This window comes from Cryptomeria japonica, chromosome 9 (genome assembly GCF_030272615.1).
Source record: "Cryptomeria japonica chromosome 9, Sugi_1.0, whole genome shotgun sequence".
NCBI classification, from domain to species: domain Eukaryota; kingdom Viridiplantae; phylum Streptophyta; class Pinopsida; order Cupressales; family Cupressaceae; genus Cryptomeria; species Cryptomeria japonica.
In genome coordinates, this window is record NC_081413.1 from 214,505,195 (window position 1) to 214,577,283 (window position 72,089).

The 72,089-nt window shown below is 36.0% G+C and overlaps 1 protein-coding gene across 2 annotated transcripts; it reads left to right on the top strand.

Annotated features, from left to right (window-relative positions):
- The first annotated feature begins 19,096 nt into the window (after window positions 1-19,096).
- LOC131044490 (vacuolar protein sorting-associated protein 35B) lies at window positions 19,097-42,133 on the top strand. Of its 2 annotated transcripts, XM_057977820.2 has the most exons (22): window positions 19,097-19,397; window positions 20,383-20,479; window positions 20,584-20,707; window positions 26,701-26,886; window positions 33,324-33,411; window positions 33,636-33,692; window positions 33,810-33,899; window positions 34,007-34,129; window positions 34,350-34,424; window positions 34,511-34,570; window positions 35,627-35,743; window positions 35,926-36,165; window positions 36,281-36,349; window positions 36,667-36,756; window positions 38,222-38,311; window positions 38,741-38,824; window positions 39,479-39,547; window positions 39,666-39,746; window positions 40,114-40,221; window positions 40,935-41,038; window positions 41,139-41,252; window positions 41,458-42,133. In XM_057977820.2, the coding sequence occupies exons 1-22, from the start codon at window positions 19,293-19,295 to the stop codon at window positions 41,666-41,668; spliced, it is 2,382 nt and encodes a 793-aa protein (XP_057833803.1). In that variant the 5' UTR covers window positions 19,097-19,292; the 3' UTR covers window positions 41,669-42,133. The 2 variants fall into 2 exon arrangements, with proteins under 2 accessions (XP_057833803.1, XP_057833804.1); XM_057977821.2 differs by lacking the exons at window positions 19,097-19,397; window positions 20,383-20,479; window positions 20,584-20,707 and having other exon boundaries at window positions 26,870-26,886; window positions 33,556-33,692.
- The last annotated feature ends 29,956 nt before the right edge of the window (window positions 42,134-72,089 follow it).

Here is a 72,089-nt window from a genome sequence, read left to right on the forward strand (position 1 = left end):
GATGAATGTTGACTTTGTTATCCATTTGTATTGTCTTTCCTATTTTTACAGTGCTCTCAATGATCTCCATATGAGTGTCCATTTCTTTCACAGTACTATCACCAATAGGGCCAAAAGTATGATGGGCTGAGTTTCAAAAGACTGTCATTGTTATTTATAACCATGATTCGGTTTTGAAAGGACCTTTGCAATAGATTTTGATGGACTTTATTTTTTACTCAAACTATACCTCTGCCCTATGTGTGATTGAGTCACATATGTTGTTCCTTTCATGATAGAGGCCAGGAAACACTTATGCTCTTCCTTGTAGTTGTTCTTTAAATTAAAGTCTTCTTTGTTGCCACCCTATACTCAGCTCAGGCTGCTCTTACAAATCTGATGCTACTGTCTTCATGTCTTGATGCAAACTTTTACTGTTCTTTAGTTGCTAAGTGACTGCTCTCTGAGATGAATGCTTTTGTATATACTTTGTCTTATAACTGCTATGATCAGTATACTATTATGAAGTGATCCTGAACTATCAATAAATGTGTTTTAAGACTCCATGTGCCTTAAGACCGTGTTCTCTGCAATTTGTTCATTGTATTCTTACATTCAGGAACCAAGGCCTCTTTATACTTTCTTGATCTTTGCTTTATGTTAAACACTTAGGGTTATTTGCTATCCTTGTCTTCTAGATGATTGCATTTGCATGCTTTGTTCATCTCTTTACAACTGCACTTCAAGTTGGATTTTAATAAGCATTTTGTTTGTAACAATAACTGTATATCTTCAATGTATTAATAATGATTCATATTGTTGTAGGGTTATGTCTTCTCTTCAAGGCATTGCTTTTTGCATGGTGTTCCATACTCATGGAGATTCTCATTGTGCTCTTCCACCCTTTCAAATCTAACTACTCTTTACAAAGGCATGCTTTGTATCCTCTTCGAATGACCGTGTCAATGCCTTCAATATCCTTTTGAATGAATTCTCCTTACTATTTTTACATCTTGCAAACACTTGGGATTTGTTCTGTTCACTATTCAAGGACTGTGATCCTTTTGAGACCTGCAACTAATCTACCCTGAAGCTGCTCTGTGCTTTATGGCCTCTTTTTATTGAGCTTTGTCATAATAATTGATTGTCCTGTTACTGTATACAACTTGTTATGTGTAACTGTGACATGACCTAATGCTACTTTGGGATCACAATCTTGGTCTTACCAATCTTAGAGGCTACTTTCAATGGTCTAAATCTCATTCCCTAAAAGATATTAAAGAGGGATGGGGCCTAACAAATAAAACTTTCTATCTTTCTCCATTTTCCCTTTAAAAAAACCCAGGTTTATGCTTAAAAGTAGAAAGGGAAATTGTTAGTAATAAGAATCACAACACACAAGCAATGCAATGACAAAGAAAACTTTATTTTCTGGTAAAGCGAGGTTGAAGACCCTACCTTCTTCCGCAAAATCTCTTTGGCATCTGCCTGAAGACTGAAAATGTGGCAATCCACTTGCTATTCCTCATTATAGGTATGTCACTCAAACTGAAGCTCTTATTTTTGGCAGCCATTATGAAGGGCTGAGTATGAGAAATAGGGTTTCTCTCTTTGCAAGTGCAGTTAAGTCCCCATGAACCCGCTATACTCTCCATTAACTCAAGTTGATTTTAGTTTTGGTTATTTTGGACAAAAAATGTATTTCCCTAAAGGAACTCCCTCCAAAACATAACTTGAACTCTCATACAGAAACATATGCCTTGGACTATGTGGTTTTTCCACAGAAGAAACCATTTAAAACTTTTACAATGAATTAAATGAGAATCTAAACCCCATTCCTTCATTTTTTTTTAAAGAAAAGCCAAAATGAGGACCTAATGGAACAAGTAATATATCCCCTTCTACCTAAGACCTCCCACCTAAGACTCATAATTTCTCTTACATTTCAATTTTCCTACACAAAAATTGAAAACAATGAATCAATAATTTGCAATTAAAGCATAAGTCCAAAATTGCATAACAATATTATACATCCATATAAATCAAACATATATACATACACATATTATACATATAGATATACATATATATGACTTTAAGTTAGCATAACACATACGGGTTTCTAATGCATAAATACTCGATAGGATTTTTTGAATTAAAATCGTGAATAGATTTTTACACGTGTGTGTTAAGGCTTGTAATTAGGCTTGGGAGCTTTAATTTCCTCCTTTTTACATGTTTTCTTCTTCAAATCTGGTTTCTTAACTTCCTCGTCATTAGGTTTACATACATTATCGAGTGGATATTTATGAAATTACCACCATAATTTCATAGGTCTTCTGAGATTTCTAACCATATATTTTTTTTAGATTTGAACAACATTAACATATTAATTTTTAATTTCTTTTACTAATGTCTCCATAGTTCTCAGAGACATGTGTGTACCATTTTTTAAAATACTAAATGCAATTATAACTGTTTTGATGCACACACCAGATACTATATTATGTTTTGCTGAATAAAATAGGAACACTTTTGTGTGCACAAGATATTTGACCCCCTTAATCTTATCCGTTTTGAAAAAATTTAGTTGTTTGCAAACTAGATTCAAAGTACTACAATTCCTGTTGTTTTGGTATCTTCAAATTTTGAGTGGATGAGCCTCAAATTGCTCCTCCAAGTTCATGTTTAACTGATTTTAGAAAAAAAGTGGCCACTTATACCCCGCTTTTTGTTCACCATCTTGTTTCACTTACTCTTAGGTAATTTCTAATTTCAATCATAAGGTAAATGCCCCACTTTTCTAGGTAGCTCTTTTATCTTGTCATTGATATACCCAAAAATATCGTCAATTTAATTTAAATCATATGAAATAATTAAAATTATCTTGCAACTAAGCGTGGGTGATACTTTTAATCCCTTATCACCTTGATGACGACGACCTTGAAACTAGAGGAAAAAGGTAACATTATTTTTTACATGCACCCGTTACATAACACTTTTCTGACTCAGTGAATTTGACCTTCATGTCGCTCAACGTTGTTGGGTCCTTAGCGGGCCCAACTATTTTTTTTTCATTTTTAAACCATTTCAACTCATAATGCCTTTAAATTGAAATTACGCATATTCGGCACCAAAATATCATTTGGGTAATGCTTATAATTTTGATTTTTGACACTTTTTCTAGGGCCATTTTGAGCATGCTTGAAATTAGTAATGCATTAAAAAGTGTATCATATTTGGTCCTGGAGCTACAAAATTTAATATGCATGCTCACATATGTAACAACAAACTATTCAATAGAGGATTTGACATGATGATCGTTAGGCTCCAATATTTTAATAACTAAAGTAGGGCACTTGGGTAGATCTAACAAGGAGCATTCGAGGCTACCATGACCAAGTTGAAGATGCAAAGACATTTCAAATTTTGTAAAATTTTATGGCACCAACAATGATCATGCACTCCATTCATGTAGTTGCACTAATTATACATAAACTAAATGACGTTTGAGAGAATGGAGAATCTATGTGAATCTATTAGCCTCTTCACCCTCGAGCTTGCAACCAAATATTCCTCATTTTCATGGGAAAAGCTTATTATGTTCCTTAAAGATGCCTTTTGGCATATTCTTCTATTTTGAACGGTTTTCAAATGAACAGTTGACACTTGTACGTGGCACGATGCTTGTTTCTCTCTTGTTATATAAAAGGGATTTCAACACCATTTTGAAGGGTTATGGATTTGTGTATTGGGCGAGTAGTATATAATAGTGTTAAGTCTAGAGTATAGAAGACAACGTAGATTGTAAATGTTTAAATTATTTTAGCAAATGTCAATAAGGTATTGAATAGTAATGAAAAGTATTTCAAAGTCTGCTCCAAATTGTACATTCAAGTTCTCATGAATACAATGTGTAGACACCCAAAATTGTCTAGTCTAATTAAATAAATATTTTATTTATTTAATTATCTAAGCCTAATTCTTCTATTAATTAAATAAATCTTTATTTATTTAATTAATTCATTTATCCTCTTCTAACCTTATTTCTCATTTAAATAAATACATTTATTTATTTAAATTATCCTTTTCCTAAATTAAATAAATATCTTATTTATTTAATTATCCCACTTCTTCTATTAATTAAATAAATCTTTATTTATTTAATTAATTCATTAGCCTTTTCTACCTATGACACATGTCATTCATCTCTTAATTCATACACTACCTACCCCTTTCATTATTTTATTATTTCTTTTACCTACCCTCTAATCATAGCCGACCTCCTTTTACACCTCTCAATCTTATCCCTCCATTTCATATAGTGTCTTCTATATAAGAAGATGCTTCCTTCATTATCAAGCCCTAATCAATCAGACCCTAATCATTCTATGCATTCTAATCATTCATTCCTAATCATTCTATGCATCCTAATCACTGATCTTAAGGACTTGACTATACTACGATCCTACTTGCAACCACATTCCGTTCTTTGTTGAGCTCTTGTGCATATAAAATCTGAGAGCAAATATATCAAGCAAGATCAATGGAGATAGGAAGAATGGAGATCAAAACCCTATTGGACATGTGATGGTATAATCTTTGTGATTTCATGTGATTTGCATTGTCTTAGGTAATCTTCATATGTTATGGTGGATCTTTGTTGATTGTTAGGCTAGGGTTTTGTGGTTGAATTCATTTAGCCTTTCAATATTGTTATTATTATTATCCATTTTCACCATACACATTTTGGCACGCCCCGTGGGACATGGATTTTTCTTAGATCTATGTTTTTTGCAGATTTTTCTAACCCTATATTGCTATTTTGTAAAACAATTTGGAGAATAACCTTGTGCATGCTAGGGTTTGGACACAAAATCAAGATCTTGGAGAGATTCGATCATATCTCATAAACGGCTTGGAAATTTTGCACCAAATTTTTTTTGCAGGTTGAAGAAAGTATCAGGAGCTCTCAAGCCAAAATTCAGAATTTTTGGAGAACATTTTCATTTTCTATGAATTTTTTATGATTTTTCATAAAAAAATTAATTTTGAGAGAAAATGAGAGAATTTTTTGGATTTTCTTACATTTTTGGAAATCTCTCATAATTATACATAGGATCTGTTCTTTGTGATTTTAATTTTGATGCAAAATATTTCCCTAAAAATCGGATCTTTAAACATTAGGGTTTTTCCTTATTTTGATCAGATCTCACAAACCGATTCGAATTTTGACATTAAATTTTTTGTACAGGTCAGAAAAAGTATCAGAAAGATTCAGTAAAAATTTCAGATTTTTTGGATCTATTTTGCATTTTGTATGAATTTTTTATGAGTTTTCATAAAAAATTAATTTTGAGAGAAAATTAGTGAATTTTTTGGATTTTCTTACATTTTTGGAAATCTCTCAGAATTATACACAGGATCTGTTCTTTGTGATTTTAAATTTGATGCAAAATCATTCCTCAAAAATCAGATCTTTGAAAATTAGGGTTTTGCATTATTTTACTCATATCTCACAAACTGTTTGGATTTGTTGCAGAAATTTTTTTGTGCAAGTTTGGAAGACCATCAAGACTCTCCAATAAAAATTTCATATTTTTTGGATCGATTTTGCATTTTATATGAATTTTTTATGATTTTTCATAAAAAATTAATTTTTGGAGCAAATTATTAAATTTTTTGGATTTTCTTACATTTCTGAAAATCTCTTGAAATTTTACAGGTGGTCTTTTTTTTTTATGGTGAATCAGATCTTTGAATTGGTCAACAAAACGCATTATTGAAGGCCCCTATTTCACAAAGTCTTTTGGATCTAAAATTTACCTAACTTGTGTGCTTGCAGAAAGGGGTGATTATTTCAAACAATCCAAACTACTAATAAATCTTTGTTGCAAATCCTTGGCAAGGGTTTTTGGATTTTTATTGTGTGTCTTGTTTTCATAGACTAGCAAACACTTCAATTGGTGCACTAAAATTGAATCATTGTCTTTTGTGTCTTAAGCAATAGGCTCTTTTTGTTTAATCTTTAGAGGGCCTGCCTTCCCGTGTGGTCATTAGGACTACTAGTGAGAAGAGAACGACCCAAGTGGTAGCGAGGAAAACCCACCTCATCCGAACCACTATAATCAAATGTATTCATGGTGAAAACTATGAATAACGTGTGCTGATTAGTTCATACCGACACTATGTCTCCCCATAAACCCGTTTGATCAAATTTATTTGATCATTTGTAGGGCGTAACCCCTACCGACTGGGAGCCTTCTGTATTTACAGAGCTGAAAGTGTCGCATGTATGGCCACACGAGCGGATGCCCTTACTAGCACCTTTTTGTTTTAGAAGCCCAAATCCTTCTAGTTGTTGGGGCAGGAGGTCGGACCTCTGGTAGCGGCCCACACACATACGGTTCTTAGTAGAGATACAAAGCTCACCACGGGGAGTTTTCGTGGGGACTGATGCTTGGCTGACCCGAGAAGTGAGTGTCGAGGGTGGAGCCAGTGAGGTCAAGCATCTAAGTATCCGTTCTGAATAGCGTAGCCTCGGGGGTAAAACCTCATGTGGGATCAACAACTATTGTCTTGGCCAGCCATAAGGATTGTGCTTGACTTATTTTAAACATTCAAAACATTTAAAACCAAACAGCAAAACATTTTATCTTTTGTGTTTTCAAGTGTATGCAAAACATTTTTACATCAAACAACACACTTTTCTTGGTGTCATTTTGAGTCTAAACACTTGCAAACATTGAGTCCTCATCAACATTGTGTCCTCTTGTCACGAAAAACAGTCAAACATTCAGATTTGGTCACAACTTCACAAATTGGAAAAATTTTACAGTCAAGCAAACAAGAACAATCAGTTTCGGAATTCTTGAGCTTCCTAGGTTGTTTCTCTAGGTTTTCATCTAGCATTCAACTTGTCTTTGGGTCTCACAAAATCCATCATTGCTTTACACCTTACATTACATTCACATTTGTCTAAACTTGAGTCAAAAGGTCACTTGCTTGTCCTCATCATACTTTGTCAACACACTACATACAACAACACTTTTCTAAGTGGTCCCTCATCAAGGTTTCTTACCTTTGGGTCTCATTTGGTTTTATTTAGAGTCAAGGTCAACTTACCTCATCAAGAGAAACTATCCTCTCTTTGGAAGTCACACCTACTCTACTACATACATACTTGGTCTTACACTTTGGGCATTGCAAGTACACTTCAAATTCATTTACATTCCATTCAACTCTTGGTCTTCCATACTCTTTCCATTTTTCATCTAGTCTCACACATCTTGGTCAATACCTAGTTCATGGTTGAAACCCGTCTTCAAAAATCTAGGAGAGAAACTAAAGAGGCTCAAGAGTCCACAAACATGAGTTCTTATGAGTATGACAATGATATCTTTTTCAATTCTGATCATACTACATTACCTGACATGGATGCCTATAGAAATATTCCAAATGTTGAGAACATGGACACTATAAACAACAATGCTACACACAATGACAATGTGGACAACTTTTTAGTACATTCAACAGATGTGGAAGAATCCATTATGAATCCCCATTTCAATCGATTGGTTGAGGAAATAATGAGGAGGGATAGACAATACTTCTTACAAATGATGGCACAAAGTGGAGCCAAGATACCTCATGATTTTGACATGTCTCAAATAATGGAACATAGACCTTTGCAACAACCTCACTCCAATATGGATCAAAGGAGACCTAATAGTGGAGGAAATAGAGGACCACACATGGTACCTGAATCACCATCAGCTTTGCTTCAAAAACCAGAGGTCCCACATACACATGGTAAAACATATGATACTCACTTTTGTAGACCATTATGGAAGTCTTATGGAGAAAAATATGCTCAATCACATATCAATGCTAAGGATCAACCACCAAAACAATTGGATATTCAAAGACATGCTCAAAATTTGGACACAAGGAAACCTCATGTCAAATTTGGGGGCAACACAATAGAACATGACATGGCTGAAGAGTATGGTATACATGCACAAAATAGATATGGTGTTCCTCAACATGAATCTATACCAAGTGGTCCATATATGCAACATCATTACAGACCTCCTCCATATGAACATGTGTATGATCAATATCATCCATATATGCAACATGCACCTCCTCCAATGGGTACCTCAAACATAGGATATGGTCCAAGAAGTCGATCTCCACCTAAGAGCAATTTGGAGCAACAAATCAGGGACTTACAAAAGAAAATGGAGGACATAAATACACCGAAGCCAACATACACAATGAGAGACATGTGTCCTTGTCCATTTGACAAGAGCATTCCAATGCCTCCTTTTCCTACACACTTTGTGACGCCTAAATTTGATAAGTATAGAGGCAAAGGGGATCCTAAGGCACACATAAGACAATTTTTCACAGCTTGCATTGAGGTAGCAGCAGAAGAGACATATTTGATGAGATTATTCCCACAAAGCTTAGGTGATCAAGCTATGGAATGGTTCTCCCAACTTCCACCTGGAATTAAGTCATGGGGTGACTTAGCAGAGGCATTTATTCAACATTTCTCCTACAATATAGAGACAGACATATCAGTCACTACTTTGTGCAACACCAAGCAAAAAGAGGGAGAATCTTTTGCATCATTTTTACAAAGATGGAGAAATCTAGCCAGCAGATGCTCTTGTGAGATTCCACAAAAACAAATGGTAGAGATGTTCACCCAAAATGTTAACAAAGAGATTGGTTATGACTTGAGGAAAGCTTGTTTGTCTACCTTCAAGGACGTTATCGAAAAAGGCTTAGCAACAGAAAAAGGTCCTAATTGAACAAGGAGTCATTAAGATATTTAAGGAAAACAAAGATGACTTTAAAGGAAAAGACAAGCCAAGATTTTGGAATAAAAACAAGAACACAGTCAATGATGGTGTTGTTGATGCCAACACAGTGCGACCCAAATTCATCCTTTCAGGATCAAGTTCTACAAACAATCAAGTAAATACTCAAACAACTTCCAGATCACGAAGGAAGTACACTCCATTGGGAGAACCACTTGAGTCAGTTTTCAAGAAGCTTGTGGCAAACAAGGTGATCACAATTCCAGATTTCCCACCATATGAACCAAAGGTCAAACCAAATTGGTGGAAAGATGATGAGTATTGTGAATTTCATAAGAGCAAGGGTCATAAGACAGGAAATTGTCATCGACTGAAGAACATCATACAGGATCTCATTGATAGAGGTGACATTGAGATTGAGGGACATTCATCCAATCAAGAACATGAGATGTTTAAGGAACCATTCCCAAAACATGACAAGGGAAAAGCTAAAGCCACAGATGACAAAACCAACTATACTAGAGCATCTTATAACTATGATTCAACTATCAATCACATCTCGATGGACAATTACATCTCTACTATTATCATCAAGGACAAAGCGTCTGAGAATTCTACCTAGAGACCCAAGATCGTCTTAAAAGGCATTGGATCTTCTTCCGAACCTACCTCTAAATGTCATGTTACAACCCGTCGAGATAAAATCACTTTGCAAGGTGCTCCAGCCAAGAACACTGCTTCCTCATCAACCAAACCTGAGTATGACCTTGTAGAACAGTTAGGGAAGACACCCGCGCTCATCTCCATACTTGAACTCTTACACATATCCCCCGCACATAAAGCCATTCTTGATAAAATCTTGAGAGATACTGCTGTTCCTACTGATCTAAATGTGGACCAATTTCAAGCCATGGTGGGATACCTTTCCATTCCACACTCCCTTACATTCACAGAAGCCGATGACGCATCTGTAAGTCAGCCACATAATGCACCATTACACATTGAAACCTTCATACACAAACATAGAATCAAATGAGTCCTGATAGATGGAGGAGCAGGTCTAAACATTTGTACATTGAGCACTATTAAACAATTGGGATATTCCGACAAAGCTGTGAATTCTACAAACAAAATTACTATCAAAGCATATGATGATGAAGAGCGTTCATCCAAAGGTACAATCACCTTACCTCTCAGAGTTGGGCCAGTTACAAAGGATGTGGTTTGTCAAGTCCTAGACTTGGATCTCACATACAACATATTGCTAGGACGCCCATGGATTCATGAGATGAACGCAGTACCATCTACATATCATCGATGTATCAAGTTTCCACACAATGGAGTTGAAGTGACTGTCAAAGCGGATCCAAATTCATTCATATATTGCAACAATATGCGACATAGATCGGAAATAACAATACCAATCAATCGAGAAGCTATTCCTTCATCGGCATATGTGGATCCAGAATCCTTGAAAGCTTCTACATCCAAACAAGCAGAGCTAAAAGAAAAGTTCAAGATTAAAGACCTAGGATGTGGTGAGTATATATTTCATGTTGACCAACTCCCATTATCTCCTAAGGTATTCTGTCAACAAGAACAACCTACAAACAATTTTCAATGCCAAGGAATTGGGTGTGAACCACCTAGTGTTGTGGCTACTAAGTCTGAATGCAAATCTCCTCTAGCAGTGCAAGCAACTCTTGATATCAATAGTCCTAAGAGTGGTTCCAACAAAGAATCTATTGAGTCTATCGCCAACCCTCTGGAGAACTCACATAGCCTTACCATTTCATCCACTCATTCCATTTCCACTCCACTTCCAGACTTGGATCAACAAGAATTAAAAAAGCCCTTACTCATTGGGGATCAAAAATCAAGCTTTGAAAAGAAAAATCTAAAAGTCAATAATAAAGAAAAGTCCTTTAGTCTAAATCAAAATCAAAAGCTATTGGACTCTACAAAAATCAAAGTCAAGGATAAAACTCCTATGAAGCAAAAAGAACAAGAGTTGATCTCCCCTAATATCAAAATAACTGGGGGCAAAAGTTCTAAAATTTTAAGTCAAAAAGCATACTTGTTGATCCTAAGTCTCCATCATGCTATCCTACTTTCACTTCTTTTCACAATCATAAGCCTTCATAACTCTTCCACTTGTTCTACACATCCATCCCCTTCTAGCGATACATCATGGACCTTTAATGGAGCTTCCTTGAAGGACTTTGCTATTAGTGATGCCCAAACTTCTTCAGGTGACACGCATATGGGCCTGTGTAGTCCACACACTAGTAATTCTATCTCAGTTCCTTTATCAAGGAAGACAGTCACTCAAGCTACACATCATTTAGTCAAGGAACAATGCAGCTACAATCATAAAGTCAAGCCTCGCACAATTGAGGTAGGTGACTTGGTTCTCAGAGAAAATCCTAAAAATCAGCAAGGCAGACAGAAGAAGGACAAGTTCGAACCAAACTGGCTGGGTCTCTACATTATTACAGCAGCATATGGATCTGGTGCATATCAGCTCTCAACTATAGAAGGTGAACCTTTGGAGGATCCTATCAACAGCATGCACCTTCGTAGGTTTTACACATGGCTCTTTGGAATATCCTAAATTCAAAAATAAAAAAAATAAAAAAATTCAAAAATACAAAAAAATAAAATTATAAAACAAAAAAAATCGTTACTTGGTGAAAACCTGGCAAATAGGCGCCTTGTGACACAAAAAACATTGAAAAAACGAAAAAAAGTAAAGAGAAATAATTTCGTCCAATGGTGAAAACCACTTCGGTGGTGCCCTGGGCAAGTACCATGGTGAAAACTGGGTCACCAGCGCCATGCGTAGAGACATTGCTCCTCCCTCCTTCAGGATTCACTTTCATCCTTTCACTTCACACACACTCACAACCTATTCATCCATAATAAACTTACCCAGTCCCATCATGGCTTGTTATTGATCTACCCAAGATTGGTTAGCCATTCATAATAAATCTCCCTTTTCACATCCCTTTCCATCCATAATAAATCAGATCCTATCTGTGGCTAAGGCAAAATCCTACGTCTAGTGATGGGTGTGGAACTGAGAACATCACATGTTTTAAGGAGTATAGTTTCTTTCAGCTTCCTTCAGTCTATCCGCGCACAATCCGCAATAAAGCAACATTTGCATCACAGATCCGCAATAAAGTTTCATCTTCTCCGCAATAAAGTATCAGTTTCATGGATTCAGTCAGTTTCAGATGAGACACAACAGCAACAATGGGCTTCAACAAATCAAATATTTCAACAGACTCAGACAAGATTATGGTTCAGTGCTATCTAATCCTTTCTGTGAAAGTAAACATTGTGACCACAATCAAATAAGACTTATACAAGTGACAAGAGACACTAAACTTGAGGACTACAGTGGATGTTGGTGTCGAGTCTTGGTTTTCTTTTGATTTCAGTTTTTTTGGTGACATGTCTTTTAGCTTTTCCGGGATGTCTTTGACTAGAGATTCTATCTCTAGGATGTCTTTGACTAGAAAGGTGAGGATGGGGTATCGTCACCCATTTTCTTTTGCTGTCTGTGGATTGTCTCTTAGTAATGCTCTAACTTGTCCAAGGATATGAGGACACTGTGAGTCTAGTATGAACTGGGGCATTCCTTGTTTGTGACTGTCTTATCTCCATGCAAACAGGTACAATGACTTTCTGGGTCGAACATATGCCTCGATTGTCATAACCTACTTGCCATAATAAAGCTCAATGATGATAATGCACAAGAAGCTCTTTCACTTTCATATCTTCTGTCTTTCATCCCCCCTTTCTTGATTGACTTCCATCATCCTTCTCGAGTCCGCGTAGCCTGCTATCACATGACTGAGTATAATGACACACCAAAAACATTTGCATTTCATGTAGCTGCACCTACATTACCACATATAAGCATTTCATACATACATATAGATATCACAACTGCATCACATCCTACACACAACACCTGTTAGCACAATTTACATTTGCATTATCATATTCATCTGCATTACTTACATTCACATTTGCATCATGCATACACATATAAAACATAAACGAACAAAAAAAAAAAAGAACAAAAATATTGCATTGCATCATATACATATTTGCATCCATATCATAAGCATCACATAAGAACATCTCATCACATAGGTACACATGCATATAGCTGCCGCAAAGATGAATCATCTCATATATATATATATAAAAAGTGTCATGATACAATGATGTCAAAATCATTTGGCTACAATCACCCGCAGGTGTCTACATCATTATACAAAATGGTACAAAACTGATACAGAGGAACTCACTGATCACTCCTGCCAACATTATTGGTAGTGCTAATCCTATCCATGTCATGGTATCCCATGCCACGTGTCCCACCCTCATCTCCAGTCTTGGATCCTAGAACACCCGTCTAAGGGCATCCCTGTCTCCGTCTCGATCATACGGAATCAACTCCCCATCAATCGATTTCCGCATAATCCTATATACATCCTCTAGGGTGACTGTCATCTCACCCATCGGCAGATGAAACGTGCACGTCTCAGAGTGCCATCTCTCAGCCAGCGCAGTTAGCAAACCCATGTTTGCCCGAAACTCAGGCACATACAGCACATGTCTCAAACCCATCTCCTCGATGGCAGCTCTGTCCTCGAGCGTCAACTCAGGTCGCAACCTCTGAGCGATGGGAATCTCTCCTGTGACTCCAACATAGGCAAATACTCTTGCAGTCAAACAAATCAATCATGTCAGTCATCGTGGCATTCATTGTTCATCACAAAATGCTACTTTTTATCTAAGTGCATATGGCATTCTATCCTAGTGACACTCACTGTTCATCACAAAGTGTTGCTATCTATCCTAGTGACACTCACTGTTCATCACAAAGTGTTGCTGATTATCCTAGTGGTACTCCCTATTCATCACAAAGTACTATGTGTGTTGCACTCCCTGTTCATCACAAAGTGCTGCTCACATTTGCACTCACTATTCATCACAAAGTGCTACTCATATTTTAGTACTCCCTGTTCATCACAAAGTACTCTATTTTGGTACTCACTGTTCATCACAAAGTGCCTTGATCTATCCTAGTCTTCCTAGAGGACCTGCTTGAGTGTATCCTCTCAGCAGCTTATCCAATCGACAGCATATGTTTATCACAGAATTGTCGATTTGACCTAGAAGACCAAACTTGCATTTTTCAACGCAAACGTGCTAACATGACATAAACGCGCTCAAAGACTGCATAGACGCGCCTTCTTGACACAGACGTGCCTATGCTCTGCACAGACGCGCCTGGACGTTTTTTGACACTTTTTGGACCCTAGTCTAAGCGCATTTATTGCCCTATTCGACATGCATTAATGACAAAATTAAATGCGTCAAAGTACGAGGAGGTTTGGTGGTACTTACCGGCTCTCCTGCCTCTGTTGGCCTCTAAAATCGGCGAACGCGGTCGAATCTATGCACGAAAGCCATCGTTGTTGACTGCTCCTGCTCTATTTTCGCTCTGCAATATGCTCTTGTGGATGCGTGGATGACAATGAGGATGTGTTTTCCCCCGTGGTCTATCTTATAGCCTACCCTAGCCCTCGCCTTCATTTCCCGAGTCAGTCTTCATTATCCCATGACTTTGTCACTTTACCCGGTCAGTCCATTCTAGCCTTTCTTTCTTATCGAGAGATTGTTTGCGATCTTTCCAGACATTTTCATCCAATCTCTCGAGGGGGCATATCATTCCCATTCTGGGGCAACTCTGTATCAGTTCATCTTATCTTCTTTGAAACAACGCGACAAGCCGCATTGTCTCAAAGAGGGGCAAAATGTAGACACCCAAAATTGTCCAGTCTAATTAAATAAATATTTTATTTATTTAATTATCTAAGCCTAATTCTTCTATTAATTAAATAAATCTTTATTTATTTAATTAATTCATTTATCCTCTTCTAACCTTATTTCTCATTTAAATAAATACATTTATTTATTTAAATTATCCTTTTCCTAAATTAAATAAATATTTTATTTATTTAATTATCCCACTTCTTCTATTAATTAAATAAATCTTTATTTATTTAATTAATTCATTAGCCTTTTCTACCTATGACACATGTCATTAATCTCTTAATTCATACACTACCTACCCCTTTCATTATTTTATTATTTCTTTTACCTACCCTCTAATCATAGCCGACCTCCTTTTACACCTCTTAATCTTATCCCTCCATTTCATATAGTGTCTTCTATATAAGGAGATGCTTCCTTCATTATCAAGCCCTAATCAATCAGACCCTAATCATTCTATGCATTCTAATCATTCTATGCATCCTAATCACTAATCTTAAGGACTTGACTATACTACGATCCTACTTGCAACCACATTCCGTTCTTTGTTGAGCTCTTGTGCATATAAAATCTGAGAGCAAATATATCAAGCAAGATCAATGGAGATAGGAAGAATGGAGATCAAAACCCTATTGGACATGTGATGGTATAATCTTTGTGATTTCATGTGATTTGCATTGTCTTAGGTAATCTTCATATGTTATGGTGGATCTTTGTTGATTGTTAGGCTAGGGTTTTGTGGTTGAATTCATTTAGCCTTTCAATATTGTTATTATTGTTATCCATTTTCACCATACACACAATGTATCAAGGATATTTTGGATTTGTCATTCTAATGTTTTTGTGATTGCGTAATTTTCTTATAGATTTCTTTTAAGGAAATAATTAAATGCTTTAAACAAATTACTGTGAGTTTGAATGAATAATATGGATTTGTAAGAAGGACTTTGTGATAACATAACTGAATTCATTAATGTAAGGCATTGATCTGTGTGCATACTGGTTAGAAGTAATTTGCTATCTAAACACATTTGTTTTTTGTAAATTCGACTCTGATAAGAATAGGCACCAACCTATTGAGTTGCTCAATTCTTGTTAAGAAACAATCTTAAATAATCAATCCATTTTACTTTCATGTTATGTAGGAATAGTTTAAGTTATATTTTTATTCTCAATCAATGATAAATACTTAATATCCAAGAATGAAGCCAATTTTGATATTATCAAACATTTCCTTCGTATATTGAGAACTCATATGCAATTCACAATATATGAGTACAAGTTGTAGAGATCAATAGATATTGTTAAGGGGAACCCACCTAGGTCTTGTAGATTCTAAGGAGCCTAAGACATCAATTTGGTGATTAAGTCTTGTCAGTTGGACATTGATCCAAGAGATTGAACATTTAACATGGCTAATTCATAGAGTTTGTTGGGAAATCAGTTGGAGAAACCAACAATAAGTGATCATCCCTCTACTACTTGAAAGATGTCCTTTGTTGTAGGTTAGTTTACTTCAAAAACATTTCTTCATCATTAATAATCACAATTAACATACAACTCTATCACATTTCATAAACGTTCACAAATACACATTATGATTTATCAGTATAATATAAATCATCCATAATGCTCTGATACTTAGGATAGTTTTGGAAAGTTTGGACAGTGTCTCAAAATTATCAAAAATATCATTAGAAATGTAAAACTAAAAACAAGGACATGAGGGCACTTTCAAAACTCATCATAAGTCAACTTGTAACTACCTTACACTCCAGGAAGCCTTCAATTTCAAGGCACAAATCTTCACATTCAAATGCGACCTTTTATCTTTCATTTTCTCTCTCCATATTTTTAATGCAACCAAAGAACATTTAATCCAAAGAATAACATTAAATAAACATTGTCTATACTACACATGCCCGTCTATGTGTATCAAGGGAAATGAAATAATTATCCATATAGTTGTAATTAAATACATTAGACATAGGGTTTTGCAAGGTATATATTATCTAATCCTAACAAAGAAAGTAGAATGAAAAGCAAGGCCAATTTACTAAGAAATAGAGGTGAGTAATATTATAAAAAGAATAATAAGGAACCAACGAAAAAAAGAAGATAGTTTTAGAATATGTAAATGATGAAGGTTGCAATATGCTTATGTCAAATAAGAAAGAAGAGATGGAAAATGGACAAAAAGATATTGTATGTAAAAGTAACCATAAAATCACATATAATAGTATTATAGTTATTTTTTTTTACAATCAACTAAAACATACCATTCATTAAATACTCTTACAATTTAAAATTTAGTAGTACACCTCTATTCAATTGATATAAAGATTTGAATAACACTTAAAACAAATTAACTAATAAAATAATTTTAAAAATATATTTAATTAATTAGAAGAAGGAGTCTAGTTACCAACCATGTTTCAATTAGCATTGAATTTGCTAACTAAAAGTCCACTAACATCTAGTGGACTAAGGCATGGGTGCCATGGGGGGCTTAAGCCTCTATTTAGAAGGAAGAGGTAGTCCCATGAATAAATTATTTTTTTGCTATAAGATTATTTGGAATCTTTTCCCCAAAAATAGGAGCCCCTACTTTTAGGCTTGCAACTTTAAGCAGGTGAAAATGGGGTGGGGCTAGAAATCGCCCCACCAACTTAGGAATATTTTATGCCACTTGTCAATCATCTGAATTTTAGAGGAAAACTAAATTTATTTACCACCAACTTGCTTAATTTTAGGAGCTTAAACTTAATCTGATCTGCACTACAAAGTTAATAGGACTGTGGGCATCCTTAAATTTAGGAGCTTAAACTTTTAAGTTGAATCGCAATACAAAATTAATGGGACCGCTAGCTTTAAAATATTCTAAAAAAATCTCAACAACTACATGTCTATTTAGGAAGCCTCGCTCCATGAGACCCAACCTAATTGCCACCCATCGATATACCTAGTAGGTGAAGAAAAGTTAGTAATTAGACTAATTGCATAACTTTATTAGTACCAATAAAACACGATTTTTGGGGCATTTGTGCATAAGTATTAGATCAATTGTTCAAATTTTGTGGTGGTCAAATGAACAGTTAATGGGGCAAGAGCAAAAATGTATGGTACATCAACTCAAAATGACCACTTTTTGACCCTTGCGTGCATAAAGAGTGCTAAAGTGTTTGTCGTAACTACCTAGAAACCAAAACAATAGCTATGAGCACTTAAGTTGCATACAAAGATAACCCAAAAAGAATGTTAAAATCAGATATACCATTTAAGAGATTAAAGTACACAAAATTAACTACAATGACTATGGTTACTCTTCTCCTATTTTTCAATAAATTTAAAATAAAAATAAATATTACCCTTTCTTTAAAAAATAAAAAGGAAAGGAAGTGGCTATGCAACCACATAAAACGTAAGTTATATATATCAAACACAAAGTTACATTGTTGGCCAAAAAAAGCAACGGAAGAGAAACTAGACAAAAGGAAGAGCACATGGATGAAGCAAAACATTAAATGGATGAATAAGTGGGATATTAGCCTAAGAGATTGCCCAAATAACAATAGAGATATGAAAAAGTATGTTTAAGAAAAATTCAAAGAAAGCATGTGGACATGACAACTCGAGAGAAAAAAAGAATACTATATCAAGTATTTCAATCCCAAACATGACCATACACAAAAGAACTACATAGGTATGGAAATAAAATGGAAAGCAAAAATGCTAATTGCTCAAATAAGAACCAACTCAGATAAACTTAGATGCAAAATTGGAAGATGGATGATACTTAAAGAAGAGTAGGTAGATAGAAGATGTAGATATTGCACTCAAGGAGTGGCAGATATAGAATGACATTACATCATGGAATGTGCGGCTTACAAGGATATTTGGATCAACTATATTGAGAAGCTGAATGTAAACACCTTGAATAATCTCTTTGAAGAAGAAATGATAACAAGAGTTTCAGATTTCTTAAGATACACATAGAAGATCCAAGATGTAGAAGGAATATGAGGTTTAGTAGGCATAGTGTTTTGAACTATACATGCTTCGCTGGCTACCCATGAGTCCCATAAGCTATTCGACCTTGTGAATATTATTAAAAACATACATTCATTCATTCATAAAAGACATATATTACAATATTTCTTTTTCCTTTTATATAACTTAAATTTTATATGATTGCATATGCACTTCCAAAAGAAAAAGAGTGCTTGCTTCATTGTGCAAACATTGACTCAAAAGTACAACAAAGCAAAGCCATTAGGGGTTATTAATAAGCTGTTAAGGGGTACCAAATAAGCAAGCCATAGAAAGACTCGACCTACCAGTCAAATGTACAACCTGGCAAAAAAAAGCCCCTAAAATAACACAACCTCGGTATAAAAGGCCGTCCCCTCGAATATGATATAAAATGACTCAGAAAGAGTTAAACCAATCGACGACTCGCATAATTCCTACCCAACTTAAAAACAAATCAAGCAAGCGGATGAGACAAATGCATTGATTCACATGTTCCCTGCTCTCAAACGTTAAATTCTTAATCAGAAGAAGAGGAAGAAGCGCCGATCAGGATTAGGGCTTGACAGAATTGGAATTGATTGGCGACAAAACATGATGCAGAGCGAAACTGTGAGCAGCGCCGAGGAGCAGGAAAAATGGCTGGCCGAGGGCATCGCAGGCCTCCAACAGAACGCCTTTTACATGCATCGTGCCCTGGTATCATAATTTTTTTTACTAGAACCAAAATTGAATATACATGTTTTTAACGTTTTCGCTCCAATAAACCCTAGGGGTCTTACCCGGTCTTTAATCGGCCAGCCGATAGATCGAGGCGTGAGCAATAGCAAACCGATTGTTTGATGAAATGGCTCGATTGTTATTGACAAAGTGCGAGCTTCAACTTCTAAAGTCAGTAAGAAGTAATGTCAACCTCAGATCTCCATTCCGCATATGATTTCATGGATGGCAGAAAATTTGTTATGAAAAATTCCCCCTCCACCCTCCACCCTCCACCCCCCTTCCCCCGCTCCCCACCTGTTTCAATGCTTCATTTTCTTTTACTCCAATTGAATTGGATTGTATGCTATGGCTAGGTAATATACTCTGTCAAATTCATCCGGTGTTCCTTTTTTTATTCTGATAAAGGCAATCTAAGCTGTTTAAATCATCTGGCATTTAATTTTTATTTTCTTAATTGAAGTCGATCGAAGCCGTCAAAAACACCCGGTTTTCTATTTATTTTTCCAAATATAAGCCATCAAATTTTACGTGGTACTCCTTTTTTTTTTCCCGAGTAAAAGCAATCTAAGCCTTCAAAATCACCCCGTGTTCCAATTTATTTTCAATTTGAAGTAGCGTGGGCGCTCTCTATTCAGATGTGAAAGAATCCATGAGCTCGGATCTTAGTCTCAATTTTCCCTGGAACTCAGGGCCAGATCCAGGTCAAGGTCCAGTAGCATCAGTATAGCAAGAACACTGCTACCAGTAAAGTGAGAACATCACTGACTGGAAAGATGAAGATTCTTTAGCCTGATCTGTCTTTCTACACCATCGAAACCACCTGGTGTTTGCACATTTTAGTTGAATTCAATTAACTAAGTCGTTCCATTTCTGCCGAGACCTGTTGAACAAATTGGTTCTCTTGATTATTTGTAATATTCAGATCTGTTTACTTATTACTGACTCCTTTTTGTTTCTTAAGGATTCAAATAATCTCCGTGATGCCCTAAAATATTCGGCTCAGATGCTTACGGAGCTCAGAACTTCTAGGCTCTCCCCGCACAAGTATTATGAACTATGTATCCTTTTGACTGTCTTTGGTTGCTGTAATTACATAATCACAGCTAGAACTATAATTTGTATTGAGTTGCGACCAAGGCATTCCTATACTTACAATTTAAAGATATGAGAGCCTTTGATGAGCTGAGAAAACTGGAGATTTTCTTCATAGAGGAGACAAGACGGGGATGCACTGTTATTGACCTCTACGAACTCGTACAACATTCTGGAAATATTTTGCCTAGATTGTAAGTTTTCTTGCACTGTTATTTTTGTTTCGTATTCTTTATTGTTATCAATGTAAATTGTCAAATGATTTAGTATGCCTATAATATTATAATGAAGGATTTAAATTACCGATCCTGTTCTAAAAATAAACTCATATGCTTGTATTATTTGAAGGATTGCTGCACTGTTGTATGATTTATGTAAGACAGTTGCTGACAAGTAATGATTATATATAATTAGTCTGTGAAAAACTTATAAATTCTGTTGCCCAAAGTGTTTGGTATGGCAAGATCCTGTTAGGCTTGGCCAACTTGAAAACAACAAAGAGAAACGTGCAAGTGATTGATGGCAAACAAAACTGTTTTTTTTATTTCATTATGAATGTCTTTGCAACTTAATTTATGTGAATGGAAAAATGACCTAAATTTCTTTTTATTTATTCTTGGTGCCGAGTCCGATTTGACTCTAAGACTACTTCGGTTATCAGTCTATAGTGGGTTTCAAGTCTGGCTACTAAGGGGTCCCATGGAAGTGGGGAATCATTGCTGGAAACATTACTATTCTTGTCCCTTAGGTACTCTATTGGACATATCTAATTTAGTTTTTTGATAAACAGAATCATTTCCATCCAATGCATCTACTGCTTAGAAAGGAGCTTTTCAGGCAGGGTAGCAGTGGTGTGCTCAAAATTTTAAAGCATCTGCTTGAAATATCTTAGAAAAAATGTATTGCTGGATTTTGCTGTAGATTCTCAAAACAGTGAGGTTGAGCAGGAGACTTCATATAATGAGACCATTTTCGACTAAAATGGTCCAACATTGCCTCAGCAGTGTCAGTGGGGTTGATAGCACTTGAAATATTAATTAGACAAACTATTTCTTACTTTCTACTATCATGAAGTCAACTCTTTCTTTCCTTCAATTTTTGTAATAAACATAGCATCTGTCTGGAGATTGCCTATCAAGTTTTAAGCCTTGGTTATTGTTTCAACAAGTGCCTCACATTACCAATATAGTACAGACTGTAAATGGGCCATTTCAGATTCAGCTAAATTAGTAGGATTTATACGACAAATCATGATCCTAATGTGTGTTCCTTTTTATTAATTTTGTGTAATTTCTGTCCTTATTTTTCCTGTTAGGAATAGACTTAGAGCTAGACTTGGCATATGCAGCATTAAATATATCACAGAATGTAATGAATTAATTGCATGGACCAATAAGGACTTAAAAGGAGTGCCAAAAAAACTATGGTCATGACATTGATCTCATATCAGGTACGGTACCAGATAGAGGGCCATAACAAATAAATCCTTGGTAGGCAGCCCATGTGCATGTTAGAAGCAGGAATAATATTTGAAGGAGCAACAAGATTGCACATCACATTTGGTGATAAGCCCAAAGAAAAATACTGATAGAATATGGGCATGTTGAGATTTCCATAGTCTTAATGTTGGAACAAAGGAGTATTTGTGTTAGGGTAAAGAACATTGTACGATATGGGTAAAGATTTGGTATTGAGGAGATTTGTTTTAGAGAAAGATGTAGAATCAGTTCTCAAAGAAGCTCAGAAGTTGAAGTGGGAGGGCATGTTTGCTGAATCAACAAGAAGAAAATACTCCTAATAGGTTTGTATTGAGGAGATTTGTTATAGAGGAAAATTTAGAATCAGTTCTGAATGAAGCTCATAAGTTTAAGTGGGAGAACATGCATGCTAAAGAAACAATAAGAAAATACTCTTAATCGTTTGTGGCCAACGCTACACCACGACTGATGGTGAGAGGGTCAAAACATGTGATACTTGCCAAGGAATTGGCAGACAAATCAAGGTTTATTTGTTTGTCAGTAAACTCAACTCTGCTGTAGGAGGTATTTTTCTATATTGCAGATCATTTACAAAAAATCAAAGCAAGTTTTTAGAACATGCAATGCAAAAGAATAAATAAGCGTATCAACAAGATCACATTAGATGTACCTCGGGAAAATCCTTTTGGGGAAGACCTATCCTCCAAAAGCATTCATACAACTCAATGTATTATTGCAAGAATAAGATGACAGTACACTTGTAGAGTCTCCATGCAAGGCCTTTGAAGCATCAAGCAACACAATTGCACTCATGCATTTGAAGAAGTAAATGAGAACCATGTACCCACACGTCCCAATCCATATTTCTAGTAATCACACGTGTAGCTTGTAAGAGATGCTTGATCCAACCAACCCAACAACTACTCATTTGTTTGAATTTTTAAGACAAGTTTGCACTGTTGGAATCGTTTGCCGTTGCACCAAAAGCTCAAACTATCCATGCTCGATACAATCGCCAAATTTAATTGAATCCATGGGAGGCGGTTAAGCCATGTCACGAGTCCCCAAGGAGGTGCTGACCACCAAGTCAACAATCTCCCCCTCAGCACCAAGTGAGCCTTCAACGTCCATTGAAGGGAGACTCGAACCCGTGACCCAAGGCCTTGATACCAATTGTTGGAATCATTTGCCATTGCACCAAAAGCTCGAACTATCAATGCCCGATACAAACGCCAGATTTAATCGGGCCCACGGGATGCAGTTAAGCCATGTCACGAGTCCCCAAGGATTTGCTGATCACCAAGTCAACATGCACAAAAATTACCAAGTGGTTTTAACTATTACATAAACTTTGAGCCTCAAAAAACCGTGAGCTCACTAAACCATGACTCCCAAAATTACATATTAGGTACTAAGTGTGTCCCACATCAAACATTTATCCCAATGTGACACACATTAAATATTTAACTAATGCCCCATACAACATACAATTGTGTGTCGAAGAATGCCTATTCCATGTGGTATCCCATTTTACGCTATTTACTTTATTATTATGCAAGGTGTATAACACACCTTTCCCAACACTAAAGTACTTAAAGGGTGATTGTAGATGTATTAGGTGATGTTATTGGCACCTTTCACCATGAACTTTACTCAGTAAAGTTTATTTATTTCTAATAGAAGACAAGCCAGTGGGCAGTGTTGGGGTTCCGAGAATGTGTCGGGTGTTGCTCCTCAAGTACTCTCTGTGCCACTACATATGTTGCTGCATCATCTTTGACCACATTTCTAAGACAACCTCCTCCAACATTCAACATAGATGATTCTCTATATTATTTACTTTGTTAGGGGTGTTGATGTACCTTTAGTACACCATCCACCCATTTAAGGCTACTAGAAAGCTAATGGGTGTGCGATTCCTTCTATTTGTTCACCCATCTAATGATATTGTGCATCTATTCATGGATCAATATTGGTTTTTATCTTTTAGAATTGTCTCTGTATTTGCCACTGATTTTTAGAGCAATGACCCACTTATGTTATGTGTACTTGGCACTTGGAACCCTTTCCCTGCAATTATAATGCCATGACCAAATTCTCCCAATATGGGTTTTTTTGCCATGTTAAATGGAAGGTTCTCATACCAAAAATTGGCTCTAGCCTTGCACGCTTTGCCATGCTAATCCTTGTTCCAATTGGCATGTTATATGCAATGAAAAATCTGTGTGATTGCATTCAATTGGTGCTCAATGAAATGTAGTGGTGTGAACTCATGAACTATGAGAGGGGTCCACAATCTTTGTATTTGTTTCTACCACTAATTCCTGCACCATGTTGGGATTCATTACTGCTGAATGTTGTGTATCCACATCTTGTCTATTTTTTTTAGTTTTGTAAAAGCAAGGAATGCATCCATCACCTATGCAACCTCTGAAGCAAGGTTCAAAAATATTTTGACATCGTGGTTTGTATTTTGTGCATGGAGGTACTTGGGGGGATTGATGCCTCCACTCAATTTCAATCCACAATAATTGCAAATGAGTAATCCTATGGTCGGCCTTGCTACGCCATGGTTCCAAGTGGTATCCTTGTTTCCAATGTGCTGATTTTCACCTTTTGGCGCCATTGGATTCAAATCACAAATTTTGCATTGACAAATTAAAGAAAACAAATTTAATTGTTAGAAACCTCAGCATTTTGAAAAAATTATAAAAATGCATACTTGGGGTTTGAAAAAATAAAACAAAATAATGAATTTTAGAAATGAAGAACCTTAGTTGATGTAGATTAATTTGAATACATGTGAAACATGAATACACATCAAAATTATGTTCCTAATGTTTGGAAAAAATAAAAAATGTAAAACAAATTAGATAAAGCTTGTAAAAAGTCCTAGGAAAAAAGCTTACTTCAAAGATCTTAAAAACCTTGGTCAGACAATTGTCTAAAATTGCCACATGAAGAGCTCAAATGATTGTCATGTGCGTGAGAGGTGAGGATGCGAACTTTGAGCACTCAAAAAGAGAGCCTGCATTTAGCACATTTTTGGTCCATTCTGCATGCAGGCCTGTGTCACAGATACAGGGCTGAGTTGCAAGCTTGACTTGCCAAGTACTGGAAGTGAGTTCAAGCCAGCAACTTTTCTCAATTAAGTGGGTGAGTAACTCAGTGGTTGCAGCTTACGAGTGCTTGCTACTTGCAATGAGTTTGAGCCTGCAACTTGCCTGTGAGTGAGTGGACAAGTAACTCGGTGGTGCTTGCAGCTCACAAGTACTAGTGAGTTTGAAATCTATGGCTATGACACCTGAACTTCTCAGGTTCATTTACAATTCATCTTATTGTAAAACTTCCAAGAGAGTTCATGGGAAGGGATTCAATTCCTCACAGTTGTTTTCAAAAAAAATGATTGCAAAAGGCCTGTTTTTGGCAGCTTGAGTGTTTAAGAGAACAGCAGAGGGTTGAGTGAGTGTGTGAGAGTATTAGAGAATTGTATGGAGTGCGACATTGCTATTGTATGCAAGAAGTCATTCTTGTAAGCCTTGATTTGGGCAAGGAACCATTGTAACAGCTTCTGAGATATTAGCTTGAGGAGAAACATCATCTCACTCTTCTGGAATTTTTCCTCAATTTTTGTTTCTTCAGTTCATGGTGCTGTTGTCTCATTCTTATTTCTGTTTTCCTTGCTTGTATTTACACATTTTAGTAACTTGGGGCTTGTTCTATATGTCTTATAATTTAAAAATAGGGATTGGTTTTCATTTATTTTAACATAAGGAACACAAAATTATGCTATCCGATTTAATTTTGAAAGAAAATGTTTCATGGTAGTGGATCAAGGAGTGTAATATCCGCCCTGATTATGGATTGCTAGATCTCTATTATCTAGTTTCTCAATTATGTTAAATTGTCTCAAGAAATATTGCATAAAAGAAGAGGAATTATCAGAGGTGTGGCCTTTGATGACTGCCTTAGACCTGTACTCACATTCACTTGTTTTTGTATTGAAATATCAGCGTTCTATTGCTATTCATAGCTGTTTATTTCATACACAGCAAAGTTGTGCATACTGTTTATATTAATATTTGTGCTTTCCATATAAGCTGTAAAGCTTGGTTTCAGAAAGAAGATGAACATTAATGACACAAGAACTGTACCATGCATCCTTCGCAATGTAAGGGTCACCCCAAATTGTCAACCCTATCATGTGTGTTAATTCATAATTGGAGTCAACAGTTCTTCTGATATAATTTATTAAAAATAAGAGAGTATTTGTCTTGAGATGTAGATTATATGAAAACTATCAACTACCATAACTGTCATAGTACTTTGAGTGTGATTTCCTACACATCTTGCAAAGAAGGAATTTCTTGAACCTGAAATTTGTTCTTAACCAATCTTCAGAGCAGCTGCTTTAACTCAATTTTAAGAAGTTAAGAAATTTTTTTCTTGGAGCGTTGCTTTGTAAGACTTTATATACATGTTGTAAAGTTTTTCTTATAGTTCTGGTGTTTTGTTATCTTATGCCGTTAGGACAAATTCACATTTTTCCGAAGTGTTTTAAGTTTGGTGTATGATGGGAAAGTATTCAAATTAAATGAATTGTACAGAAGGAAGAATCTTATTGATATAAAGACTTAGCTATGGTGAAAATATTATTCGAATTATGAAGCAACTTAACTTTATCTCTTTGTCTCTTTTCTTATAATCAGGTATCTCCTTTGCACAGTGGGATCTGTGTACATCAAGTCAAAGGAGGCACCAGCTAAAGATGTTCTGAAAGATCTTGTTGAAATGAGTCGAGGAATTCAGCATCCCATTCGTGGTCTTTTTTTACGGAGTTACTTGTCCCAGGTCAGCAGGGACAAACTACCAGATGTTGGATCTGATTATGAAGGGTGAGTTCACCTTTTACACAAAATATCTTATGTTTGGGAATATAAAAATAAATATGAACTACTTTTTTGGTCAAGCTTGACTTGTGGCAGAGAGACTACTTGAATGTTTGTATGGTTGGGATAAAATGTGTTTTATGTCGCTACAGCGCCTGATTTCAGCTATAATTTGAACAAAGCAATCGAAATTCCTTTATATTATAGAGTAAAAGTTCATGCAACATGTGTAAGACTTTTTTGATATTATGTAATCTTTATATTTTCCAGGAATACTGGAAGCATTGGCAGAGAAAAAATAAGATTCTTATTACCTCAAGAAAAAGTAACAAAAAATAGAACTTATGTAGTGGAGTTATGTGGATAGTTATTGAATTATTGAAGCTTGCTAATCATTGACTTGTCTAATATGTGACAATGCAATTAATCTTGTATGCTTTAGCAAACCTCCTCCTGAATTTTGTTCATTCATTTCAGTATTGATTGGATCTATGGTTAGTATATGATCTAAAAGTATTTTATAGCTGGAATCTTGTTGATAGATTTTTTTTAGAAGGATATAGTTAAAACATTTAAAACATTCTTTTAAGATACAATAGGAAGATGCCATAAGCATTGCAATTAACAGGACTAAGGATCACATTGCTTCTAGTGCATCTTGTTGTATCTATATTTTTTTTGTTTTTGTAATGTGTCAATTTGTAAATCACAATTTAGTTGTTTCTTGTTCACGTGCCAAATTTTAATCATAAAACTTGTTATTGGTCGCTTGTAAGCTGATTCTGGGTACTTGATGCCAATAGCTGTCAATGTTGTGATGATTGATTTTAGCTAACACCTATGCATGGTTTTCAAGCATGCTAGATGAAGCAAATGTGTCAGCTGAGATATGAGGAAAGGCATTGAAGTGGCAAAACAGGAGTTTTCATCAGGGTTTTCAAGATGCATCTTAACAAAGGAAAATAATTATTAACAAATTAAAAAATAATTATTAACATTTAATATTAAACAATAAATTATAGATGTTAAATATTTAAATTTAATTTAAAGTGAAAGTGAAATTATTATAATTATGAAAGTAACCTATAACAATATTTAAATATTTACAAACTTTAATAATGAAAGTAACCTATAATTAAAATTTAATTATGAAAGTAACTTATAATTAAATATTTAACTTTTATTTAATGTGAAAATAAAATATTAATAACACAATAAAAAAATATTCATATTTAAAATAATAGTACTATAAATTAAAATTAAATATTATATTTAATTTTGATTTGTATTATTAATAATTATTATTTTAACTATTTTGTAATTAATATTTTATTATCACATCAAATAAAATTTAAATATTTAATATTTATTATTTGTATAAAACTATAAATTAATATATAAATCATTAATTAATAAATTTATATCAAGGCTCCATTTATTTTGTCTAAAATACAAAATATAAATAAAAATACAAAGAATACATAAACAAAACTACAGAAAATAAATATAAACAAAATAAACAAAATAAATCGATGAAGATTAAAATACAAACAAGACATCAACAATACTATAGAAACAAATTAATTTTTTTTTATTTCAGTGTGCCATGTGTGTGTGCCGTCGTGCCCTTGCTGGTCTACCTCTGTGCCAGTCTACCTCTGTGCCGTCTACCTCTGTGCTGGTCTACCTCTGTGCCGTCACTGGTTTTCTCTGCCATTTCCTCTGTGCGTTGTGCCATTTTCTCTGCCGAAGACAAGTGCGTCGTGCCATTTTTTCTGCCGGAGACAAGCGAGATGCATTTTAGCTTTTCGTTTTAGGGTTTAAACTTTAAACAACCCAATTTCATTCCGCAAAGTCAATGAATAACCCCTTGTGCGTGACACGGATTCATCAAAAAAACTCCATGGAATCACCATGTCGACCTCATATTCGTCGGGATTCGTGGGTCAAAATGGGGATACGTTTCAGGAGCAAAAAAGAGGAACCCTGTCCGATTCCACAGGGATTCCAAGTCGAATCCGAATCAGACACGTATCGTACCCGGATTTGGGGGAAAACTTGGAGGTACCGGTAACTTAGTGAAAGAGATTAGAATAACACGCTACTAACATGTGCATTGGTACAAAGCTGCACAACTTACAATGTAAACAAATATGAATCTGAAACTATTAGAATAGTGGTCTTGGCAGCATGCCTTCCAAAATGGAATACAAACATATATTAAATCTGGGTGAACTGTATAGATCAACACAATATGAGTTTGAAGCTGTTACAATACTGGTTCTGGCAATCTAATACAAAATCTAGAATTCAAATGTTTAGAAACTAATTCTAGAGGCAAGCTTTCTAGATTGATTACAAATCCAAACTTAGATCTGGCATAGAATGATTCAAATATAACCTCATGAATAAGTCAGGAAGAAGGCAAATACCAGATAATAATTGTTGTCTCTCAAAATATCTTATGCAAAACATACGTTAATGTTCTTGAAACTTCTGATTTCAAAGTACTCAATATCAAACATGAGTTTGGTTGTATGACTACAGTTGATAATGAATTAGAGAATATACAAAGATCACAATATGCAGCGATCCCAAAACCAATAGCACAACTAGCCAAAAACAAATAATATATTCATTCCCTTTGATTTTGTATGGTATATGAACTGAGAGGAGTACGGTATAGTAAGATGTATGTTATCAAAGAAATGGTGCGACGGCTTCAACAAGTTCAAAATCTTGACAAGAAAGTGTTGCGATTCCTTTGTGATATGGAGCAGTTCCAGCTTGCAGATTTTTGTATAAGGCCTAATATTATATTTTCTGAATAGTATTATTATTTCATTTTGTTGAAAGAAATAGAAAGCAAGTATCATCTTTATTTCAATTTCAGTAAAAGTATTGAATAATCTCAACTCACTTCTTGACCTGGTTTTTTTCTTGTAAAAATCATGATGTCAACAAAGAATCATGCAAAATGCTTTTCTTTTTGGATTAGACTATGTGAGAATTTATTTGTATCAACGTTTTGGATCACACTCCGTGATCCATCATCAGGATAGAAGAGAGCTAAGTATGTCTCTCTTAGCTCTCTTCTATCTTGATGATGGATTGCGGAGTGTGATCTGAAACATTATACTTAGCTCTCTTCTATCTTGACGAAGGATCATGGAGTGTAATCCGAAATGTTGATACAATTTTTTTTTCACACAGTCTAATCAGAAAGAACAGCATTTTGAAATTTATGGATTGTGGAAATCTGATATTATTAAAGAATCATGCAGTTGTAATTTTTAGAGATCGAAGCATTCAAATCACCAAAAAGTAAAGCTTCCCTAAAACTTATAACATCTTGATTTGACTATTCGATTTATGATTTTTTGGAATTAGGCATTTTTACATTGGGAACTCTAACCCTAACACTATTTTTTTGTGATTTTTTGCTGACTACAATTTTTTCTGAAAATCCTAACCTCAAACCTAAATTTAAACCCCATTTTCTTAATTAATTTATTAAACCATGATTTTTTGAATTTTTTTTATCTTTTTGGTTTGCTAACTTATTCCCAAGAATTGATTTTTACTGTCATACTTTTGTGTATTGCTATTTTCTACAAGAAGAATCAAGGTTAGACCTTTCCATACACAAGTGGATGTAATGCAACTCCATTTCTCTCTTTGGGATTGATTTGAGATTTTGGAGCTCCCTTTACAAGGAGATGAACAAATCAAGCTTGTTCATCAGAGTCCATAGTCAATCATTTTCATTTTCATGTCTTTTCCATAGGTCCCATTGAGTTATTGATATATGGTAGACCTTTGAGCTACTTGATGTTAATTGAGTACTTTGAAATTAACTGTATATTCTTATCAACTGTGTATTCTTATATCTTTATATTGAGTACATGGTATAAATAGAGGTTTCGTCCAACACTGTTGTGGGCTATTGAAATGGAATGGATGCATATGGATAGTTCACTGCTGTGATCACAAATTGGTTCTCGCCCTCTTAATAGTAGGGGAATGTCTTTAATAGGTGCTTCAGTGGGGGTTTACTTTGTTTTGGTGAACTCTTCCTCTGAATCTGTATCTGGGCAAACAAAACAAAATAGTGGTGAACGGAAACTCTTGCTTCTCTGATTGTTTGTGTTTTTGAAAAATACTCAATCTGATCAGTGGACCAAAAGGTTAGTTTTCTTTCATCTTGGGTGTCTATCCAGTGAGAGGGGCAAGGTTTTTCATTATCCTCCTCTTGTTAGCAGAGTGAAGGCCCTCTCCCTTGACAATCAGCCTAAGTTACCGGTTCGGGTTCGGATTCGCGGATTCGGCAAAAAAAATAAATTCTTGGGTACGGGTACGGGTTCGTCCGTACATATATATATATATTTTAATTATATATATATACCCATATATTATATATATGTTCAATATATACAATCCATACAAAAATAAAATATACAATGTGACTTTCCATACATAAATGATAAATCCATAATTGCCAATGCCAATAAATATTCATATATCGCAAATGTAATCAGTAAACTAATAACTAAAGTCTAATATCATATTCATAATTTGCAAAAAAGATAATATTCAAGTTTCAAGTCTTTTTTAAAAAGTCATAAAGGGGCGAATTAGAGTTTTATTATTAAAAAACTATTTTAAAAAGGCCTTTTATATTGTTTTTTTGACCCATGGGCCTCGTTTTTGGGAAACCACGGGCCTGGCCACTTGGGAAGGACCCGGGAGGAACCCAAGGAGAACCCGGGGAGAACCAGGACCGGGCAAGAACCAGAACCCGAACCCAGGCCAAAAGGGGAAGAACCAGTATCTTAGCAATCAACTATAGATAAAGGGCTCTGCCTCTACTTAATTCTTTTTTCATGGTTTTTGGTGCCTAGGGGTGTGAGGGTTTTTTCACCAATCTTCTCATATAATTTATAATTTTATATGCATCCAAACTTTTTTCGCCTATGGGCAGCACCATTCTATTTGTGTTCATTTTCTTTTGGAGTATTTGGTTTCAGTAATTTGAGTTGAGCAATATCAAAACTTTGTTCTAGTTATGTATGATTGTCAGATATGGTATTAAATCAAATTTCTTCACCATTAGAGTTATGTTTGAGAAGGGACTGACTAAACAAGTTAATTCAACGTGTCTTGAAATTTTACTAATTTTTCATGGATGCTAGGGGGCTGGCCTTTTGGCCTTTATACAATTTCTAGATTTTTTAAAAATTGAAAAATCTTTGAAAGTTGTTGGAAACTGTAATAATTGACATTCAAATTTGGATTCAGCAGAAAATTGTTGCACTGACAAAAACTGTCTCTCCAATGTCTCTGAAATGAGCTGATCATGATTTCAGTCCTCCTTTTCCACAATTTATAGTGAGAGCCTGTTTTTGCCACTGTCCAGCTCTAAATTCCTGAAAAGAAAAAAAAAATCCTGAGAAGTAGGAGAATATTAATGATACTGAGATTCAATATAATCAGGTTAGCTGTTCTGAAGAGCTAAGTATATTTTAATAAACTTCTTTAGAATTGTAAGTAGCTTTGCCTAATTTGAATTATCAATTTGTCATGTTTCTTTAATTTTTCAAAAAAGATCTGTATTTTTCAATATTTATATCATATATAATAATAGCAAAAATGGGTATAAGGAAACACAACACATTTTTTAAAATGCTCTTTTTTATCCTAATTCCACGTTCCAAGTTTTTTAAAGATGTGCCAACACTTTAACAATTGAAAACTATAAATTTATAGGTCAAAAACTAATTCTAAGACGAGGATTTTATTTATAAAGTACATATTTCGTCAAATATTTAATAGAAAATGCTCTGTATTTTTCTTCATTTTCCTGCTCTATTTATATTATTGAGCCTTTTGGTCTGGAATCCAAATGAAAATTGTTAGGGGAAACTTAGAATTGTGTGAACATTTTGGGTTTGACGTTTGGCTTATATACTCTTATTTTCATCCATGGAAAGACAATGTACAGGAATTAAGTGCAAATAAATATCTATTACTTTATGTGAAAAAGACAATCAAATCTTCATGACATACACACTGATAAATACATAAAAGTCACGCATTTGCTTGGATGTTAAATGCCTGCTATGAATTCTCTAAGCTTGAATTCACCACTACCGTGCAATCCGTTAGTTGATGACTGGAAAAGTCTATGTGTGCTCTGAGTCTTCAGTTTCTATTTCCTTGAAGGTCCATTTGTTCTTGAAATTTAATTTGCCTATTATGATGTCATATGCTTTCAAGTATTTTCTTCATGTTTGTTGAATTGTGGCATAGTATACGATCCATTTTGATTTTGGAATTAATATTTTCCAGTTGCTGATTAGGGGGCTCTGTTTGATATTTTTGATCATCTTGTTTATTTTGCATTCAGATAAAATAATTTATTGAACGAAATAATATTTTTGTAGGGAAGGGGGAACTGTAATGGATGCGGTAGAGTTTGTGCTTCAGAATTTCACAGAAATGAATAAACTTTGGGTCAGGATGCAGCATCAGGTGCGTTGATATAACATATTGGTCAAGTCGTCGTTATTTAGTCAGGTCCAGGTCTTGTTTAGGTCTTGCTTGCATGTGTCATAGGGAAGTGACAAGTCGTGCCGGCATTAGGTTGTATTCTTAACTTTAGTTGTGCTCATGCAGGCATTATTATGATTATGAGTCATTCATAAAGTTAGGTGATGCTGAGTGCGGGGCTTCCAATTGGAATGTCTGGTCTGCAGGGACCTATTCGGGAGAAGGAGAAACGGGAGAAGGAAAGGAAAGAGCTTCGTGATCTTGTAAGATTAATAGTGCCTGCTTGAGTATAAGCTCATCTTCAATTAAATTGTATTTTTTCTACACCAGTGTTTAGAATCAAACATAGATGATTGCTTCTATAAACTCTATGCTGTCAGGTGGGAAAGAATTTGCACGTGCTTAGCCAGATTGAAGGCGTGGACCTGGATTTGTACAAAGACACTGTGCTTCCTAGAGTTTTGGAGCAGGTAACTTCTATGCACATTTCAAACGAGTATTTTACAGAGGCACAATTTTTTGTCATATTTTCTAACTTAATTTTAGATCAATGTTAATCTTTTCTTTGTCTTGTCAGGTTGTTAACTGCAAAGATGAGATTGCACAATATTATCTCATGGATTGTATAATTCAAGTATTTCCAGATGATTATCATTTACAAACTTTGGAAACACTTCTCAGTGCTTGCCCTCAACTTCAGGTATGTTAAACTTAGCCAGAAATGCTCATGTTTGAAGACTGCTCTTAGTTAGACAACAGACGTTCTCAAACCATACTTTCCCATGTTTTTGGTTTGTTTGGTATGCATATTGCTCTGTACTTCTCTACATGATCATAGAAAATGTCATGTCAACATGGCGTGATTACACTTGACCATGATATATGATTCTCTTGTTTTGTATTGGTGAATATTTTTGCAGCCAACTGTTGATATAAAGACGGTGATGTCTCAATTGATGGAACGCCTATCAAATTATGCTTCTTTAAGCCCAGAGGTGAGTCTGATGCTGCATCTGACTTGCTTAAAATGATTTGTGATGTCAATGTTTGGTTAATATTTCTATGATTTGGGTGGATGCAGGTTATGCCAGAATTTTTGCAAGTAGAAGCTTTTACCAAGTTGAGTATTGCAATTGTTAGGGTAAGTTTTTATAATCAATAACTTGGTGTATGTGCTGTGAACTTTGTATTCTTATAGAAGTTCTATAGCTTGGATGTATTGTGTGTGTGAGAGAGAGAGAGAGAGAGAGAGAGAGAGAGAGAGTTTAAAATATTATGATCAATAGTCCCCAGAGATATTAAATTTGTAACTTCATGTTATGCACAAAAACTTTGAGTGCATTGCAATGATTGCTAGCTTAATTCAAAATTATTGTTAACAACTGACAACATAATACATCATGTTGAATTTATTTTTTGTAATACTTATTATCATATCTGTCAACTTGTGAATCATGATTCAGTTACCTGTATCGTGGATACAGGGTTCCTTATTCTGTGTCTGTTTTCTGATGGAACCATTTAGCTTATAATGTATGTTGTTGGGTATAGCCCCCCTTCCTCCACTCAGTTTGCTTACCTGGCCCAAGTGGGTCCGAGGACAGATTCCCAGGGGGTACTTGTTTAGTAACTGCCTTGTAGCAGAGCTGAAATGAAAGAGATGCAAAAAGTAAATGAGAATCTTGCAAAAAGTACAAGTGATATCTAGTAGTTTTTCATGACCGCTCATTTAAACTTGCGTGAAAAAGAAAAAGAAATAATATGTGAGAAACAAATCAGGTTGCATGCAGATATTCCCAGCAATCCTAATATTTATATTAAGTGTTTTGGAGCACAAAAGTGGAATCAATCATTTATGCAGTGACCATTCACTCAAACTTGCAGCTTAATTAATGCATCAATATAAGATGCTTCGATTATGATTTTATATGTTTATGAAATTGTAAACCTTAAACTCAATGGTGGTTTTTACTTTTAGATTAAAGCATCGACTATTTTATATTTATAATTGATTTTTCTTTTTTGCTGTTCATTAATGCATACAACCAAAAATATGACATTGCTTGTGTTTTGAATTAAAAACAATCATTTTTCAATGTCTTCATGTAGTCCCGGGGTCAATATTTATTGTCTAATTTGAGGATTTATTCACTGCACATGATTGCTGGAATTCATAACGTGACTGGTCATTTGTCAGATTATAGAAGCACAACCAGACATGCCAATTGTTGGAGCTATTAGTCTGCATGTATCATTGCTTACATTCACGCTTCGTGTTCATCCTGATCGGCTTGATTATGTGGATCAAGTGCTGGTATGTTTATAAACTTTGGATGATGGGAAAGTGATATTTACAGAATGTTTTAATAACTGACTGGCATTTTTTATTAATTTTATGCTGTATTTCTTTTATCCTTGCAAAAATAGACAAAAATAGTAAATACTGATCTCAATTAGTTCCTAAAGAGGTGATGTGGTTTTTATTTTGTCATTCAGGGAGCCTGCGTTAAGAAACTTGCAGGAAAAGGCAAGGTTGATGACAACAGAGCAACAAAGCAAATTGTTGCTCTTCTTACTGCCCCACTAGATAAATACAATGATGTAATGACAGCCCTAAAATTGACCAACTATCCTCGAGTAATGGAGCATCTTGACTACGAGAGAAACAAACAGATGGCAGCGGTTATTATTCAGAGTGTCATGAAGAATAATACATGCATATCAGAAGCAGATAAGGTCTGTTTTTGTGTAGAAACATATAGAAATCTGGACACCATTATCTTGAATGGTTACTTAACGTCAAAATGAGCAATGTAAAACTATACCCACAGTCAGTGTGATTTCTTATCAGGTAGAGGCATTGTTTGAGTTGATTAAAGGATTAATCAAGGAAACTGCTGGAGCACCTTCTGTGGATGAGGTGAAATATTTACAACTTTATTGGTTATTCTAGTCAACAGTTTTGCTTTTGAATTTTCTGTATTTTCCTAATTCATTTATTAAGATAGTATATATTTGGGAAGGGTGGTCGCTGTTTTCTTGGGTTGTAAACATTGAGATAACTTGCATGTGAAATACACGTGAATATCATGATCAGATGTAGCTAGAATTACATCTTATATAATTTTTGATATTTGCTTAAGGTTTTGACTATCTGTAATGCTGACCATGTCTTCTTATTTTTCTCACAATCTAAATACCCTTTCATGGGGTTGTCATCATTCTATGTCAAAATAGCTTGATGAAGAAGATTTCAAGGAAGAGCAGAGTTGGGTAGCAAAACTTATTCATATGCTTGTGAATGAAGATCATGAAGAGATGCTAAAGGTAAACATTTGTGATGATGTAAGCCATGTTAGATTAAAATGCCATAGTTTATCTATGACTTTGTTTGAGTAAAACTTGTATTCCTGTAACAACATTGTTCAAGTTTGTCTATGACTTTTTTGAGTAGAACTTGTATTCCTGTAACAACTTTGTTTTAGACTTTAGACTTTAGAGTAAAATGTTGTATCAAAATGGCATCTAGGTTTTCTAATCGTGCCCAACAAGATTTCAGAGTTGCATCTGGTTTGAAGTTGCAGGGTTTTGTATTTGCGCTGCTCTTTATTTTCAAAGTTGTTCTGTGCCCTCATCAGGTTAATGAAGATGCTCATAAATTTTCAATATTAGGTAGTCCTTTTGTTTAAAAATATCTCTCCATCAGTGTTCTCAGGATTGGTTGGATTTAACTGATTCTGACCTCCTTTGAAGTGCACACATTATGCCTCTGGTACTTATACCAGGGTTACTGGGGGAATCTTGCTTAATTTGCTTTAATCTTCAAAATTTCTAAGAGGACGTAGGGTTCCAATAAGAAGATTTGAATTTGACAATGAGCAGGTGAACGATTAAATCACAAATGAGACAATAAATATTAAATATATATTACGAAATATAGTTTTACAATTCCAAGTTTCTTAAAATAATATGTTTGCCACAACTGTTCTGCTGTGCCCAGTAAGGCGCATTTTAGAAGGTATTTAATTCCAATTGCCAATTGGCTGATTTCCAATCAATCTTGTTATAATCTAAGTTTGAATGGTCCTAAACTTGTGTTATATCATGTTTTAGTTTGGAGGTCAAATCTAATGTAAGTCTGTCCCTTTTGTTTCAATAAAAGATGTTAATCCTTTTGTGGCAACTTATCATTCTTACCATTTTATATTGTTCGATACCTTCCATGCTTTAGCACAGCTGCACCATTATCATGATTTAATGTCTTAAACCTGTGCTATACTACAATCTTATACTTTGTTGAACTAAAATCTAAAAGCAAATGGTTTTACAAGCGATTAAAGCTGAAGACTTGGACCAAATTCAGTGGTTTCCTTCTAACCATTATGTTGATCTCTTTTGCCATATGTTTATCATCTGGGATTTACAGGGCCCCAAATTTAGTTGTCTGGTGTTAATTCTTTTCCTTTATTTTCCACACTTCATGGCACACAAGATAGATTTAGTAGATTTTAATTCTTTTAGCTCTCAAGAGTTATGGAAATGGAATTGGAGCTGAGTAGTTGAGGATGATGAGAAGTTTGAGAGAAGTGCATCCCAGCATAGATAAAGACATGCATCCAATTCCTGTCTTTTTAATTTAACTCAGCAGCATTTTAGGATGATTGATGACTTGATTCAGAATCATTTTGTATTTACTATTATCATTTTTATAAGGAATTTCTTCTTTTAACTTTAGCTTGTTTCATAGTCATCACCAAGTTTCTGAAATTTGGCATTGTATTTACTAATACAGATTATTACAACTGTAAGGAAACATATTCTTCAAGGTGGCCCACGCCGCCTATCATTTACAATTCCGCCTCTGGTATTTTCAGCATTGAAGGTATGGCTTTTTTGTTGGTTTTCAGTTTGTAGTTCTATTTGGATTGTTTATTCTTGACCGATCTGTTTTATATAGTTACAGTATAGTGGAGATGATTTTTACAGTAACACTGGATTTTGAGGTAGCGACAGCAAGATTATTTATCACATAGGAGTTCTATTTTATCTTTTTGTTTGTTGCTTTCATTTTCATTTTTTATGAATTGGCTAGAGAAAATGTTTGCCCTTTATATCATTACATGCTGCCATGTCTTAGAGATGATGTAGAAATGTTGACAACTTGACCATATAAATTAATTCCATTTATCTTTTGAATTGACTAAAAGCATCTTTCTTTTCTCAAGAGAAAGCTTGCATTTATATTTTTTTAAGGTTTTAGCTTTAGGCTGTTTGGTTGTAAACTAAAAGCTAACACAAAATTTGGCTCTAGTTGGTTAGAGCGCTACCAGGTCAAGAGGGAGAAGGTGAAGAAGGACCAGTGACTCCCAAAAAGATTTTTCAGTTTTTACACCAGGTATATTTGGGTTGACCTTTATTTTTGAGTTCTGGACATTCCCTTTTTATTTTATGTTACAGCCAGAATTGAACAAACTACTGTAAATTCCTATGATAATGTTGGTTTCTGCTTATCTATACTATATTTATCTAGTTGAAGCTGTATATTGATGTTAAGCTGTATATTGATGTTCAAACATGATGCTCTCGTCGTATTTGTCTTCCATGATCTTTTTTTGAGCTACAATAACCTTTTGCAGAGAAGTGAACTCTTCCCTATTATGACATTTAAAAAACTTTAATCACAATGGCAGTGGATAAGTATGAAGCCATATAACAATGGGAGCTAAAAGTAAAACTAGAAGTCACATTGAGGATGTTGTAAAGGCATATTTCTTCTTGTTGGGTGATGCTTGGGCAAGTTCTTATATTTGTATATATTGATCACCCGGCTTGGTGGCCCTTGCCGATTTCACAGGGGATTCCACATTATAAGTGGTCCACCATGTAAAAGACGATCCACACTGTAAAAGATGAATAGATATGAAGATCTCTCTATTTGTACTATTGTATACTCCAAACAAGTTCATTTTCCACTTCTCAAGAAATTCAAGTTCTATGTTTTCTGAAACAGTTAGCAAAATTTTAATTGTTAATGTCATATTTTTGTCAGACAATCGAGGCTTTGTCAGTTGTGCCAGCATCAGAATTAGCATTGCGATTATACTTGCAATGTGCTGAGGTTTTTTTCTAAGAACTAAATCTTATTTTGTTTCATTTGTTTCTTAGACTGAGTGTCTGTGCATGCAGTTCACAGAACTTATCTTATAAGGGCATGGATTTTTGATGGTTTCATGTAGGCGGCCAATGATTGTGATCTTGAACCGGTTGCATATGAATTCTTCACGCAGGCATTTATATTGTATGAGGAGGAAATTGCGGTAATTACATTCTTAGTCTCTTGTTAACTAGAATGGTTTAGGCAATTTGTTTATTGGTTTTAGTTATGCATAACATGCAATACATGGCAACTGACAAAAATGATCAGAACACTTTGAAATAAAGAAATCAAACTGTAACAGTACTCTTGTTATTTTCAATTCTCATACATTCCAAAGTACTTTATAAGAAAACAATTAATAAGAACTGAAGCATGCTTTGTTTAAATTATGTTTCATAATGTTGAAGTACTTAGGAAGGGATTAAATATATATGAATATCTGATGACAAGTTTCCCAATTGTTTGTAGCGCATTTTTGAAATGCTTAGAAATAATATGCTATGCTTGATTTGCTGTTCTCCTGACAGGATTCAAAGGCACAAGTGACTGCAATCCATTTGATTATAGGGACTCTGCAGAGGATGAGTATATTTGGAACAGAGAATAGAGATACGCTAACCCATAAAGCTACTGGGGTAAGTTTCCTGCATTTTTTTGAATGTGATTGTTGTTAGATGATTTTTTCTTTACTCAATTTTAGTGAGTAGTGATAATTTCTTTCAAATTTTTGCCAAATTTTTTTACATTTGTAAATTCCCCAAGGGGTGTCTTGTCTGTCAAATTTTTATAGGATTGGCACCTATCCTTGCCCTTTGGATATTCTGTATCCATAATCGGATGCGGTAGTTTAGTTGTTTTGACATTCAACATTTTATACGTTTAATCATGTGGTGTCTCTTTTGGGGATTTGAATATGGGTCTTCAGTATGAAAGCCCCGATATGTTACCACTCGAGTTCATCCGATTTGACAAGTATTTGTTAACTGTTATGCACAGTTAGATTCTGGACTTGGAGTCTGGAGTCTGGACTTCAGAGAACGCTTTTATCTCTATCACAGGAATGTTTACGAGTGGTTTCTGTGTGAAGAGATGAAATAAACTGCAATAATATCTTCCATCTTACCTCCAAATAGCAGTGTATTACTATTGCTAATGTCTAACCTCCAAATAGCAGTGTGTTACTATTGCTTGTCCTATAAGAAAATTAAAGCGTCCAAATTGTAAGCTATAGTTCTAATGGCCTAAATTTTGATTTTAGGTGATACAAGTCTTCTTTTATGAATGAGGATAGTCTATTTTTTGAGTATGTCACTCATTTCAACTTTGACCAAATGATTTTATTATACAGTATTCAGCAAAGCTGCTTAAGAAACAGGATCAATGCAAGGCTGTTTATGCATGTTCCCATCTTTTCTGGGTTGAAGATGAAGGTGGAGTAAAGGATGGAGAAAGGTAAGCTTTGGACTGTATATACTTTGTTAAACATGACATTTGTGGCAGTTTGGTTGTAATCAAAGTGATGTGGTGGATCTGACAAATTTGAGATCTTCAGGGTTCTTCTGTGTCTTAAGAGGGCTTTAAGGATAGCTAATGCCGCTCAACAAATGTCCAGTGTGACAAGAGGAAATAGTGGGCCTGTGACCCTTTTTGTTGAGATTCTGAACAAGTAAGATTCTTTTTAATGGTACATAAATGCTAACTTGCTAAGACTGTTTTATAGCCCATATAGATGCTAAGAATCCAAAGTGTGTGCAAATTAGAGATGCAAAGTTTATTTTAGTTTTAGTATATACTGTGCACGTTTATATGAATTGTGATCTATGCATTGAGTCTAATAATTATCTTTAATTCAATTTTATTATGATGATTAGGTATCTTTATTTTTTTGAGAAAGGAAACCCACAGATAACAAGCAATATTATTCAAGGTCTTATAGAGCTGATAGTCACAGAAATGCAAAGTGAGAGCACAACTCAAGATGCATCTACGGATGCTTTTTTCAACAGCACCTTACGTTATATTCAGTTCCAAAAGCAGAAGGGAGGTTCCATGGGTGAGAAATACGAAGCAATTCAAGCATGAGATTTGAAATTGGTTTTTTTTGGTTACAACCCTTCCAGGACAATCAAAATGGATATTCACTAACACATCGAGGTTGGAAACCAGTTTTTGTTTTCACCATAAAACCGATTTAAGCCTAGTTGTACTGGCTTTGTTCCAATTTGTGTTTGACTTGTATAGGTAATGTGTTTGATCAGTTTTAAGAGCTGAAGCTCACAAAAGCAAATATTCTTTTCTGCACCATCGAGCATGAGACCAAGGCTTGTGCATTATCATGATTTTAGCATAACTGTTTTATATACCACTGGTAGTAGTATTTTGATTGTTTCAAGAGAGCATTCACTTTGAGGAATGCTACGCTGTCTATTTCTGGGTAATGCCATGTGTAATTATTGAGTGCAATTATATTGTGGGGGGTCTCTTTTTCCTTCTAAGCAAGTTTGCAATTTAATGGTCAACTTTTCTGACCAATCATATTTTTAGCAATTGTTGTTTGGATACAAATCACACGTTACATTTTGATTATTGAATGATTTTTAAAGAACGGTTACATGTTTTTTAAGCCTGTTGCACCTCTGTATTTTTGGAAAATTTACTGTAAAATGTTTTCATAAAGGTTGGGTGGGAGGAGGGGGGCGGGCGTATACATTGGAGTCATAGGTGATTAGATTGGGGATCCATTAAACACTAGGTAGACACATTCACAGATATAGGGGTCTCCACATGTATTCGTTAAACACTAGGTAATGTCAGTGTGTGTTGTCCTATTCTAGGTACATAACATACAATAAAATAAATAATGTAAATGATAGAAAAAAATAGTGCACTGACATTATTTTTTCAAGGGTTGATCTGATTCCAAAACTTCTAAATTAGAGTTGAAAGATAAATGCAAATCCCTCGTAGTAGTTGCAACTCCACTCTCCAAGACATGGATACCTGATTTTGATGCTTCATATCACATGGCTTTATCATAGGATAAGTTCTCATCTTGGAGCCTTGTAATGCCACAAGTTTGATGGACGAAGAATCTTTATTTTAAGCATGTAAGCAGACTCTTTAGTTGATGCATGTTGGAGCCGACATGTTGAAACGGGTGAGTGAACATTCCATGATATTCTACATATGCCCCCCCTACCTTTTTTAAAAAAAAATTATTTTATTTGTATTTGTATATATTGACTAATCTCCAATCATTATATCAAATCACTCACATTGTTTTAACTATGAAAGTTCAATTCTTTATATATAGAGGCTATATTATATAGGTAGTTGGGAGAGAACCATCAATCCTAATTTTATTCTTGATATCCTTCCATAATTCTTCTTACATTGATGACGTGAGTTGATTATGGCATGAGTTGTTTGGCACTTGATTGCCACAATTTGCAATGATCGAGCATATAGCTCATGCTTATTAGTCTCCTAGAGTCCACTTTTTCAATATAGTTTTCTATGGTTGTGTCCCTTTCAAAGAGCAGGAATAATGAAGAGTTGCACTCTTTCAAAGTTTGCTAATGGTGAAAGGGTGTGTCTTGGCAAAGGGCATAGATGATGAAGAGGTGTGACGTCTCCCTCACATTGAGAGATATAAAGGAAAGGAGTCAAAAGCCTCTAGTGATATCACCATCAATCACATCAGATTAGAATTGTTATCAAGTTACAGATAGTAACATCCTTTTCTTGCTGGTATGCATGGGGATGTGCTTAATTATATGAAGCTTGATTTCTTATGCAGAGTTTAATAGTAATATTAATATGGACTGCAATATGTACAACCATTATACTTAATTTCGTATACATTCTTAAGACATTAAGAATTGTTATATGGTAGCCTAATATTTAATCTTTCCTATTGTATCTAAGAAGGATTGAATGTGGGAATTTTATGGAGAGGTGGTGTTAATACCTCGCAAGATAGGTAAGCCTTGTGGTGGAATGGATCATGCTACATTATACAAGGGCAATAGATAAGACTTGCGGTGGAATGAGTATGGGTTACATCATTCGAAGGCACTATTTGTGAAGGATCGTTTCTAGCACCCTAACATGATTATTGCTCATCCTTCGTAGGGTTGAGGATTGGGTTAGAGGAAGGGATTGGGGCTTAAATATGATAGTTATCAAATGTTCATTAGTTGCAATAATTGAATCTAAGCATAATAGTTATGTTGAAATATATTGGTCTTCCTATTAAGAAGTATCATAAACCTTACTAGTTAAAAGTAACCCTAACACTAAATTGATATAATTACAATTCTAGGACAAAAATTGGAAGGGGACATTGCAAATGGTATCAAAGCTATATCCTACTAGCCCGTGAAAAGATAAGTTAATGCAACATGATCAAAGGGCACAAAGAGCCTTAGAAAGGGAAAGGAGAAAACTATTAGTAAACTCTAACCCTAATTAAAACAATAACATGGGTGAACCAATGGGAGAAGAGTTGAGATCATTCATGGAGTTGACAACTAAAGCATTAATGGATCAAAATGAAAGAACCCGAGTACTTATGTAGGCCCTACAAAACATAGGTAATTCAATTAATAATCTTAAGACCAATTCCTCAAATAGGAGGGATATAAATGGATCCTCTACACCTAGGGTACCCAAACCTCCTTTCCTACCTAGGGAGGATATACCAAGCAAGGAAGAAGAAATCGATCGTTCCACAAACAACACTAAAGGAATTGCTAGAGCTTATGTAAATTTTGACCTAGAGGTCAGGGAAAACATTTAGGGAATTTTGTGAAGCCAAGAGACATGAGACACCTAAAAGAGGCATCTGAATTAGAACTTAAGACACAAAGTGAATAAAGTAACTCTTCCAAACTTTGATGGATTAGATAAAATCACAACCCATGACTAGTTGCAAAAGTTAAATACCTATTTTACCCTTAGCCCAGTGATAGAAGATGATGGAGTCCAAGTTGCTATCTTACATTTGGAGGGATTAGGCTACGAATGATGATACCATGGGATCCACACCCAAGGGCACCAAAATATAACTTCCTATGATGAATTATTAGAAAAGCTTATTAAAAGGTTTGATAGAAAACACCCCCAATAAGATTTTAGAAAGCTCACTCATTTGAAACAACAAGAGACAATAGAAAATTACATATCTGAATTCCAAAGAATTGTAGTTAGAGTTTCAGGAGTTGATGAAGATAGGTTGACCTATCCATTTGTTGAAGGATTGAAAGATTCACTATGGGGATTGACAAGTGTCGTTAAAGCAATGACCTTGGATGATGCTATTGAAACAACTTTGAGACTAGAAACATCATCTACAAATACTGAAGGCGCAAGCGAGCATATAAAAAATTTCCACAAGTAAGATAGGCATTGCAAGATCCTCAAGTTCAAAGATGAACTTAAGAAAAAGAATTGATGCTACAAATGCCAAGAGCCTTGGGGATGAGAACACAATTGCCATAAAGGAGAACTTGGAAAGAAAAACTTATGCTACAAATGTAATAAGCAATGGGAACTCGGGCATGTATGTTGAGATGGAAACACCCAAAGACAATGAGAAGACCTAAAAAGAAAGAATGTGTGCTTCAAATGTAAAGAAAACAAGAAAACAAAGCATGATGATGGGGATCTCAAAGGCACCCAATCAACAGATGAAGAGAAAATAAACCAATGGAGCTTTATGAGGGAACATTGTAGCAATTACAACGTAAATACGTCATATTAATGAACCAACTCCCAAAATAGAATATTATAGTATCAAGATATGCCTTGTGTATCCATATGTATGCTTTGTGTATACTCTGTGTTTTTGTATATTTCGTATATGCTTCACTTCATCATACATATACATATACATATACATAGACATACATACAAAAATACATACAAAAATACATACATATATACATATATGTATATGTGTGTACACACACACACACACACACACACACACACACACACACACACACACACACACACATATAGACACCCATATGTACATGTGTGTGTGTGTGTGTGTGTGTGTGTGTGTGTGTGTGTACATATATATGTATACATACTACATACATATACATATACATATACATGTACAAGTACATATAGACATATTCATATGTATGCGTATATGTATATGTAAACATAGATATACATATACATACATACATACATATATATTCATAGCCTATTCCTTAATCACTTGCCATAGCCCCCTTAAGAGGAGTGGTTGGTGTTGTGTAGGGAGAGGCAGAGTAAATCCTCACAAGGTAGGCAAGTTCCAATATGGGTAAGGACATGTATTTCCAATGCCTTGGGGGGAGAGTCTCGAGATGGGTATGAACATGCATTCCTAATACCCTGAGGGAGCTTGCTTGTAGATGATTTTCAATTGCCCTATGACAAGTAATTCCCCCTCCTCCTTTGGGTTGATGTTAGGATAGAAGAAAGGAATAAAGGCTTAAGTAGGTTAACTGTCAAATGTATTGTGGAACATTCATTTTTTCATTATCTAATCTGATTAAAATGCACAGTGATGTATGCTATTCATTGGGAACTGGGAGCCTCCTAGTTGTGGACATTACAATGAAAACCTACATAGACTCTTGAGCTTATTCATAATGATCAATCTATGTCTTTTCCACATGTCTCATTTAGTAAGGGTAGATATATCTTAACCTTCATGAATGATCTTTCTTAGTATACATAGGTCTACTTCCTTCAATATTGTTTAAACACTTTCGAGACTTCAAAGCTCTTGTTGAGAAATAATATAAGAAATTTATAAATTCTCGAAAGGAGTAACTATTTTTGAAGTTTGGCGCAATAGAAGACTCTAGTGAAAGAAATCAATTATTTGGTTCTCATGTTTGGGCTCCCATTTCATTAGAGAAACATAAGACCCTATATTCACATAGTAGACCTTTCATATTTGTGGTTATCTAGATGATTTTAAGGGATATCTACTTCATCCTATTAGTCATGAGTTGTTTACTAAGATGACTACTCATATTAAGGAGGGATCTCCTACTCCTACCTCAAACACTCCACCATCTACATTCATAGTGGGTTCCCCTAGAATCAATGACACCATTTCTAAGGATTTGGATTCTCCTAGGCACAATACTCGTAATTATGATGACGAGGAATCTCCTCTCTCAACACCAATTAATTAGAGTGGTTTTGAAGATTCACCCCTTTTGTCTCCAAGTCATTATTTTTCAATCCGAGGAATATCCTCCCACTTTAGTTCCAATTTGGTTCAAATAGACTTTGTGGTGACTTGGTTAGAGATCCTTCAAACACAGACAATAATTTTAGGAGGCATTAGTATTGTTGAGTGGGATTAAACTACGTTGGAAGAGTATAATTCCCTAGTGAGAAACTAAACTTGGGATATTGTCTCCCTTCCTATGTGAAAGTAAGTAGAGGTACTAAATACACTTCCTACACTAATGCAAGAGGAAGGATGTGCAAAAATTAAATTAATCATCCAATTACAAGGAAATAAACACAAAATTAGTATATCAAAACATTGTTTTTGTAGTTACATAAATCTGTCCACTTAATTAAATGAATACTTAGTATTTATTTGATTATTTAACCATCAATTAATGAATTAATTAAATTAATATTTAATTAATTCATCTTAACCCTCTTCTTTTATTAATTAAATAAATTATTCAATTTATTTGATTTAATTCACTTAACCAAATTCAGACCATTAATTAAATAAATAAATCATATTTATTTAATTAAATCTTCTCTCACATTTAAATAAATTAATATTTATTTAAATTCCCCCCAAAATCCCACCTCTCACATTTAAATAAATTAACATTTATTTAAATCACCTTTATCCTCTACCCACTTGTATTTTCCTACAAAAGCAAGTTGCACAATTATTTTAAATAAATAATTTATTTAAATCACCTTTATCCTCCACCCACTTGTATTTTCCTACAAAAACAAGTTGCACAACTATTTTAAATAAGTTATTTATTTAAAATCCTATTTATCCTCACCCACTTGAAACCTTTAATGGTTTCCCTTAAAGTATTCAAACTTGATGGCTTCCTTCTATAGTCTTCTTAAGACTTTAATGGTTTTCCTTAAAGTCTTCAAGCCTTTAATGGTTTTCCTCAAAGTCTTCAAGCATTTTAATGCTTTATCTTCCTTTTTCTCATTTAAATAAATCAATATTTATTTGAATATTTATCCAAATGCAAATTACACCATTTAATTGAAATAAATGATTTTATTTTAATTGAAAATACCAAAATTTCTCCCACTTGCATTTTCCTACAAAATCCACTTGCATGCCTAAACCCCTTCTAGATTCTTCTAAACCTTTCCTAATTAACCTAATCCATCCCCTAAATATTGTCACATTCCTAAGCAAATTGGAGTCACTTCTCAAACCCTCAAAGTCTTTGATAACCATTAAAGGCTTTCAACCTTCAACCACTAAATGGCTCAAAGTCTTTGATAACCATTGAAGGTTTTCAACCGTCAACCACTTAATCCCCAAAGTCTCCAATAACCATTAATGGTTACCTCAAACCCTCCCACATGGTTAAAACATTTGTTTTGACTCAACCTCTACCCAACCCAAAGGTCTCATCAGGCCATTAATGCTTTGACCATGATTATCTCTTAAACATTTGCACAAAGGTTTATCCTTGGATTAACTCTTAATCCAGTGGGTAATCTTAATTTGGACTTGACCCTTAGCCTCTAGATAACCATGAGGTCTTCTCAGGTCTTTAATGCCTCCAACCTCTTCTCTCAACCCAATCCTATGTTGACACTTGTTACCATTTTATTGGTGCCAATTGTGCACATGGATCCCCAACTTTCAAACTTGGCCCTTGATTAAACCATTCAATCTTAACCCTTCATTTCCCCATTTCTTCTATAAATAGAACCCTTCTCCTCAAGCAAAAAAAAAGAAGAGAAGCATTAGAGTATTGTTGTTATACTGGCATTAGCATAGAGCTTTTTCATAGCATCACTATCTACATTTGCATAGCATTTGCTTATCATATTCAACCATCTTGAATCTCCATATGGCATCCATGGCTAGTGCTAAAAGTTGAGAGCTACACTCATTTGGGACTTGGAGAGGAGAGGAACAAGGGAGGAACAACTATGAGCATCTTGATTAGCTATTTTATTCTATGTTTATATGCTTTCTATTTCATGCTTAATATCTCTCTTGATATGCCTGTTTAGGATAATCTTTTGTTGCTAACACTAACGTTTGTTTCTTGTGCTCTTGTGTGTGTTGCCATCAAACAGATTTTCTAATCCTTTTTGCAGAGCATCATTTGGTGAACCCGACGTGAATCCAAACACCAAAAAGATCAACTTTTTTTTTTTTAACCAATAACATGTTTGAATGTTGAAAATGTCACATAGGTTGCGCTTTTGACACTGTTTTGGTGCGTTTGACATTATTTTGGCGCTATTCACCCTGTTTCAGTGCTTTTGCCTTCTCTGTTTTTCCCTTTCTTTTAGTGCGTTTGTGTTAAATAGTGCCTCTATTCAAACGCAGACTAGCGCTATTGTAACAAAACGTTGTACAAATCACCTTGTAACCAAAAATAAAAATAAAAAAAATTAGGCTTGTAGAAGCCCACCAAATAGGCGGATTTTACTAACTATTTTTCTCTTTTGTGCAGATTTAAATTAGATTAAAAAGTAGATTTATATTTTTTACTAACTTGTTTTTGAAGTTGGTTTTAAAAATGAATTCACTTTTTATTTTGGTTTAAAATTAACTTCACATTTCAAATTTGGGCTTTTAAAAAAGAATCACACATTTGTTTGGGGCTCTTAAAAAGAATTTCATTGTTCCAAGGTAAAAAGAACCACAAACTTATACAAAAACAACTTTATTTTTTTTGCAAGTTAGGAAACAAACTTCGTTTTGGTGCTTAAAATCAACAAGACAAATTTTATTTCTTGCATCAAGATAAAACTCACAATCCACACTTCCATTTTTTGTGCAAATAAAATTCACAATCAACTTGTCTCATTTTCAAAGCAATTTTACTTCATGCAAACGTGTTTTTCATTAAGTTGACCAGGATTTTCAAATTCTAGTTTACTCAAACAATTGCCTTTGAAAATTAAAAAGAACACCATGATTGTTGGAACATCTCCAAATAGTTAGATCACATTGCAATGATAGATTAAAAAGAACAAGTGTTTTTCGTGCTTGGCACACTTGTGCAAAGAGTTGGTCAAGTGGTCCTACTTCTAACACACACTATCCTCTCCCTTGGCTTTCGTGGTCCTAGGTGCAAGAGAAAAGTGTTAGTAACACTCAAAATTTTATCTTTTTAAGAGAGGCCTGCCAAGAGACACATCACTCTTGGGAACGACCTTGAGCGGTAAATCCTTCGAGCCGCTATAGAAATCAGGTGTGAGCGAAAGCTGTAGCCTTGGGTATAGCTGTTCCTACAGTGTAACTGGCCGAAAGGACAAATGGGCCCCACCACCAGTTACAAGGCTCTTAAGTGAGTCACTGCAGAATGAACTTATGTCCAAAAACATCGAACATGACTAAACACCTTTAAGTAGTAGCCCACCCGTTCTATTGATTGAGGATATTTGCGATATAATTTAGTGCAAGAGCATAGATGGTTTTGCTCCCAAGATACTCACCATACATATTTCCTTGAGTAGAAACATAGCTTTTTGAAAAGTCACTTGTGGCTTGATAAAAGTGGTGACTCCCCCATCATAGGGATCATCTATTTGTTATGCTCGTGCAAGACTTAGTATATCACATCCTTACCTGCCAAGGCGGGATTCATAAGGTATGTAGTACCAAAGTCGAAGAAATATCAAGATGTGGGCTAAATTTATCACAACTGGCCATTTGACCTTAGGGATAAAAAGTGTTTGAAGTGTGTTTGTTTTAAAGACCAAGTACAAATTGAGTCGACTTCAGGCTTTGGAAATACACCTTAAAATACATCTAAAGGAAGGGTCATATACAAGTCCAAGGATTGGGTTAATCTAGACCCATACTCATTTGTGCCTTTTAGGCAACATTCTTGTGTTTGTGTGCTTGCTTTGTTTTCTTGTCAAAGAAAAATCGAAAAATCAATCCCAAAAACAAAGTATTCATCCAACCAAACATCTTACAACACAACCAAAAACATCAAAAACAAAGTGTAAAACAACAAGGAATCAAATTTTATGACCATTCTTCACATCTTGCGAAAGAAGAAGTGTCATCAGAATATCAACTTGAAAAGAAGACCATTAAGCTCAAAGGCTTTGATCAAAAGGAGGAAATTCTTCTATATCAATCGACAAATCTTTGTCTCCCATAGAGTCTTTCTACATCGCATGCGTCTATACCTTCAAGGCAAAACAAACGAATTTGATTCAGAATCATTGAACCGCAGAGCTTTTATGCAATATAGAGCTCTGAGTTATCACAAAAATCAAGGAGGAAAGATTAATCCCAACTTTTTCCCCAACATCTGCATCACCTACAACACAGCTCGAGAAATACCTCCAACACCTGAAAGAGAAGAGGTAGAGTTTGTCCCATTTGTAACACAAAGTTTTTATTGAAGTTGAAAACATTTCATCCATTATCTCACTCATACATCATCACTTCATCATCAATCCATTCCAACTCTCAAAACATTAAGAGGTTCTTGCTCCAAGTTCTTTTTTTAGATATTGCTTGAATCAAACGCATCACATCACTTTTTAGATTGTTTCTACATCTAGGATAAGCTCATCTTAAGAGACACATCTACGCAGGTTAAAACTAGTTCATGAGTGAATCCTCTCATTACTAGGTAGTTAAATTTGTAACACATCTCAGATTTCTCTACACCTTATCACATCCAACCTTATCAAAAACAAACAAGCAATTCAAAGAAGGAATTTTGGTTACATCCACCTTAAAGGTGGTAGAGATCCACGTGCAACACAATTCACCAACCATCAATCTCTCATTTCAACAAAAACTCATCATCATTTTCACACAACTTCAACAAAAAGCTTATAAACAAAATGGCCCAAACCCGATCACAGTCCAGGCAACGAGAAATAGAAAGGGAAGAAGAAGAAGAGGAAAATCTCAATGAATTTCAAGAAGCACTTGGAGGAAATGCAGATGATGAAAACCCAAGTACTCCCACTCCTGCAACAATAGAAAGGGCTCAGCATAACCCTCTCTTTAACAGACTTTTTGACGAAATACTCAGGAGCAATGCGGATGCTCACTTCTTAAGACTCGCTCAAGAAGGAGCAAAACTCCCCTCTGACTTTGATCTTGCCCAATTAAGACAAGCATCAGAAAGACAAAGTCACCATGAAGAGGAAAGAGGTAGAGATCCCATCAGATATAACATTCCTCGAGGTAACCCACCACCTCCTCCTCCAAATGAAATGGAGATGTTGCGACAACAAGTCGAGAATCTCGCCCAACAGCTTCATAGTGGTGTCAAGACTAACCAATTCTCACTCAATGACATCTGTCCCTATCCTTTTGATAGGAATCTTTACATGCCACCATTTCCACGAGGATTCGAAACACCCAAATTTGAAAAATATAGAGGAAAGGGGGATCCCTGCGATCATGTCCGAGAATTTCATTCCGCTTGTCTCGAAGTAGCATATGAAGACACATACCTAATGCGCCTTTTTTCCCAAAGCTTGGGAGGAACAACCACATCATGGTTTTCCCGACTACCATGTGACATTAGAACATTTGAGGAACTTATCCAAAAATTCCTCGTTCATTACTCTCATAACATTGAACGCGACATCACCATGGCTGATCTGTGCAACACCAAACAAAAACCAGGTGAACTATTTTCAGTATTCCTGCAACGATGGCGCCAAATGTCTAGCAGACGTTCTCTTCAGTTACCTGAACGAGAACTAGTGGAAATATTCATTTCCAACTTAAACGAAGAAATGGAATTTCACCTGGATGTCAAAGACATAGACTCTTTTAATGATATGATCACCAAGGGTTTAAAATGTGAACGGGCACTCATCAAGAAAGGACTCATCAAAATCTTTAATGAACCAAAAGATGGTCCTCGCCCGCGCTTCAATAGTGATAAACCAAGCTTCTGGAATAAAAACAAGAATATCGTCAACGATGGGGTTGTGGATGTCTGGACTATCCAAAACGCACAACCTGTGGTTCGGTTTGCAGGACAAAATCCTCCACCTCAAAACAACACAAATGTTCCTTCTAATCAAGGTCGCATCACATCTCACGATGAACCTAGATCTCGTCAGCAAAAACAGAAACGTGCATACACTCCCTTAGGGGAACCCATTGAAACAGTATTGCGACAACTCATTTCTCAAAATTTGGTCACTCTACCTAAACTATCAAACTATGAGCCTCAGGTCAAACCGGCATGGTGGAGAGATACTGAACACTGTGAATTCCATCAAGGAAGAGGGCACAAGACAAGTATTTGTCATTGATTGAAAGATCTCATTCAGGATCTTATTGATCGAGGAGAAATTGAAATTGAAGGACATGACCCAAAAACAACCAATAATGATCATCTGATGTTCAAAAATCCACTTCCATCACAAGATCAAAGGGGTCCTTCCACTTCCAGGCGAGGCACTGATACCACTGATTATACACAGGCTGCGTATAATTACATTGTAAATCACCTGTATGATGCCAATGAACAAGTTGCAACTATAACCTTCAAAAATCCCAACTCAAATTGCAATGTTGTTACACGCCGCGACAAAGTTACCATAAAGGCAGCTCCACAAGGCACCACCTCCATCCCAAAGCAGTACAATCTTGTGGAACAATTAGACAAAACCCCTGCGCTTATATCCATTTTAGAGCTTTTGCGTCTATCGCCATCTCATAAAACTATCTTGGATCAAGCACTCCAAGAGGCGTCAGTCCTTGCAAATCTGAATATAGACCAATTTCAAGCCATGGTTGGAAGTCTGAAGTCATCACCTTGTCTCACTTTTTCCGAAAGTGATAACTCTTCCTTCCAGCAACCTCATAACGCCTCACTCCACATTGAAGGCTTTATCAACCAACACAGGATCAAGCGAGTCTTGATCGATAATGGAGCAGGCCTGAATATTTGCACACTGCAGTTGGTCACATCATTGGGATATGTGGTCGAATCAGTGGATCCTCGTAAGAAGATCACAATCAAAGCCTATGACGATGCAGAGTGTTCATCCAAAGGAGCTGTGGTACTACCAATCCGAGTGGGTTCTGTGGTAAAGCACATCATTTGTCAGGTTCTGGACCTTCCTCTGCCATACAATATATTATTAGGGAGACCTTGGATACATGTCATGCAAGCCGTTCCATCTACCTACCATCAATGTATCAAGTTCCCACATAACGGTGTAGAGATCACAATTCTGGGCGACGCAAACCCCTTTGCATTTTGCCATAATATCAGCCATCAACCAGAGATTACTGTTCCTAATAATAGAGAAGCCATTTCCTCCACATCATATATAAGTCCAGCCTCTCTTGCCAGTTCAAACACCACTATACCAAAGCAAGAAAAGCTTAAGATGAAACTAGCAGAGGAAGGTCCCGGGGAATACAACTTGAGTCAACTCTTTTGTGTGGGACAAATGCCCACTTCTCCTCGAACACATGGTAAACCACAGCAGTTACTCCAGCAACCACTAAACATGCCTGCATGTGCTTTGACGCCTTTCATCCTTGGAAAGAGTCAAGAAGAAGAAACCCAAGATGAGGACTTAGCGGACTGGATCTATAAAGATCCCATCACCACTAATATACCGCAAGTTAGACTTCCTACAGATCAGTATGTCAAAGGTCTCCTCATTATGCAAAGAATGGGATATGATGGTCAAAGTGCTTTAGGATATTGCAAACAAGGACGACGTGAACCTCTGCTACCAGAATTAAAGCCCAAAGGTAATACAGGCCTAGGCTTTGAAAAAGAGATATTTCCTAAACTCAAATTCAAAAGAAAACCCACCAAACCATTATGTCAACCTACTGCAAAAAGGACACCTTTCATTATCAAAGCAGCTTCAAGCACCATCCCGACTGCCCCATCAAGGCTCACAACCCCAACACAACCATCTACAATACCAATCATCCCACCAATCAAACCAGTAATCCCATTCGCAACAGCCATTACATCCATAGTACCATTAGCAGCAGCAACTGTATCAGAACCTGCAGCAGCATCTATGGTACCAGCAGTTCCCGCAGAAGCCACTTAGTCAACACTGCCGATACTTCCTATGCCAGATTCTTTTATCCCCATCAAACTTCCTGTAGCATCGATCACTACAAAGGTACATCAACCAATCACATCTGCAGTGTTTAACTCAAAAGACATCCCAATATGGTATAGCAATCGGATGCTGGAAAGTGATTCAGAGACCAACTCACATGAATGGGAATTTGATTCGGTACAACTTAATACTTCAGATGAGGAAGACACATCACCACCTCCACCACGCAAAGATATCCCTATTTATGGAGAAGCACAGATAAAGACCACTTGGGTTCCTGAGCTGGAAACGTCTTCCACAGACCTTACGTCTCATCCTACACCTGATTCTGACAGGGAGAGTACCATCAACGACCTTCACCATAACGTCTTAACCCTCACTGATACCTCTAACAAACTTAACCTAGTCGATGAAGTAATGCCCATTGTCCACCTTGAACTCATCGAATGGAACCAACCAAATCCCCCATGTCTTGACTTCTTCCAAAACGATGAGGCTATCATTGACTTTTTGGAATTAAGGGATAACCTACCAAGCGGGGATCACAAAGCTAGATTCACCATTGAACTTAATAGCGCAGCATACTTCGGGGCGGATGCCAAACCTTTCAGCTGCAAAAATATAACAATAAAACATGGATCTTCCAGTGAAAACCACAATGTGGCACTATTTGATCCGACAAAAGTAAAAAGAAAGAGCGTATCCAACGGTGAAAACCTCTCTGAGGTGCCAGAGGATGAAGGGTTTGACATTCTCCCTGATAGTACACAACAGGAACGATCAACAATTCTCATAGAGGAAACCAAAGAATACAATGTGGGGACTCCTGAAAATCCTCATCTCATACATCTGGCATCTCTTCTCACTCCAGAGGAACAGCCTAAATTTATAGAGTTCTTCCAGAAGCGTCAGATCAACTTTGCATGGTCATATGCAGACATGCCTGGGCTTGATCCTGATTTAGTCATGCATCACCTCACCGTAGCAGAAGGAGCCAAACCTGTCAAGCAGAAGCTTCGTAAGATGCATCCTCAGATTGCAGTGCTAGTCAAAACAGAACTCAAGAAACTCCTAGATGTTGGTTTCATTAGACCAATTGATTACGCGGAGTGGATCTCCAATATTGTGTCTATTGGCAAACCAAAAGGGGGCATCCGCATTTGTACTGACTTCAGAGATCTGAATAAGGCATGTCCTAAGGATGACTTCCCCCTTCCAAATATCGACATCATAGTGGATCTGACAGTAGGACATGCCATGCTTTCACTCATGGATGGCTTTTCAGGATACAATCAGATAAAGATCGCACCAGAAGATCAACATAAGACAATCTTCACCTGTCCATGGGGCACATATTGCTGGAATGTAATGCCTTTTGGTCTAAAGAATGCAGGAGTGACCTATCAAAGAGCAATGACCACCATCTTCCATGACATGATGCATATTATGATGGAAGATTATGTGGATGACTTACTAGAAAAATCACTCACTAGAGAAGGTCATTTGGACATATTAGAGAGAATCTTTGATGGACTGGAACAATATCATGTTCGACTCAACCCAAAGAAATGTGTCTTTGGAGTAACCTCCGGGAAGCTTCTAGGATACATTGTCTCAAGCAAAGGTATTGAGGTCGACCCATCAAAAGTAAAAGCAATTATGGACATGCCACCTCCAAAGAATATCAGTCAGCTAAGGACATTACAAGGACGACTTCAATCCATCCGAAGATTCATTGCACAATTGGCTGATAAGTGTCACCCATTTACACATCTGCTACACAAGAACATCCGCTTTTAGTGGGATGCCCGATGCCAGCAAGCATTTCAGACGCTTAAAAACTATCTCATGAATCCACCATTGTTGATGCCACCAGATCCAAGTAGACCATTGTTACTCTATATCTCGGCAACAAGTACAACATTAGGTGTATTACTGGCACAACATAATGCAGAAGGAAAAGAGTGTGTTGTTTACTACATCTCTCGCACACTAGTAGGCTATGAACTCAATTACACCCCTATTGAGCGAGCTTGCCTAGCACTAATCTTAGCAGCCACAAAATTGAGACACTATCTGTTAACACACAAGGTACAACTCATTGCAAAGATTGATCCACTCAAGTATTTACTCAGCAAAGTAGCATTGACAGGTCGCTTGGCCAAATGGGTGATGATTCTAAGTGAATTTGACATTGAGTACATGGACCTTAAAGCTATCAAAGGTCAGGTTATTGCAGATCAGTTGGCCGATGCACCACTCACAGGCGATCATCCTCTTATTTCCAATTTTTCAGATGAGGAGATATTCATGATCACAGCAGCACAACCATGGAAACTATATTTTGATGGTTCATACACTAGGCACGGCTCGGGGGCAGGCATTCTCTTTATCACACCTCAAGGTGATAGCATCCTGAAGTCTTACAGGCTCACATTTCCATGCACAAAAAACATAGCAGAGTATGAGGCCTTGATCACAGGACTCAGGTTAGCTGTACAATGGAAATTACAAGAATTGCAAGTATATGGCGATTCCCAACTAGTCATTCGATAAGCAACAGATGAATATCAGACCAAAGATGATAAACTCATGCCATATAAGCAAATGGTGGACACTCTAAAGACATCATTTACTACTATCACTTTTGAGCAGATACCAAGAGATCAGAATCGAGCTGCTGACGCCATGGCTACCATTGCATCTCTCCTAGATCTTCCACAAAATTCAACACGCTACGAATTCTTGGTCGAACAGCTTTGGATCCCCGCTTATGATATCCCTGAATCTGAAATGATATGTCGCCTTGTCGGTTCCGAATCCCCATGGTATGGTGAGTTCTACACCTATCTCCGCGATCATACCCTTCCTCCCAACCAATCGAATAACCAACGAAAAACCTTCATTCGCCAAACTGCTCGATATACCATTATTGCCGATACCCTATACCGACGCGGTCTTGATGGTACTCTCCTTCAGTGTCTGGAACAAGATGAGATAACAAAGGCTTTGGAAGAGGTACATGAAGGAATTTGTGGGACTCATTCAAGTGGTCCATCACTAGCCAAGAAACTCCTGCGAGCTGGATATTATTGGCCATCTATGGAAAAAGATTCCTACTACTTTGTCAGGAAGTGCAAGAAATGTCAAGTTCATGGCGACCTGATACATGCACCAGCTCAGGAACTACAACCAATCACGACACCATGGCCTTTTTGTCAATGGGGCCTTGACCTTGTGGGTAAGATTCATCCATCTTCATCCAATGGCCATAAATTCATTATTACCGCCACCGAATATTTCACAAAGTGGATCGAAGCTGTTCCACTTACCCAAGTCACCGGCAAGCAGATCGCCTCATTCATCCTCAACTACATCATTTGCCAGTATGGTGTGCCCATGTCCATCGTCACAGATAACGGTCTTCCTTTCAAAAATCAGGATGTCCGTGAACTTTGTGAGAAATTTCATATCCAACACTGCTTTTCCACCCCCTATTACCCACAAGGCAATGGTCAGGCCGAAGCATACAATAAAAACATATTGAGGATCCTAAAGAAGACAGTCAATGATGCCGATCGTGATTGGCATGTTCAACTAAATCCAGCGCGATGGGCATATCGAACTAGCATTCGAACCCCTACAGGTGCAACTCCTTATTCGTTGGTCTATGGTGCAGAAGCTATCTTACCTATTGAAGTCGAGATCCCATCACTACGAGTTTCCTTGCACAATCTCATTGATGATGAATCCTACAGAGTATCCCATCTTCAGGACTTAGGGTTACTTGATGAGAAATGACAAGCTGCATACAATCACCTCAAAGCCTATCAGCAGCGCATGAGCAGAAGCTACAATCACCGAGTTAGACCTCGTACATTTGAGGTAGGTGATCTTGTTCTACGAGAGAATCCTCGCAACCAACCAAACAGAGAACATCAGGGCAAGTTTGAATCGAACTGGCTAGGCCCATATGTTGTCACTACTGTGTTCGGGTCCGGGGCATATCAATTGGCTACATCAGAAGGAGAACCGCTTGCAGATCCAATCAAGAACATGCACCTAAAACGGTTTTATACCTAAGGCGTACAGAGCATCAAGCTCCCCTGCATACCAGAAAATACCAAAAACATTCAGAAAAATGTCCTGAAGAAAATACAAAAACATTCAAAAAAAAAAAAAAAAAAGTAAAGAAAAATCATACATCCAAACGGTGAACAACCACTCCGGTGGCACCTTGGGTAAGTACGATGGTGAAAACCTGGAAAACAGGCGCCACTCGTAAAGGCTATGGCTCCATTGTCTTTCAGACTTGTTGCCATCACATCTACTTCATACATACATCCATCCATCCAAAAAACATGGCTTGTTATTCCTCTGCAATTATGATAGTACTCCATACATCTTGCATCCCGCTTTTTCATAGTCATGTCTAAAACTGGGGGCAATGCCTTTAACCTATTGATGGAAGTGGATTCTACATTGTCTTATGATTCATTAAGTTCTTCATTCAAACAATCATCAAAAATCCAAAAACATTCAAAAATATCTCGCAAAAATACCAAAAACATTCAAAACAATTCAAAATCCAAAAACATCGACAAAACCATTGAAAAATCACACAAAAACATGGCAACACCTTGTACATACCCATCCATACAGATACCAAAATAAACATTGACAAACTACTCTAACAATGACCATTTACCAATCAACCACACAATCAACATCAACAATCAAACTGTCTTCAACAAGGATGCATCCTTCCTTACCAAAACAAAGACAAAAGTGACGTTTTCTTTGACAAGAAAATTATGTTAAGCTATCAAATACTTGGTTGATTTGTGAGTACAATCGTTCGTTTATCTGTATCAGGATCTTGCAGCATTGTTTTGTATCATTTGCGCATTATTTCCGATGAAGTTCTGGGGCATGTACTAATGGTGTCTACATGGGAAGTTCACTAAGCTATGTGATCATAGGCAAAAACACAGTCATAAATCACTACGGCTTGCTGACTACAGCGTATACCTCGACCATATGGGCATGCACCATTACCAAGGATCCTTATTCTTTATTCTTTATGTATATACTGTTTGTTTGCAGGTACAATGCTCTTCCTTTGGTTCTTCCTACCTCATCCAAACTGGATAAAGGTTTTTATCTCTTAGTATGGTATGCACTTGTCTTAGGATATGATCAGCCTAAGATCAAGGAGGACGATCCAAGTCATGCATGAACAGAGATAATCCTTGTCTGTTCCGCAAGCAATACTCTGGTCAACTTGATCCATTATATCAAGTTGCTTGTATTAACTTGCTATATCAAAATTCATGTAAGAAATACTCTGGTCATCTTGAATCTTTATGTCAAGTTGCTTGTATTTTCTTATAACATTTTAAAGCTCAATGATGAAAAATAAAGCACCATGGATCATCATTCCATCTCATTTGTATATATTGCATTTCGTTGCATTCCATCCATCCATACATTCATAAATAGTTGCATATCATTCATACATAGTAATGACAATGGATACTCTATTTTCCTCTTCTTCCATAGGAATGTAATAGGTCCTCCATTTCTTCTATCTAACATTGAACCCCCCCCCACCCTCCCCATCTCGATAATCACCATCACATACCCTACATCGTGTCCCAATCAACCTAATCAAGCCACGTTCATCACCATCCATCTCTAAATAGGAGGGATTGTGTTTCCTATCCTAAGTCATCCAATAAGTCAAAAAAGTTACTCTATCTGCACAGATACATCGACTCCCACACACCTAGACTATCAACAGATACTCTGATCAAGTATCTTCGGGTCTCAACAGGTAATCAATCATGGTAATCCTAGACTACATCAGACATTTATCATAATGACCTAGTCTCAACGGGGCTGCCATGATTCCCCACAACCATCCATCCCACGCACACACTATCAATTGATCAACCAATCAAACACAATCCAATGGACAATTACATCAATTGTCTAAGTCTCAATGAGTATTTTGCTTCATATACCTTGACTTCATCGGGCAATTACATCAATTGTCTAAGTCACATCAGGTCACTTTGATTCACTTACTCAGACTTTATCATGTCCAAGCAACCAACTGACATCAACTATCACGCTTTGACTTGACCAGGGCAATTAAACCGATTGCACCAGATTGTCCAACCAATTTTGATCAATTGTATAGCATCAATCCAAACCCCACACTACATCTGCTATGTATCTCTTGCATGACCTCAGGGTACCCACTGACTTGTTGTTTCTTCATATTCACTCCATTTTCTCCCATTCTTTCATCATTAGTTCTAATTTCTTCTATTCTACCTCCCCTCCACTTTTCATTCTTTTTCGAGAGATCGCCCGATTTTTCAAAAAAAATTCGACCCATCTCTCGAGGGGGCATACCACCCATTAAATTTACATTTTATGGGGCATTTCTTCACACCTATTTTTCTTTCTTTGAAACGACGCGATAAACCGCACCGTCTCAAAGAGGGGCAAATGTAGTCACATAAATCTGTCCACTTAATTAAATGAATACTTAGTATTTATTTGATTATTTAACCATCAATTAATGAATTAATTAAATTAATATTTAATTAATTCATCTTAACCCTCTTCTCCTATTAATTAAATAAATTATTCAATTTATTTGATTTAATTCACTTAACCAAATTCAGACCATTAATTAAATAAATAAATCATAGTTATTTAATTAAATCTTCTCTCACATTTAAATAAATTAATATTTATTTAAATTCCCCCAAAATCCCACCTCTCACATTTAAATAAATTAACATTTATTTAAATCACCTTTATCCTCTACCCACTTGTATTTTCCTACAAAAGCAAGTTGCACAATTATTTTAAATAAATAATTTATTTAAATCACCTTTATCCTCCACCCACTTGTATTTTCCTACAAAAGCAAGTTGCACAACTATTTTAAATAAATTATTTATTTAAAATCCTATTTATCCTCACCCACTTGAAACCTTTAATGGTTTCCCTTAAAGTATTCAAACTTGATGGCTTTAAAGTCTTCAAACTTGATGGCTTCCTTCTATAGTCTTCTTAAGACTTTAATGGTTTTCCTTAAAGTCTTCAAGCCTTTAATGGTTTCCCTCAAAGTCTTCAAGCATTTTAATGCTTTATCTTCTTTTTTCTCATTTAAATAAATAAATATTTATTTGAATATTTATCCAAATGCAAATTACACCATTTAATTGAAATAAATGATTTTATTTTAATTGAAAATACCAAAATTTCTCCCACTTGCATTTTCCTACAAAATCCACTTGCATGCCTAAACCCCTTCTAGATTCTTCTAAACCTTTCCTAATTAACCTAATCCATCCCCTAAATATTGTCACATTCCTAAGCAAATTGGAGTCACTTCTCAAACCCTCAAAGTCTTTGATAACCATTAAAGGCTTTCAACCTTCAACCACTAAATGGCTCAAAGTCTTTGATAACCATTGAAGGCTTTCAACCTTCAACCACTTAATCCCCAAAGTCTCCAATAACCATTAATGGTTACCTCAAACCCTCCCACATGGTTAAAACATTTGTTTTGACTCAACCTCTACCCAACCCAAAGGTCTCATCAGACCATTAATGCTTTGACCATGATTATCTCTTAAACATTTGCACAAAGGTTTATCCTTGGATTAACTCTTAATCCAGTGGGTAATCTTAATTTGGACTTGACCCTTAGCCTCTAGATAACCATGAGGTCTTCTCAGGCCTTTAATGCCTCCAACCTCTTCTCTCAACCCAATCCTATGTTGACACTTGTCACCATTTTATTGGTGCCAATTGTGCACATGGATCCCCAACTTTCAAACTTGGCCCTTGATTAAACCATTCAATCTTAACCCTTCATTTCCCCATTTCTTCTATAAATAGAACCCTTCTCCTCAAGCAAAAAAAAGAAAAAGAGAAGCATTAGAGTATTGTTGTTATACTGGCATTAGCATAGAGCTTTTTCATAGCATCACTATCTACATTTGCATAGCATTTGCTTATCATATTCAACCATCTTGAATCTCCATATGGCATCCATGGCTAGTGCTAAAAGCTGAGAGCTACACTCATTTGGGACTTGGAGAGGAGAGGAACAAGGGAGGAACAACTATGAGCATCTTGATTAGCTATTTTATTCTATGTTTATATGCTTTCTATTTCATGCTTAATATCTCTCTTGATATGCCTGTTTAGGATAATCTTTTGTTGCTAACACTAACGTTTGTTTCTTGTGCTCTTGTGTGTGTTGCCATCAAACAGATTTTCTAATCCTTTTTGCAGAGCATCAGTTTTAAATAAAGAAACCCATTTTAGGAGAAATGACCCTATCCAAAGAAATTCAATGTATGATTCATTATCAAATTGTTACAATACACTTGAGCGTCTAAGCATTTATAAGAGTATGACCAATAGGATATCTAGAGCAATTTTGAAGCCTAATAGTACTTATACAACTCACCAAATAACATATATATCAAGCAACCAATGAATAGGATAAACAATACAAAAAACCATGAAATGATAATTAAGAAGCCAGGAGCTAAAATGACCCAAAATATGGTTCCATATCCTTAGCCAAAATCTAATGTAGTTATCCACAAGAAAAAAATTATATTCCTTACACCTTCCATGAACTTGTCATGATCTACTCATCAACATGCATCGTAAATTTGTCGACAAGTGTAACTCCCTCTTACAACTCTCGTCTATCATAAATGATATTATGTTTTGTTATGTGGGATACCAAACTTATATACGACATGAACTTTGATCTAGGAAGTTGATTGAGCCTATTATTAAAAATATATTAAAAAATACATCCTGTTGTAACAACTTTGCTCTAGTTAAATTTAGATATAATCAATTATGGCTTCCGCTCCTCCAACGACTCTCTTTTTAAGCCATCTCGCTTTTGTCCAGACTGCTGTGTCTGGGTCTACCATCCAAGTTGTGGCAGATGGGTCTATCGTGGGGCCTTCTGCCATTGGTCGTGGGTTTGTTTTTGCCATGGGTCCCTGACCTCTCATTGCAACCATTTCTACCCCTTCTGCAGTGTTGGGCTCTTGATTTGGGTGATGTGGTTCCCCCTATTCTTGTCTCTGGTGTTGAAGGTGTTAGGGTCCCTCCTCCAAGGCCTTTTGCTTTTGGAGGAATTTTTTTGTTTGTATTGCCAAATATACTATCGATCTTCCTCCCAAAGGGAAATCTCGTCCTCTTGCTTGTTCCCAGACCTCCCTTGTTGTGTTTTGTGGCAAAGATGTGATGGGAAATGTGGACTTTTGGAAGCCATTAGTTTTGGGTAACATTGAGCTTTTCCGTTGTGTTAAGGGTTTTTTTTGTTGCTTTTTTTTGTTTATGTTGCTGATCGTGGTTTGGTTTTGAGTAAGTTGTGGACTTGGGATATCCACTCTCTCTTGGCCAAACCATGGACAACCTCCTTTAATCCTCTTACTGAACCACTCAGTGTGCATCCAGTGTGGGTTCGTCTTCGCAATCTTCCCCTTCATTTTTTGGAGAATTCTTGTTTTGAAGCCATTGGCAACTCTATTGGCCTCTTCTTGAAGGTAGATGATACCACTTTCTTAACGGGTCTTTCTACATTTTCACATATCTTGATCGATATTGACATCTCTATGCCTCCTGGGGATGTTGTTCTTATGGTTGTGGATAGGCCATGGACTCAACTGTTGGATTATGAGGACATCCCCTTTCGATGTCACCGTTGCTTCTCTACTAGTCACTTGGCCACAAATTGTTCTTTCATGACTTAAATGTGTTGAAATTTGGTAGGACACATTTGGTGACCACCTAACTATTTTGGCTTCCAATTCTCTCTAATGACTCTTCATATGCTATTGATGACTCCCCCCTAGATGATGGCTTACCTCTTACTATTGGTGTGGCCTCCTTAGGCTCCTTTGTACCAGTACCATTCCTACCTTATCCATCTAATGCTCCTATACCATTCCTACCTTCGAAGGAGTTTTTGCTACCTGGTCAACTTTCTACTCCTGGTGTTGACAGTCTCATTTTGGGGTTCCCCCCTGTTTGTCCCCCTTGTGAAGGTGCTCAAAATGATAGTATTTCTTGGATTGTTGTTCATCAGAAGAGGAAATATCATTCTCCCCTCTCTCCCCAAAGTCTCCCTTGGGTTGTTTGTGTTTGTTCTACTCATCTTTGACGTAGGTTACTAGTTGTTCTACTAGTGTGTTGTAAGTAGTCTGTTTTGACCTCTATTGTCAAAGGTTTGTTCTTGACCAGTTTTTGTGGCCTTTTTGGCATGTCTTTGTATAGGGTCAACGCCCTTGTTTTTATTCTTTTAATATATAAAAAACTTGCTCTAGTTAAGGCATATTTGACAATTTTTGAAGTTAAAATTAACCTCTAAAGCTCTAAAAAATATATTTTATGTTCCCCTAAAATTATATTTTTATTAGAACGAGTAGGATGCAAGGTTGAAACACTTTTCCTAACATTCTTTCACTTTTCAAACACTTTGCAAGAGCAAAGAGAATACTGACATGGTTAACTTTTTTACTTGGGGTCAGGAGGCTCATAGACTTATTACACCACCTAAACTTTTCTTTGTTGATTGGCTTCATCAATACATTTGCAATATTGTACAAAGTTATATCTTTCTTCACTACCAACCTCCCATCATCTACCACGTCACAAATCAATGTGTTAGACATCTTTGTGCTTCATCCTCACATGGAAGTCTAGGCTCTTTGCTAGACATATAATACTTTGAATGTCACAAAGAACTCTAATATAATTTAAAATCAATCTCACATTTGAACACAATCCCTTAAATTAAATGACCTTCTTATAGGCATAAGTAGCTACCATGTACATAGCCTTTATATTGGATTGAGGAATGATAACCTGCAACTTACTCAGAACCAATAAACTAAATCCATATTCACTAATTTTGTTGACATCTTTCCAACCTGAATTCACAAATCCATGAATGGGTCCCCTATAGAAAAATTATGATAAAAAAATAAAGTACTCAGAGGTAGCCCAAAAATATTTTAAGACCCTCTTAATTACATCTTAAAATGACTCCATCTAGAATTTTCCATGAATCAACAAAGGAATCTCACTACTTGTGAAATGTTTAGTCTTGTACAAACCATAAACTACAATTTAAAATCCCAATAGCATTATCATAAGACACTTTATAAATAACTTAAAGTCCCTTTTGAAATAGGAACACACAATGATATGCAAATTGACATGTTGAATCTCTCTAACATAGAGTTCAAATACTTAATTTGGCCCAACCAAAGCTTTTTGATGCAAGAGCATCCCCTGGTCGTGGCAATCTTGCATCAACAAAAAATATTTCCTTTCTGTTTTGCAGTTTCAACATTTCATTCTGCATTTTCTAGCATTATCTCACTGGATCTTGAGGAGTTGTATTTTTGTTTGAAGAATTGATCATCTACCTTATTCCCAAACCGCGGAGCATTTGGATCACTTTTTGATAAGTTATCGCTACCGGTTTCCAAGACAGTTTTTCTGGTACCGGTTGCCTGGGCCTATTTGCATTTGTAATCTACCAGAATCTATGAGATCCCTTTTGTAGCTCGCGGAGCCTTGTGCTTTGATTTCGATGTTCCTTGGCATGTGGTTGACCTTCCCTTTTATCTACACTTCATCCTTTGGATTTTCTGGAGGAATTTCTTTGGCGGAGGCTGACCTTGTTGTTTTTACACATTAGGTCTTGTTCTTCGGTATTTGATCCCTTTTTGGGCCGATCGGATCCCCTTGGATCGTATAAGTCACTGTAATTGAGCATTAGAAGAGAGAGAAGGGAAGATATAGGACATAGAGGTTTGGTGGTGAGCTATTCTATAATTAAACATGTTTTAGCAAGCCAATGAGCCGGTTTCTATAACTCGGTTGATTGTAATCAGTTTTCATGATATAATTCATTCACTTCTGCATTGCCTCCATCATATTGTTGTGTTTACTCTTGCTGATTGGCACATATTGATCTCTTTGAGGTCCCTCTTAACTAGTGACTGCACCAAGTGGTATCAGAGCGATTTTTCATTCCAGAGATTGCGTTGTCCTAAGAAATTTTGTTGTAGGGTGGCAGACTGTGGATCCGATCTGCAACTGCAGATGACTAGCGTGAAGATGGCGCAGAGAGGAAATAGGAATAGTGGAGCGCGTGGGAATGCAGACCTTGTTGTGATGGAAATGTTGCGAGGAATTGCAACCCATTTGGAAGCCATTGAGATACCCCAGAGAAGAGTTTGACATATTGAAGATGTGAGTGAAGATGAAGGAGAAGAAGCCCCGATAGAACAAGTAAACCCATCGGTGATTGATCCAGATGAAGAAAGGGTTTTGAGGGTTTTGAGTAGGGTGAATTCAAAACCTCATTTTACCCCATCGAAATACGATGGAAAGTTGGATTCAAATGAATTGATGGATTGGATCTCGGAGATGGAGAAATATTTTGATTTTGAGAACACCACAGAAGAAAGAAAGGTGAAATATGCTTTTACCCGGTTGAAAGGTCACGCATCTCTTTGGTGGGAGCGTTTGCAGGTTGATAGACAGAGAAGAGGTAAGGAGAAGATCAAGACATGGGATTGGATGGTTGCTAAGTTGAAATCAAAATTTATGCCAACTGATTATGAAGTGAATCTATTCCAGAAGTTGCAAAATTTGAGGCAAAAGGAATCTAGTGTGAGGGAGTACACTGAAGCATTTTACAAGTTGAATATCAGATCCAGACATGTTGATGATGAAGTTGAACAAGTTGCAAGATATTTGAATGGATTGCGGATGTCTATACAAGAGGAACTCAATTTGATCAAATTGTAGAGTGTTGAAGAAGCTTATCAATATGCCCTGAAAGCAGAAGAGAAGCTGAACAAAAGACATGAGCAGAGATAGAGAGGTAGAGGTGGAAGGTTTTCCAAAGGGATATTTCAAGGAGGAAGAGGATATACTGGAGGTAGAGGAACTAGTATGGACCAAAATAAAAACAAGGAAGTGAGCAAAGAAGGTAATTCATATCGGAAAGATGATAGAAATTTCTATCGGAGGAGAGAACCAAATGGCTATCGAAATGATAATTTTGGAAAAGATGACAAAAGACAAGACAAGAGTGTTTAGATGAACTTTCTATAAGTGTGGAGGACAAGGACATTATGCTTTTGAATGTAAGAAGACATAAAATACCAGAAGAACAACAATGGTGGAAGAAAACCCGACCGGATCAGCTAATAAACCAGAGGATGGAGAATTATTGGTGATGAGAAGAGCTTTGTGTCATATTGAAGGAGATGAAGAGCCCTTGCAGAGGAAGAATTTGTTCAAGGCCATATGTAAGGTATCCGGTAAGTGCTGTAAAGTTGTTATTGATAGTGGTAGATTGGATAATCTTGTTTCAGAAGAGATGGTGAATATGTTGAATTTGGAAAGATTGAAACACCCTAAGACTTATCAGATAGCATGGATTCAAGATGATCATAAGTTGTTAGTAAGTGAGCAATGTTTGGTGAAATTGAAAATTGGGAATTATCATGATGAAGTCTTGTGTGATAATATGCCTATGGATATTTATCACCTTTTGTTGGGTAGACCTTGGCAGTTTGATAGACATGCAATACACGATGGGAGAAAGAATACATACACTATTGTGGCCAATGGGATGAAGCAAACCTTGTTGCCCTTGGATGAGCCTTTGAAGAGTGAAGTCTATGCGAATGCTAGAATCTATTTGGTGGATGGAAGAAAATTCATGGACGGAATGAGACATGAGAATGCATGTTTTTCCCTAGTTCCTAAGAAGACTGAGAATCTGGAGCATGAAGAAGAACAATCGGAAGAGATAAAAGAGTTGCTGACAGAGAAATGAAGACATCATTTCAGAATATATGGTTGACGGATTACCGCCTGTGAGAAGTATCAGTCATTGAATGGACTTGATTCCTGGAGCTAGTTTGCCTAACAAAGCTGCACACCAGATGACATCGATAGAGAATGAAGATTTGAATAGACAAGTGCAGGAGATGTTGAAGAAAGGTTTGATCAGAGAAAGTTTGAGTCCTTATGTAGTACCAGCAATATTAGCACCTAAGAAGAATGGAGAATGGAGGATGTGTACCGATTCTAGAGCAATAAACAAGATCACAGTTAAATATTGGTTTCCTTTGCCTAGGATGGATGACATAATGGACAGTTTGAGTGGAGCCAAATACTTTACAAAGATAGACTTGAAGAGTGGATATCATTAGGCCAGGATTAGAGAAGGAGATGAGTGGAAGACAACGTTCAAGACAAATGAAGGATTGTATGAGTGGTTGGTGATGCCTTTTGGTTTAACTAATGCACCGAGTACTTTCATGAGGCCGATGAATGAGGTATTGAATAAATTTATGGGTAAGTTTGTTATTGTATATTTGGATGGCATTTTGATTTTTAGTAAGACAAAAGAGGAGCATTTGTTGTATTTGAGACAAGTTTTGTAGAGGTTGAAAGAAAAAAAGTTGCCGATAAATCTTAAGAAGTGTACTTTCATGAAGGAAGAATTAGTCTATTTGGGATTTGTGATATCTGAGGATGGTTTGAAGATGGACCCTGAGAAAGCAAAAGCAATTGTTGAATGGCCTACACCGGAAAGCATTGGAGAGGTAAGATCATTTCATGGATTGGCTAGTTTCTACATGAAGTTTATTAGAAATTTCAGTTCAGTTTGTAACCCTATGACTGAGACAATGAGGGGAGATAGGAAGGAGTTCAAGTGGACCACCAAAGCAAACAAAAGTTTTGAACTGTTGAACCAGAAAGTGACTGAGCAACCTGTGTTGGCTTTACCATATTTCAACAAAGTATTTCAAGTGGATTGTGATGCAAGTGGAACATCAATTGGAGCCGTATTGTGTCAGGAAGGGAGAGCAGTAGCTTATTTTAGTGAGAAGTTGAATGATGCATAGAGGAGATATTTAGTGTATGATCAAGAATTTTATGCCATAGTTCAAGACTTGAAGAAGTGGAGACATTACTATAATACCCTAAAAATGGTCATCTAAACCACAACCCCCCTAATCTTGACAACGTCACCAAGGTCCTAACCAAAGGCAATTAAATTAATCTTGAGCACACAATTAATTTCTTAAATCACCAATGTCACATGGCAAATTAATCAACCAATATTAATTAAATATTTAATTAATTAATTGATCATTCCAAGTAAATCATTTTTAAACAATTATTCTGTTTGTTTTATTAAATATCCTAGTATATTTAATTAAATAAGTCAATTTGCCATTAAATCATCAAAAAATGAATTAATTGACAAAAAAAAATTAAAAATTGAGAAAAGAAATCAATTGGAGATAATCTTGTAAATCAAATTAAAAATTGAAGAATAATCTCAAAGAAAGCAATTAAAACATTTAAATATCAAAATCGAATGAAATAGAGGATAAATTAGTTTTTTTTTTTTTTTTTTTGATTTTATCTTAATTTTAGTTCAATTTCCTTTAAAACTGAGAAAAGCAGTCAATCGCATCAATTCACCTAGATTGTGCTTCCTCTTGGAAAATCTTGACCGCTCATCATCATTTGATCTCAGCCATTGGTTTCTTTCTGAATTTTCTATAAATTCAGGCTCTCATCTCTCATTCAAGGATCCTGGAGAATATTTTGTTATTATGCTGTTTTTTCTCTAGCTTCATTGAGATTTTGCATAAAGATATTACATATTAGTTATTGCATCCTTAGTCAAATCATCTAGCTTAATATTGCTTAAATCACATTAGATTAATTATGCATATCTAGCTTAAATCATGCATATCTAGATTAATATTGCATTCATTTAGCTCAAATTCATGCTCATATAAATTAAAAATCCTTCGTTTAGATGTCATTAGTCATTGGTATTGCATATGAAATCTGAGAGCAAGACTAAACTCGCATCTACTAGAAGGCAATAGGTCGCTTTGTAATGGTTTATTGTTCATTATTGATTATTGATTTACTAACCATGCATCTAATGGCTTAATTGAAGTGTTGTGTATTCAGATACAGATACAAATACATGTCCACTTTTCACACACACAATTACCTGTTGCCTAAGGAGTTTGTGTTGTATACAGATCATCAAGCTTTGCAGTATTTGAACAGTCAGAGTAAGTTGAATCAGAGACATATGAGATGGGTAAAATTTTTGTAGAGTTACACCTTTGTGTTGAAGCATAGAAGTGGGAAATCTAACAAAGTTGCTGATGCATTGAGTAGAAGGAAGAATTTGCTGACAGAGATGACAGTGACAATATTAGGATTTGAGGAGTTGAAGACCTTGTATGATGATGAACCGGATTTTGCAGAACCTTGGAGAGCATGTAGATAACTGGTTACGGTAGATAGAAGTGAGTGGTTGGATTACTTCATTAAGGATGGGTTGTTATTTAGAGGAGTTCAGTTGTGCATACCTAATAGTTCTATGAGGGAGAATTTGATAAAGGAGAAACATAGGGGAGGATTAGCCAGACACTTTGGTGTTGATAAAATAGTAGCAGTGGTGAGTGAGGATTAATTTTGGCCCCATATTCATAAGGATGTTAGGAAATATGTGCAAAGTTGTAGAGTTTGTCAAGTTGCGAAGGGCAGGAGTCAGAATGTGGAATTGTATAAGCCTTTGACAGTACCAGAAAGACCTTGGGAAGATATAAGCATGTATTTCATACTTGGATTGCCTAAAACACAGAGAGGAACTGATTCTATATTTGTGGTAGTGGATAGATTCTCAAAGACGGCTCATTTCATACCTTGTAAGAAAACATCATATGTAGTGCATATACCTGACCTATTTTTCAAGGAAGTGGTTAGATTGCATGGATGACCTAAGAGCATAGTTTCCAACCGATATACTAAGTTTGCTGGTTATTTTTTGAGAACACTTTGGAAGAAGATGAAGACAAATTTGAAGTTCAGTTCTACTTTTCATCTACAGACTGATGTACAAACATAAGTAGTTAAGTGGAGCTTGGGAAATTTGTTAAGATGCTTAGTTGGAGACAAAACCAGAAGTTGGGATTTGATTCTTGCACAAGAAGAGTTTGCCTACAATAATTCAGTAAACATGAGTACTAGAAGGACACCTTTTGAGATTGTTACCGGAGCACAC

Coding starts and splice junctions, on each gene's coding strand:
- LOC131044490 (XM_057977820.2), top strand. CDS start 19,293: ATGATGCAGAGCGAAACTGTGAGCAGCGCCGAGGAGCAGGAAAAATGG. Junction 34,130..34,349: donor GTGCTTGCCCTCAACTTCAG/GTATGTTAAACT, acceptor ATATTTTTGCAG/CCAACTGTTGATATAAAGAC. Junction 38,825..39,478: donor TTTTTCAGTTTTTACACCAG/GTATATTTGGGT, acceptor TATTTTTGTCAG/ACAATCGAGGCTTTGTCAGT.